Source organism: Lepisosteus oculatus, chromosome 11 (assembly GCF_040954835.1).
Source record: "Lepisosteus oculatus isolate fLepOcu1 chromosome 11, fLepOcu1.hap2, whole genome shotgun sequence".
NCBI classification, from domain to species: Eukaryota; Metazoa; Chordata; class Actinopteri; order Semionotiformes; family Lepisosteidae; genus Lepisosteus; species Lepisosteus oculatus.
The window spans coordinates 16,265,636-16,319,216 of NC_090706.1; the positions used below are offsets into that span (position 1 = coordinate 16,265,636).

Consider the following 53,581-nt stretch of genomic DNA (forward strand, 5'->3'; position numbering starts at 1 on the left):
TGCCGAAAAAAGAAGAAAAGAAACACAATCTTTCGGCTGTGGAGCCTTCTGCGAGTGTCAGGTTTCTTTTCTTCTCTTCTCAGCATGGAATAAACCTTTACTCGTTCCTTTGCCGCCTATCATGCTGACGCAGCTCCCTCCTGGAACATCTGCACCGTTGCTTTGAAAGAGTGAAGAATCCTTTCTAGCGTGATGTCATCTCATACCTTTCTGATCCGTCAGGCTACCTGTCCGCCGGCCTGCCTGTCTTTACACACTGTAGATACACAGAGAAAGAGGGAGGAAGAGGGGGGGAGGAGACAAAGGCATCAAACGAGGGCTGCTATCCGTCTAGGACGAGATGCCAGACTTTAAAAAAAGGCACAGAAAAACACAAGAAAGCCTGCCCACAGCTTCAATAATACATCTTCATGTCAAGCTCCTGACAAATCGACGCACACGCTCCTTCGCAGACTGTCAGTCACTCCCGCCGGCGCGCACAGAAAGAGAAAATCTCTCTCCGGAGCCCCCCTCGGTGCCGCGCAGGCAAGCCTTTAAAGTTAAATAAAACTGCTCTCGCCGCATTGTAATTTTTGTTATATTTATTTCTTTTTTTTTTTAAAGCAAGGGTTATATTTTTTGTTTTCCAGACTTCAGCTACAAATATGGTCACCATATGACAAGCGTCTGCTTTGTCTTTCAGTCAGGGGTCACGCTTTTCGGTTTAATGTCTGCTGGCTTTCTGCACACGCAGCATGTCTAAATCTGTATTAACTGTCTTGCTCTGTACGGCCGAGCCCATCTCCCCTCCATGCTGACAGCACAACAGCTACCCCTGCCACTCACTTTGAGCGCCGATCAAAGTCGATCAAAGCGCCATTCCTCTCCTGCCGAGAAAGGCTGCTTCTCCGTCAGCCATGCGGTTCAGCCTCCACCAGAGAAGCGGAGGTAATGTGTGGGTGAGATGTAGAGGTATGATTTCCGTTTTCAGAGTCAAGATGGGACGCACGGAGAAAGAGAGGCTTGGGTGTACGGAAGAGGAAAATGACCCGGCCGCGCTGGACGAAGAGGAAGCTGGGATAATTCCCGAACTTCCTCCCAGGGTCAGCTCCGTGGCAAAGCCCCTGCCGGAGACGCAGCAGCTGCGGGTGTGAGGTGAGACGGGAAAGAAGTGGAGAGAGGGAGGGAGAGGGAGTGGCAGGGTGGTCTCCGAACTGGCTGGTGTGTGGGATTTGTCAACATGACCTCAAATCTCCAAAATTGGGTTCTTGAAGGCGGTGGGGGGGTTGCCTCCCATCCCATCTGCGGGCGGGATGCAAGAAGTTCTTCCCCAAAAACAAAGACGGCATTGACACCGACACCCCGAGCAACCCTCCACCCCCCAGCCTCCCCCTCAAGTCTCTCAGCACTCGAAGAGCCTTCTGAAGACCGGAATGCAGTTCAGGTGCAGAGGAGAGATGTTTCCAATTAGTAGATTATAAATTAGCATTTCTCTCTCCCTCTCTCTCTGTCTTTGTCCACCACCCACAGTTAACTCTCCCCCACTCTCTCATCTCATTCTCTCTCTCATTCCCTCACTCCGTCCCATTCCCTCACTCCCTCTCTCATTTCCTCACTCTCTCATTCCCTCACTCTCTCATCTCATTTCCTTTCTCTCATTCCCTCACTCCCTCACTCATTCCCTCACTCTCTCATTCCCTTACTCTCTCATCTCATTCTCTCTCTCATTCCCTCACTCTCTCTCTTATTCCCTCTCTCTCTCATTCCCTCACTCTCTCATTTCATTCCCTTTCTCTAATTCACTCTCTCTCTCATTCCCTCACACTCTCCCATTCCCTCACTCTCTCTCTCATTCCCTCACACTCTCCCATTCCCTCACTCTCTCTCTCATTCCCTCACACTCTCTCATTCCCTCACTCTCTCTCTCAGTCCCTCACAGTTATTCCCTCACTCTCCCTGCTGTATGCAGATGGTTAAGATCACCTGATGCAGTTCGGCTTGTGTGACAGCTTTTTATTCTGAAAGAATAAGGGCTGCAAACACATGAAAAGGCCTGCTGGTTTGCCCAGGGGTTTGCTTTTTTTATGTGTACTTAAAGATGATATTAAACATCTGCAAATAAGTACTGCGGTCTTGAATAACAAAAAAAGCTGAGCTGATTACAACTTGCAAAACGGGAGTGGCCTTTGTCGTGGAAGTAGGAGTATTATTTTGCAGATGGGGTTTGAAAAGAATATATTTGAATTAGAGGTTTAGAGAAATCAAACGCTATGTTTTTCGTCCACCTTAAATTCCTCTTTTAGGTTTCCAGCACCTGTCAAACTTTTACGAGTGAACAACTGTGAAACGTTGCCCAGAAAAATTTATAGACTGAGATGCCTCTATACTAGAAAGTGTGTTAAGTTTCCAAGACATAGTGTACATGCATATATTTCTTTTACATTCTTTAACACAACTCGGAGACCTCCGATTGCCCTCACATTTTTCATGGTCTCTACTCTTCCAAAAACACAAGAAGAAATGCAGAACCCAGAGCCGGTGTTTTATATGGAACTCCGGGGAGACACTGCTGCCAGAGTCAGGAATGCCGTCGGAATTGTGGTCCAGGTTAGAGGAGCGAGGGCGCCTGAGGAATAAATCTGAAGACATTTTACCCTGGAGCCCCACTCACAGAGACAAAGACAGCGTTTTAATCCTCTGCTACCTGCCGCCACTTCTCCGAGGTCACAGGGGGCAGGAAATGTAGCATTTCCACACCATTAGGATTAATGCTCAGATGCCCCTGTTACACAACAGCGAAATTGACTCAGAAGTGCCTCCTGACCTCTGCACTTTGGCTCATTCGTGTCTGTAAAGCCCAAACTTAGGTTGGTAGCTGGACCAACCTAAGTTTGGTCCAGCAACAGAGTTTCGTCCAAGCACCAGAGAGGTGCTTGGACTAAAATCCGAAAACAAACCCATGGTATCCAAATCGTTAGACGAGAGAGGAGTCTTGAACGTGAAGCAAAAGGTCGTTACCAAAAGGTCGAGAGAAAATCAGGATGGAAGGGTTGAGTAGCTCTAAGTGAGAAAAAGTCTTAATGGTGAGCAAGGACAGATGGAGGAGAGACGGTTTAAATAGGAAGGAGCGTGGTATCAATTAATGGACGAGTATGTGCGGTGTGGAGTGCGCCTGGGTATGTGGAGATACCTGCGTGTTTGCGTGCGATTTGTGACAGTTCGGTCCAGTTTCCCCAGCCCATGAATCAATGTCTCCATCAGAAAAGGGTTTTGCAAGACTAACATTTTTCTTAATAGAGCTATTTCCCTTAGAAATCTTTTCCAGATACTTTCTGGGTGCTGTGCTGGTCCCCGTCAAAGAGAAGTGAAGTTTACTTGTGCTGTGCTCCGTAACCTCCAGGTTGAGCCTGGCACAGTCCCTGCCACCGTCCTGTCCTTTCGCCCGTCTCTCTGGGCCAAAGGCAGTATAAAGTTACTTTTTCCATGCTCTGTCAGGTTACAAGTGGGAATGGGGTGCAGGTGCGCTTATGCCTGAAAACAGGAGGCATTTCCTCATAAAGAGTCAGAGGAGCTGGGGGAGGTGTGGCCAATTTGTTATACTTTACACAAAATGCCTGAATGAGATTCCAAGGTCGCTACAAGCAAACTAGCAGGAAGGCGGATGAAAGCAACCCACTCCCACTCCCCTCCCTCCCTAGGCCTGCACACACCGGTCTGTGATGACATACAGGGGGTGATAGACCTGCACACGCTTGTATATCGACACACACAAACACACGCATGTGTACACACACACAAGAGCAGCCTAAAACAACACTGGACCCCACCTGGTTCGCAGTCCTGCATCTTTTCATGATTCGTTTGGTTCGGGGTGGAACTGATCTCCCTCTCAGACTGTAGCGGTAATGGACGTTTCTGCTTTTTACGTTTAGAATCCCCAGTTAGTTTGTGTTCTGCCCTTCGATTTTGGGAACAGACCAGATGTGTGTTTTTCACGTCTCGGCTCACAGCTCCAAACCCCAGCCACTCAGATCGAGTGCCGAATGGGGAAGAGGCACGTCTCTTACCGAAAGCCTTTTGTCTTTAAGGCTCCACTATTACCCCTTTCCCGGTAAACTGATTTTTATATAAATTTATGTACAAGCTTTTTTATGGCATTTAAACATCTGGCCAATGGTACCCATTCTCTGAAAGGAAAGCCGACCGCGTTGAGCTTGATTTATTTCAGCAGAGTATGGCCAGCACTATGCAATGTGGGCTCCAGCTCAGAGCTAAGTGTTAATTAAAATGAGACTGTGCTGTGGTGGCCCGATCCAAACTGAGAGGAACTGATGCCAATCATGATGACTTCAGCACAGCAGCGAAAAACAACAGCTACCAATACTGAGGCCTTCTAACGGCTGGCCCTGTCCTGAACAGCACTGCACATGGTGAGGAACATGGAGAAAACACGGAGCTCAGAAAGGAGCAGGCACTAACATGTGGGATCACCATGAACGGTTCCACATGTGTTGCTCACATGGAGGTACTGCATAGTCCTTGATGTTGGATTCTCAAGGTGTTTTTCCTGAGGATCCCAGGGGATTGACTCCAACAACACAGATGAGGACGGGTTGCTCCTGTTACCTGAGAGCTCTCTCTGTGTGAGAATGAGGCTCCTAGTCTAACTACAAAATATACTGTATAAACATGCACAGGCATAGAAATGCCCTGCATCTCCCTGTTTGGCCCAGTGCATCACACAGGGCCTGATGCAGACTGCCGTACAGAAGACTGTTGTTAACACCACAGGCTTGGAAGAGAGAAGAGAGATATGGCCCGGTTTATTGCGTTCAGGGAGTGCGAATTTTAACATAGCATGGCCGAGTTTAAAATTTCAGGAGGGCTGAATGAAAAGAACGACCAGAGCAGAATAACAGCACTGTCCTTTTTGTCAAAGAAAATCATCTACTCCTCTATAAGTCCCTGCTGCTGTTTCGGGAACTCATTTTCAGTGTATTTAACAAGGCTCTTATTTAAAAATTTAAAAAGACATTCCCAAAATAAATGTAAAAATATGAAAAAGAATGAACAAATATTATTTCTTGGAAAGGACAACATTCATGATAGAAACCATCCAGCTGAAGCTCAGTAAAGTCACCATTTTTTAAACCTTGCTATCTTAAATTGTCTTTTTAGTTTTTTTTTTTCATATACGGTCTAAAATTAGGCATCCTCTTTCTGTGTTGGATGCAAAACTCCCAGACCAGCTTTTTTGAATTAAGAGCTGAGCTTGCTCAGCCAAAAGCCACAAATTACCCCCCTCTAGCTGCAGAGCATTAGGAACAATTTTGCGTTTCGCTCTTTAAAAAAAAAATAAATTGAATTAATGCTGCTTGCACCAGGGACCACCAAAGCAGGAGTTGATATACAGTGAAACTTTGTAACAGTTTGGGTGGCTGGCTGGATTGGCAGAGTGTGTTTGTAAGGAAACTCTGTTAAAGCAGAGCCTGTAAGGGGAGGAGGTTTTTCTTTAAGTTCGAATCCAGTACGAATCTCCGTATGTTTCTTTATGAGCCATCCCAGTCTTTCAAAACCTGACCTTTAGGCACTTAGCCTGAGCTAATACATATCCTATACATAGAAGCAGGTATTTCCATTTTATATGATGTGCCCTGCGCTGGTTAGCCTTGATGCCTTACAGCGCTGAGGCCCTGGGTTCCAGACACAGTGTGCTGTCTGTGTAGAGTTTGCATGTTCTCCCCATGTTTGTATGAGTTTCTTCCAGGTGCTCCGGCTTCCTCCCACAGTCCAAAGACACACTATCAGAATTGACTTCTAGAAAAAATTGACCCTGGTGTGAGTGTGTCTGTGTGTGCCCTACGATGGATTGTTGTCCTGTCCAGGGTGTATCCTGCCTTGCGCCCATTGCTGGGATAAGCTCCATCTCCCCTGCAGCCCTTAATTCGAGGAAGAGTTTGGGAAATGGATGGATGAATGAATGACATGCAAATAAAGTGCCACACGTGACAAACTTGTCACAAAATGCCACGCACAAAATTGACGGTCAAACAGGAATACGCAAAAACCTTTATGGCTGTATAGGCTGGCGCGAATGAAACTGGTGCCAAGAGGGAGAACACAGCCGGCATGAAACGATATGGAAATGAAGCGCGGGGGGGTGGACGTAGGATGCAGGGAGAGACAGATCTTGTCTTCTTTAAAAGAAGGAGGGGGGGAGACAAGAAGACATGCATCGACACGCTGTCCAAGGAATGGGACGGCCCAGCAGGCACTGAAGAGTTAAGGACGCCGTTCTGCTCCTGGTATGCCTTACTGCTGAGATTCTCAACCCCGGGACCCCTCTTTCTGCTGCCAGTAACTGATCTGCTAGCTGGTTTAGTTTTCCTCTGCACACAGGCCTTGAAATAATACCCCAGAACAGCAGTTCTCAATCCTAGTTCTGGGTAACCCCTGTGTCTTCTGGTTTTCGTTTCAGCCAAGATTAATCAAAGGCTAATTTATTTCCATTTTCTATTTGATACTGTCTATTTCTTTTTTTTATAAAACGTACTTCCTGTAAACTGTAAAAGTAGCAGCACAAGATGTGTACTTGGTACAAACACTGTTTGATTGAGTGAGTTACAAGTCTGCCTCATTCAGGTGTGTGAGCTGAAACAGAGCCAATTGGATTCAAGATGAAGGACAGACACTGTCTCACTGTTGTCTGATACAGTGTCAACTCCACCAGCCGCTGTTCCTCATAAAAACGATCAGCTGTTAAGAGCTGTTTAGCCAGAAATAATGGAGTAAATTCTTAATGAGCAAGTCGGTGAGCAATGGGATTGAGTTGTATGTGCTGAAGTTGTTGGAGATACTGTAATGTACTTTAACAAGGGTAATTTTGAAACTAATGACTGAGGGAGGAAAAAAAGTCTAAACCAGCAAGCAGATCTGTTACAAGCGCCAATCAGCACAAATGATTAAGGACCCACAAACCAGCAGACACAGGAGCCAGAATTCAGAACTATTACCCTACCGTATGCATTCTGCATTACTCCAGCTTGGTCCAGCTTACTCCTATAGCCGTCATGCTAGCTAACTACTCTAGCAGGCACGGCTCTAGTGCTTGATCTTCCAGGACTTGCTGAGACGGGCAGAGACAGATGCCCCCTGTTGGCCTCGGTGCACAACGCTCTGGCAAGATCTTTGCCGACGGAGAGGACCGCGTCGTGGCTGTCAAAGCCGAAACGCGATCAATAAAGCGCAGTTCCACGATTGCCAGGGCTCCATCAAAGCCTTGCTATTCCTGTCCACTCCGTTTTTAACGAGACCAGGCCCAGCCCGTGGTGGCACAGCCACGTTCTGGAAAAAACCAAACCACCATAGCAAAAGGAGCAGCCACCCCATTAGCTCGATAACTGGTCTGGCAGATCCTCGTTAATCCAGCGGGCAGTGCCTGCTGCAGAGCAGGGCACCGTATGATTAGGAAGAAAGCACTGAGTTGATTGATGTGTTGTGCAGCAATTTAGAAAGAGGGTTTGTTCGCCTGTGGTAGTGCTTTTGGCATTAGGGGGAATCTTTGCACTGACTCACACCCTGTCTAAAGCAGCAGTAAGCAAAAGGAATCTTTTTTTTTTAAATATCCTTGTCTTGATTGGAAACATTCGCACTTTGGAGAATTAAGCAATAGACAAAGAAGGCAGCTGCCAGAGCTTTTTTGTTTGTTTGTTTCCTTGTTTTTTTTGTTCTGAAACAGAAGTGGAGGGAATGGACATCAAGATGCCATCAGTGACAAGGTTTCAGCTGTCCAGTATGTGTGTGGGAAGAGGTATCCAGCAAGGCGAGGACCACTTTATCTCCCTCTCTCTCTGCATGGCTCTGCGATGATCTCATTCTCTTTCTGGGTGGCTTTCCTGTTATATGTCACAGTCATATGAAAGCTCCTAGGGGGGTCTGTTCCTAAACTACGCTGCTATCTGACAATGCACTCTAATAAATTTATTGTTTGTGGCTTTTTTTATTATTTTAATGGCTGCACAGACTCTGCACAGCGAGATTTCTGAACTGAGTAAATTGCAAATACAGAGAGACTGATCGCCAGCAAAACAATTGTCTGTCCGTGGGTGGCTGTTGGAAGCTGGGCTCTAGCATCATTGCAAATCATAATCTACACAAGGCTATTGTTCTGCGCATTTCTCATTTTGCAGTAATTGAATTCAGAGTTGCAGAAATATAAATACATAAGTCCGGCCACAATCATTAGGAGCATCCAGCAAGAAGAAAGCCTTTGTCAATCTCTGTGACAGGTGTCTGGTGTCCCCTATGGGTGTGAGGAGTATCTTGACAGGGTGCCGACAAGAACCGGTTTCATCAATGAACAGGTTGATATTTTACACAGAACTTTCCTGCAATTAAAGTAATAAATTGTGCTCGGGTAAGAGCAAAGGGGCTGTCCAGTTTTCTCACTTTTACTTGCACAGCCGTGGAGTGCCACCCTGTGTCACACCAACAACTCCGTCAAGGTGCATTAGGCCTGAGCAAATCATAAACTGGCGTGTGTGAGGCTCGCTGCTCTCTTTTGTGATTGGCGTCTGTGAATCACACAGATGTGCTCAGTGCATCTTCAGGCAGCTTTGTTCAAAAACAGCAGGGCTCTCGGCAAATGAACATCTAAATAAATAAAGCTGAAGCAGACCTACAGAAAAAAAAACTCATGGAGAGACAGTACAGCCGGTCTGAGCCCTTGGTTGAGATTCAAACTGCTTGGCCAGAGTGCTCATCTGCAGCGGGCCAGGGGAGTGCGTGGGGATGGCTGGATTAAGAGGTAACTAAATGGCTTTTTATTGCTCTCCCTGCTGGCACAGAATGGAGTAGATGGAACCCAAACTTTCCAGAAAGCTGCTTATACATGACTTGCTATTTTGTTTATTTTCTGCAAATGTACTCCAATGCAGAGATAAGGAGATATGCTTAGAAATTAGAAATGACATGAGAGTAAACTTCCATCATACATCACATCTGCTGCTCAGTATTAAGTCTCTATTGGGGGCACATTTTGCATCGTGTACTCCAAGCTTTTCTTGGCTGGGAAGCATTTGAGTGTATCTGGACAGTGATTCTTCCCTTTGAGGGGAATGTGTAGCTCATCCCAGGACAAGTTTTGATTTCCCATCACGCCCAGCCCACGCTGTTCCTGGTGACTTTTGAACAATATCAGGAGTCCAGGGCTACTGTGAAGTGTCACACCGAATTCAAAAAGTCTTTCAAAAACTCACACATCCTACCGGCAACGCGAGACAGCTGCAGAACCCGAACCCTGGCCATTCAGAGAGATCTCTCCTCTGCAGATTTGTCGCTGACACAACCACTTCTCTCACTTCCAACTGCAGAAAGTTTACGCAACTGAAAAAAAACTGACAAGCAAATCCATTAAACACTGGTTAAACACAATGACAGATCACGGTTCCCCATGTAGACCACCCTGCAGGATTACACTAGAATATGAAAGACTTTTCACATTCCTCCAAACAGAAGAGTATTGATGCACCAAATTGCTGGTCTCAATTAAGTTATAACCGCTAATTTTCTTCATTTTATTTTTCAAACTGCTCATGTATGATTTCCTTCTAATTATACATTTCTACAGCCTGGGTAAGAACGAATAACCCATTAAAACAACTCACAGTATCTGTAAATAATTTAAGAGCTTTGAGATGATTTCTTTTAATGATGTTACATAAAACAAAGCACTGCTACTAATAATACAAGTTGTGACAGAACATTTGTCTCTTCTCTCTCCCCACAGTCCTTGTGAATGTACAAATTTACATGGATATAATATGCGTGCCATCTTTGTGTCACTGTCCTCTTGTATTCTTGTCTTTAATAAATTAAGTGGATAACCCCCTCTTGCTGTGAGACATGTCACACAAAATGAGATTAAATCAAAATAAGAAATCATAAGAAATTAAGTTTGCATTAATTATTAAAATGTAAAACAGAGCTGTGGGCCTGCACTGTGACAGCTGTCGGAGAAGATCTGATGTCCGAGCGAACTGTTAGATTGTAAGGGGCTAAAGGTTTGTCTTCTGAACGTTTGAGGGTCCTTGGATTCTTATTAAGAAACACTGTTTTTATGCCAAAGGCAAGCTAAAAATAAAAAGTGAGGTTTTTTGAGAACCTCTCAAAAAGAGCTTTTTTTAGAAGACTGCAAACAGTTTCATCTACGACATCACTCCACTTCTTGTCATTTCCCGCCCCCGCAGACAAAGCGCTGTGGTGATAACCCCACTGCGAGTCAAAACGTTTATAAAGCTCCAACATCAAAAAAGCTGGAGTCTTGTAAAAATGTTCACCCTACGAGAGGAAAAAAACAAACAGAAACACACTAGAGATGATAAATGCAACAGCGTTATAAACGATGTGCATCTAGACAACTCCCCTTTCACTTCTAATTTGAGGAGAGTGTGCTGTTCCTGTACCTCCCAGTACACAAACAGAGCACAAAAAGGCTCTGTTGCTCTTATTGTTTGGTCAGCTGCAGCATCTCTCTTCGTTCGTCTCTCCCTGTCTCCTGTTTAAGAATTGGCAGGTATTTACCCTCCCTTTCAGCACAGAACACGGCTGAACACGAAATTCCCGATGCCTAGTTATCCACTCCTGACACACCTGAGTGGCCTTCTCTCCACTTGACTCTTGGCCGATTCTATCTTCCTCTGAAAGACTTCTCCGTTTCTTTCAGTCTCTCAGAAGCAGGTTCACTCCAACGGATTCTGAAATATCTTTCTCATTGAAAACTTACTCCCCTCTCTGTGAGGTTGCCTTGCAATTTATTAATTGTGACCTTTTAAGGCAACATCAAAGTGCAGAAGACTCAGCAGAAGAAGATACACCGAGTTCCAGCTCTTTGAATGTCCCACGTTTTCAGCGATACAGAGAAAATGTGTCAGGAGCTAGGGTCTCCAAGCCTTTGACGCGCTAAGAGACAGGATCATTCTTTCACCCAGCTCCACCTGCTGTCAAATCATTAGCACAACCTCTCCTGTCACAAAGATAAAAAGGGTCCAGAACTCTAAACTACCAGTTGCTTAATTAAGAGCATCAGTCATGCTTCAGTTAAACAAAGAGCCACTTCAAAGCCCATATTTGTTATACCCCCTACATTTGAAATATTATGACAATAACTCCTGTTATTTTGCTCCTTATCTGATTATTACATACATAAACCAATAATTTTCTCGGATCAGAAGTCTAATCTTCAGTGGGTATTTGCATGAAACAGCTATACATTTAGACTGTGTTTCCCTGTGGCGTCCATCCTTTATTAAGGAGTAAAAAATTAACATTGAAGATTAAAAGATATGCTTTACCTGTGCAGCCAAGTCCTCCACATGTGTGGCTGTCATTAGGTACTTAATGTGCACAGCAATGCCTCTATTCCATAGAAGACTAATTGATTCATGCCAACTTTTCACTGTGGTGCGGGTAAGGAGATCTTAAGTGCAACAATAATGGGATTCACTTTGTAGCAACAAAGATTTTAAAAATGATTATTCATGATGTATCATCTGTCTTTCTTTGCAGTCAAGGGCTAGCGCTTTCAGACCCCAATCAGTACGGAAAAACACCTCTGTCTCATCACAGTGATTGATCGTCATAGGAAGCCACTGAACTTTCCACACAACCCACCGTCCAGTGCCGAGCCCTTCAGCGGCTGGAGTGTGGCGGAGAGAACACCGGCACTCTCCTGAAGCAGGGAACCCAGAGTTGTAATTAAATCCCATATTCCGTGTGAAACTCTGGAGGAATTCCCTTCTGCCTGAGCCTTTCCTGTTAAAACAGGAGTCTGGATTCCCCTGGATGGGGTAGTGCGGCTTAAACACATTTACTCACAAACTGGAGAACGTTTCACCAAACAATGAAGATGTAAAGACACTTTACAGGATATTGCCTTATTGCTAGCATCCAAGTAATTAGATTTTGTATTTTATAATGGCAGTGTGAACAGATTGAGGCAGCGGGTAGGTCCTGTTGGAGACTATCATCCAGATAGAGGGCCCTTCATTCATAATTTGGGGAATGGCATTAGAAGCAATTTTGTTACTGAATAACAAATACAAAGCATTGTTCAACTGCTGAAGCACAGATGTGTTAGATTTCATTATAAACCATTATTTTATATTGCACACAGGTGACAGAGACAACACGAAGGGTGTCTGGCTTGTAAGATGTGCGTGCCTCTGGTTTTACAATTGCTGAGTTAGGAAATCTCCTGTTCGGGTATACAAAGGTTCATTCGCTGTCCTAAGTGGTGCCTGTTCGTTCAAAAAAAGATAAAACTCCCAAGGGATTCTAATCAAATTAGAAAAAGGAAATGTTATTTGCATCAGGACAAATTCATGCATGAGTCTGAAGTCTGCTGCTTTTATCGGACTGCAGCCGTGTGAAAAATAAGTAGTTCCATGCCCTTGAATTGCGACCTCTCCTATTTATCTCTTCGCCTCGATTCGCATGAGGAGGCAACACCTAAACTTTATTCCCTCCAGTGCAGTTCCTATTATAACGATTCCCATGACTTCAGTAAATGTTACTTGGCTGTTTGTCCTTTCCACTGAAATAAAAATCTGATGTCTTAAATGTATCATTCGTACCCCAGAATGTTAAACTGTATTAAAAATAAATATCTGGTACTAATAATGTCATATTGTGGTTGAAGTAAAAAAAAAGTTGTTAAATGCATCGCCTGAAATTAAATGCGCCGCTTGGGTTATTGAAAAAATAAACTTTATTAAATAATCATGATTTATGCCGTAGCGTAGCCAGCGCCTGTTGTATGAAATATTGCTATTTTTTTAAAAGCGTTGATATTCGGGGATTCTGTACGAGTAATACAAACAGGTACCACTATATAGGCTCTTACATAAAAAGTATGAAATTGTAATCAATAAGAACGCCGTTATTTTTGTTGTTGTTAGGGTAATATTTATATATTTGGCCTATTTAAGTTACTATAATTCGGTCTATTTGTTTAAATGCAGTGTGAATCGGAACAATACGTGCCAGTATTAGACGTTTGATACCTTGTTATTTAATATACATTGAGTCAGGATCCTGTCCTGCAGTGTGAGGGAACAGATCGTAAACACTGCTTTCCAAAGATATCCAAAGCCATGAGATATATTCCTGATCTGAAAATCCAGTCGCCTCAGAAAGGTTGGCCTTGCGATTTCTGACGACCTGAAGTCGCACATCAAATACGTGATCTTTAATATTATTATTCAAACTTTGATTACCGTATAATCTAATTATTCCTCACACAAGTCAACACGTGCTCTATAGTTTTGGACTGCCAATGTCCTGATAATAGTTCTACGCAGTGACCCAGCTCACATTATTTGATAAATTGAGTGTTATCGTAAAGAGGATGTGTTTTTTAATTTGGTTGGATTTAATTCTCAAAACATAATACAAATCTGTAGTGGCGGTTTGTTTCTTCTTGTTGCTATTTCTGTCCTGATGCTGAATTCCAAGATAAAACTCAACACATCTGTTAACTGACCGCTTGATTACAACGATTTGGTTTACGGATGTGGAGTTACAATAAAGTAGGTGAGATACCGGAGAAAGTCACGGAAGTCCTGACTTGGCAACGTCGCAGATGACAATTCGAAAACTAGCTGCGATTAAGTGTGAGTAGTTACCTAAATTTTAAAAAATAGGGAAAAAAAGAAGTCAAAATGTGGTATTGTCTAGAGCGTTTTATGAAAAAAACCCGAAATGCGATCCCTAGCTGTTAACACCTGCGCGGTGACGTGTCAAGGGAGTCGAAGCAGAAAGGTCAGAAACGCTTAGAAAAAGTGACCCGTAACATTGTAACAAAGGCTGTCTTAATATCTGTTAATTAAGACTGAAGTCGCTTTCTTAAAAGACTGGGTCGAATCTCACTTCACCGCGACGGCGAGCTGGACTTGGAATGTTCTGTCAATCACAGCTTTTGGCTGCTGCTTAAGAAACACGCGTGGGTAAGAACGGCGGGCTGTCATCTGTCATGTTAACTAGGTATTCCAGGTTTCCCAATGGCAAAGTTATGACTGCACCGCTCTTCGGTGTCACTCTCTTACTACGTTTTAAAAGAGCTATCACAATATGCAAAGAAGGAGTAACGACATGCCCCTTAGTTGTATAGTTATTTACCCGGACTGATTTTCACCTTACCGGGGTTTTTACAAACTAAGCATGGTCAGTTGCGCTTTTAGACAGCAACACAGTACAAAGCACCACATAAAGCAAAGCGCACGGACAATTCATTTCCAAACAAAACAAACGACTCAAGAGAAAACGTGATTCTCAACCTTTACATGTAGACATATCGTTTTAAAGATAATCGATATAGTTTATATTTTCACCCTTCATTGGCTGAAAAGGGACTGGTCTAATCGCCTCTTAAAAGTAATTAATGTAAAGGACCGCCGATAATTAGTGACGGTCCGGTTGCTTTAAACCCTTTAGTTTGGCACGTTTCTGAACGGTGTGGCCTAATTTCTGGGATTTTTTTTAAAGTTCGTGCTGATTAGGGACTTTGCCCCAGCTATTCGCCCCAGAGTATTTACTGTAAATGTTTCAGACATCTTTGAAGACACGCACAGCTGTTTGTCACTTCAGGTTATGGGTTGATACAGAGTGGCACCGCAGACTGGGTCAGCTGGAGCTACCGCAGCACAGAGAATTCGTAAACACTGAGGGTTTAAGAGCCTCGAGTTCCGACACTTCAAGAGCCTAGCTACATGGCACAGGGGAAGACATCATTGTATCGTGGTATGCATGTGTATGTGAGTATGATTAGATAATAACAACGTTTCCCTAGAGGAGAACTTCTAGAACAGGTTGAAATATATTTTCAAATCGAGATCACTTTAAGAATTCATTTAAATTAATTTCACTGAACCCGAGCCGTGTTTAAAAGATATCGAGGTTCTGTCTTTTTCACACGTACACGTACGAGTCGTTTTAGTTCGTGTCTTTACACGCGATTCGTTTTTCGGGTGAGATCATTAATTCAAGTCAAAGGTGAATTTATCTTCGAAGGCTTCTATGTAATTTTGACAGAGATAGATTTAAGACGGGAAATATAAAATGTGAAAATGGAGTACGCCACACTTGTTAAGAGTGGGGGAGGTGTTCGAATGACATTTGGACAAATAGAAAGGTAGTTTTACGATGTCTGCTCGCTGTAACTAAGGAAATGTACTGCAACGACAGCATCAGAATGTATCGGGAGCCTGAAGGCTTTGTACCAGTTGCAGGTCAAACCCAGGCCCAGAGCTCTCTCTCCCCTAAAAGCAATGTAACACGTTCAGTGGTTCACCCCCGATTTATAATATATTGCATTTCATAATAAAATAAATGAAAAACAGAATTTTAGAACGATACAGGCATATTCTTTACGAATCTAACCACTACACCCTCTTGTCTTCCAAAATGTAGTTTGAGTCCAGATTTAAAAAAAACTCCTCGGCTGTCACGAAGCTCTTAATATTACTTCGAGCACATCTGTCATTTTTTAAAATGCCCAGAAAACTACTAACTGCTCGCCGACAGCACAGCTAAGTCAGAAACATTCCAGAGCCACGTTTAAAACGGTATGATCCTCACTTCATTCACCAGTAAATGCAATTAATCGCCTTGAATTGCCGTTCGTTGTTATGAAAAGGTAGTTTGTTTTTAAAAAAAAACTTTACTAATTAACATCGATGAACGGGGAAGCGATAGTATTTGAATCCTTAAGAATATGGACATTTTATTTAAAAAAACGTTTGGAAGAGATATTTAATGCCGTGAGACCGCATTTAAAATCCTCTTTTCAAATGTAAAACTTTATTATTTAGCATTGAAAGTTTAGCATAAGCAGGAGCTTTACAAGTCATGAAGGCGAGAGAAATAACTTGCCCAATAAACAGACACCTGGAAGGCGGCTGAAAATCTTTTCAGAATAATGAAAAAGAGGCGTAGAATTAAATCGGTATAATAAAGCGAACACCGTTTTCGAAACCGATACCAGTCTCCAAGGAAAACAAACAAACAAAAAAACGAACCAATTGTTTCCGATACGCTTTTACCTGAGTTTTTTTTTTAAACAGTTATTGTCAGAAATTAGCAGTTGTGCGCTTCGCTCAGCTGCTGCAGGCGTTTATTGGTCAGGGGGCCGCCGCTGTGTAGCGGGTGCAGTTTCTGGTACTCGTGCTGGAGGCTGAAAAGATGCGGGGAGGCCGAGGGGTGGTGGAGCACCGCGCTGGAAAGGAACGCGGGACCCTGGGTGTCGCCCACCAGCGCGGAGGAGAGAGCGGGGCAGTGGGCGGTCACCCCGCCCGTCAGGGTCTCGAAGGGGAACGGGGGCACCCCGAGCGAGGAGTCCGGTTTGAGGGCCTGGGCAGGGGAGAGAAAGGCCTTGCCCCCCGCCGCGGCGGACGTCCTGGAGAACAGGGTGGAGAGCGCGGGGAGGATGCTGCCGGCCGGGGGGAGGCCGCCGGCCCCGCAGGGCGCAGGCGGGTGGAATCCCACGGGGTACAGGTCCAAGCTCGGCAGCTGGAGGCAGGCGGCCCCGAGCCCGTACGTCCCGTAGGTGAAGCTGGGCAGCGAGCCCGCGTCGCGCTGCTCCTTCAGCAAGCCGAACCTGAAGTGCTGCCGCTTGAAGCGCTTCCGGCGCCGCAGAAAGCTGCCGTTCTCGAACATGTCCGAGGAGTTGGGGTCCAGGGTCCAGTAGTTGCCCTTTCCCGGGTTGCCGGGCTCCCTGGGCATTTTGACGAAGCAGTCGTTCAGGGACAGGTTGTGCCGGATGGAGTTCTGCCACGCCGGGAACTTCTCCTTGTAGTAGGCGAAGCGGCTGCTGATGAAGTCGCAGATCTCGCTCAGGGTGAGCCGCTTCTTGGGGCTCTGCAGGATGGCCATGGTGATCAAGGCGATGTACGAGTAAGGCGGCTTCACCAGGGCGCTGCTCTTGACCGCGGCGGGGCTGCTGGAGGTAGCCGCTGGCAGCTCTAAGTCTCTCTCGCCGCCCGGGCATTTTTGAGACCCAACCCCAGCGCCCCGCTCCCCCTGGAAGCCGCTGGCTGCTCCCTCCACCAAAGGTGGGCAGAGCTGGGGTCTCCTCGCTTCCCTGCTGCCGTCTCCGACCACATCAATGTCGGGCTCCGCCGTGGGATCCGACGCCGAGTCTGCGTCCAGGGTCATCATCCAAACCGCGAAACAAATACCACCTGTGCCAACAGGCGGGAGAGACATTCAGTGAAGATAAAGACAGAAGGGAGAAAAAAAACGGGGTGAAAAAATAAATTCTTACAAGTAGCCGACCGTCTTGAAGTTTGAATTCCCCCTAAATAGCGTAGCTGGTCAAGTGTACAAACACACACCCCCTCCCCTCCCCGCCAAGACGGTCATTAAGAAAATATGCGCAACATCTTTAAAAAGAGAAACCACCTTTGTCTCTCCGAACCCCGACCAAAAAAAAAAGGCTCCCGTGTATTTTCAAAGGCTTCACAACGAACCAAATACTTCTACATTGAAGGAAAAGAGATGTATCGAACCTTTCAAGGAGTCTACATCATCCCTCTTCTCCACTGATCGAAAAAACTTTTTTTTCTTTTTCTTGTAATTGTAACTGTGCTGGGGTCAGGTGACCGTGATGTCATCGCGGAATTGTGAAGTTGTTGGGATCTCAGGCGCTTCTCCAATGGAATCCACGTAACAGATCCCACTGTAGACCGAGTCTCCTCCTGCCAACCGTAGGAGCACCACCTGTCTGAAAGGCACACACCTTGTACTGGTACTGAAATACTGCTAAGAGCTTTAGTCTGCGTCCCTGGTAACATAGGCTGCGCTGCCTTATCTTAAGAAATCCTTTTAAAGAAAAAGCAGTTCGCTCGCGGAGCCTATGCAAAGGCTGGACGTTTACTAAGAAAAACTCCCTCATAAATTTCTAGTGTTTATTGGCCACGGTTTCATTGTCGCCGAAAAAAAACATCGATCTAATAACAGTGCTAAATTCTTTGCATTCGTGTCTCATTCATTCGTGAAAAAATTCCGGTTTTTACTTAAAAAAAAGTATTGCAGTAGCACTTTGACATGCTCAGTTGCTTTGACATGCTTGTTAATGCAAAAAAATTAACAAGAATCTTCTGTTCCACACGTTTGAATTGAAAATATGCATTTAGGAGACGTGCACTTCTGACATATTGAAATTTTATTCAATTTTAATCAAGATTATTTCAATGAACAAATTAGGAAGTACATCAAAACTCAACTTTCTCCTACTCACTTATATATAATATTTATGCTACTATTTATATTTTGTCCATTTTTTATAATTAAATGAAATCCCGGTAATCAATCCTGAAAACCCAGATGACTATTTTGAAATCACTGTCATGATTTGCTAGGAAAATCAGTCCACAGTGACACTAATTTTCAATTTTATCGCTTTACACATAACGGAAATGTATGGTTTTCATTCAACACAAAAATAGCAATAAATCCAAAAAGACCATCTGAAAGTAAAGCAAGAATGAGCAATCTAGAAAGACAGTTTTGATTCGTTGTTGAATAAACTCATATCAGATATTCCCGTGTTGGTGGAAAAGAATGTTCTGCGCATTAATACGTTTTGAAAACAAAATCCAAAAATGTTTTTGAACAATAGCTGTAGAAACCAACGAAAGCTTCACATAAATCAGCCATTAATTAATTAATGTTCGAAAGCCCAGCTGCGTTTTTTGAACTGGAACACAAATGTTATCCCTATGATCTGCTCAGGTAAATAATTTAAACATTTGACAACAGAAGCTGTTTAATTACTTTGATTATCTTTTAAAAAAAGTGGTTTTCAACAATATGTTTACTGGTCTCACTGTTAAAAAAAGAAGTTCTGGATGTCGTCTTCTCTCGAGTCTCTCCAGATATTTCAAATTAATCAGGGGAAAATTGGCTCGGGTCGCACTGACGCAACCAGGGTTTAAAATCCAGGCGAGATGAGGAAAACCGACATTAAATTAAATAATTTCTCATGACTTCATTATTGCCAAATTAATATGACAGATTATTTCCTTTTGTATTATGCACACATATCTTTTATTGCTTTTCTATTAAATATATCCTGAAATGGACTGCAACATATTTATAATACGCCAAGGTGCTTGGAGAAACGAGTGATATACAAAAGATGCAGTTTTTAAAATTCTTTTACACGCTCGAGATGGGGTGTTTTATTGTCGTTTTATCCGCAATAATTTTTTTAAACCCCGTGCTTACAGTAATTTAACACAAATTCGGTGTTTACGCCTGTAAATTACAGTGTAACCTGTACCTAATCAATTACATTTTAATTACCATTTTAAGGCAAGATTTTAGGAGTGCTCAGAAAGGGTGTTATCCTGTTAAATTTGGTGTAAACCTGCTGAAGGCTACTGACACCAGGGGCAACTCGCATCGCTCGGTGCGCATGTTTCTTCGTGATCGCGTTGCTTAAGAAAGAGCCCACCCGGGTTTGACTCTAACCTCAATCATTATAAACACATAGAAACGAACCGGAACAATTTTAATCAGGCCAATAACATGGAGTTACAGGGTAATGAGATAGGGATTAGGAGAGGCAACAGTGATGCTCAATGAGAATTTAATTCACTCCAGATTTGTGGTAATTATCGTGCACATCTTTTAATATTTAGGCACACAAAAAACTAACGACCCAAATTTCCATACCTGTCATTTAAAATCTTCTCGTTTTCCGTTTAATTTCCCCTTTATCTTAATGCGAAACATTCTGCCTGCGGGTCTAGAGGCGCAGTTTATAAAATACTAAACGAGCATGCACAGTTTGGAAAAGACAACTTGGAGTTATTTTCTTGAAACCTTTCAAACAAGGTTTTTCTTTTGTGTGCCCCCCCCCTCTGGAAAGAAGCCTCAGAAGGGAAAAAAATAGACTGGAAGGACTAAGGGATGCGATTCCACTACTTCGGACTAAGGCTTTTGTCATGGTGCGCCAGGACATAACCTGTAAACTACGTGTAGCCGAGTCCTTGGCAAAGTGGAGTCTCCGGCTCTCTCTGCCTCTGAACACTAGGGCATTTCACTCAAGGGGGAGAATCCCCGGGCTAAACCGAGCTATCCTCGCTCGGGCAGAGTAAAGGCAGAAAGAGCAGACGTTGCAAAAGCAGGGAGTGAGCCAGGGGAATGGGGGGTGGTGGTAATATTATACTCACAGGTCAGTCGTATTTATTTAATTGTACTGATAGCCATCTGACATAGGGAGTTTACATGTTCAAAATATGGATGGGTATATTTTTTCATGAAAAGCGCTATAGATTTGAACTGCAGAAAGATTATATTTGTTTTTTGGGAGAATTGAAAGACCAGATATAGAATCGATTACATCTGTTGGGATATTTCTCTGGATGAATAAACAAACTACGTTAAAAATCAGTATTTAATACTTCAGTTTTATGGAACTGTGCATGACGCAGACGGGCGGGTAGCTGATTTGAGTGTGATTTTTTTCAGCCCATTTTGTGTTTTAATTCAGCTCAGGTTTGCGTTTATCTTATTTGTAAGGAAATACCTTTAGGAATCACTCCTCATACTTCAGAAGGGTCCCGCTTTTGAAACAGTAAAAGCCTCCAACCTTAAAAAACAAACCTCAAAAACATTCCACTTAAGTGGAAACGAAAAGTTGGAAAGGCAAACGGAGTGGTATAAATTGCCAGCGCACAAAGAAATATTTTAACGCGAATTGAACTAATCAGAAATATCAAGAACTGCTGCTATCGAAATGTACCACAGTCAGTTTAATTAAGACAGCGGTTTTATTGGATAAACTGTCCAACAGAAGAGCTGTGCCATTTTTAAATACCTGCTGTTTATTTACAGGGACCTAGAGGGAGTCCTGTTTTCTTTTCTCGAAGCTCATCTTTCCCCTCATTATCCAGACATGTTTGCTGGGCAGACGCGCTCTTCCAGATGTGTGCGAGAAGGACGGTTCATTAGAAAATGAGGGCCCGGGCTGTTTGTATTAAACGACGCAGCTCCTCGCGGGGATTCCTCGCTTCCTGGCTGCAATCGGGCTGAACCCCCAGAGAGCGGAGGGAGACAAAGGGGTACACTGGGTGGCCCTGGCCCCGGCTGCCAGCGGCGAATGTCACAAATTCATAGCGCATGTCTCCCTTGATCGGAAACAGCCCCCGCAACGGACGGAAAAAAAGAAGAATGGTTTCAATATTAAAACGGATAAAGCCGGGCCATTATTACAAAAATCAATAATTATTATCTGTCAGAACTGCTAAAATACTAGATAGTAAAAATATCAACAAGAATAATAATATACAAGAAAAGGTCTTGTTGTTCCCTGACAAATATAAATATTTTTACACGTTTATCTAAACATACAAAAAGTGCGACAGCCAAGATGTAGCTGGAGAATTTTCGAGCGCTTAATCTGAAAAAATATACAGAACCGAAAAATTATAAACACCAAAGTTTCCCTCAGGCATTTCGAGGAGACACGAAGAAAGTGTTTTCTCTTGAACCAGCCTCTCAGCTTCCATGTAGCGATATTTCGTGGTTTGCAGTCGCTCGCTGAACATCCCGTCATCTTACTGTTTTTCACCAGGCACGGTTGACATGCCAAGCTAAATTCTAAAACGAAAATGTTCTCATCCCAATTTGAAATAGAAGATACGCAAATTGGTGTAAAAGCTATTTTGTTTAATCTCTCTGTTTCATGAAAAGATTGCGTGCGTTTCCCACAGTGAAAACTTGATTAATTTTTTTTTGGCCAAATTACATGTATCGGGCTGTATGGTTTAAAACGGTCTTTTATGAAAATAACCTATAATTAACACGTTCTTCCTCCTTATCCTAGAAGCAAACAGCGATTTTATGAATGTATTAATTACCCTGAGCCTTTACAAAGGGGGCACCGGAATATTAAATATTAAGATGTGCCGATATATTAAATATCACGTTTACCTCTTTACCTACAGGTATGTACTGTACTGCTATCCGAAGAACAAGCTCGCTTCAGCTGATGACTGAAAAGCATTTTAGTGGACAAAAATGACAGGAAGTGTTAAGGAACAATGGAAATCGGGTCGCGCCGAGTGAAAGAAGAGCACTCTCCTTTAATTACAATGAAATGTTCCTGTTCGGGACACCCAAAGCTTCGCCCTGCGTGTATGATGTATCTGCTGAATCTACAAAGTGTTCTGAGATATGTTGCAGGTTTAGGCCTCCTGGGTTAAATTAGACCCTAGTTTCATCAGTTTCTAACAGCTGCTTTTCACAGGAATTATCGCTATGTGACTTGTACGTATATCAATGATTGCATGTCTTTTCAGTATCGATACCATAAAGTGAGGTTGCGCCGGGTCCAAAACACTTTATGGCTGATTCTGCACGCATTTATCTTGTTGTTTTTTTTTAAATTGAAAATATTTTTGGATCTGGAATAACCACGGGCCCGTGTTTAAGAGTTCAGAAAATAAACATAAATTGTTTCCAATATTTTTTGCCATGTTTCCTCAACACATTTGTCGTTGTCCCATATTTCTGCTCATGATCTGGAAAACAAACAAAATCTTCATCCCTACGGGAGACTCTTATGACACCACCCGGCGAGAATATGTATTACAACAATGTTTTTTTGCTTTCTACTGCGGTGGGAACGAATACGTTAAGCGTTGCTTGTTTCCGTCTTATTAGGACGGAATCATTAGAGTTGTACCAGGAAATGTTGGCGGAGGGGTTATACTTAACATGGCGGCGCCCGTGGAGTAGTATGGGAAGGAGATCGGTCATTCACTTAAACATTTATATTTAATTCTAGTTTCATTGAAGACGTTGAATTTTTAGTACCTGAAGCAGCGTCGTGATAGTACAATGTATTTTAGATATTATAATAGACATCAGAAAAACTTTACTGTATAATATTTCTGAATAGGTTCCGTTACGTGCTTTGCGAAGGTATGTGCTGCGTTGCAGTTTATCAATAAGATGTCGATTAAACGATTGCTAACTGTTAAACATGAAACCCGACCCCTGACAGATAACTGCATGATTAGAAGACATATGCTATCCCGATTGGTAAATTTGTCATAAATATACATTGAATCGGGTATCCATAGTCCTAGTTATTGGGTAAAAGCCAGCGACACAATCGCATTTCTGATTCCATGGAATAACAGCGGAACGTTTAGGTCAGAGCCTCGCTAGCGCATATTATGGGGTGGAGATTAAGCATTAAAAACAGTGCCGCTGATAAGTCACTATTTCTGTTAGTAGTAGAAGAAAAAAATACCGACAATCTTAAATGCATACTGGTGGCGATGACCCTTTCATGTAATTTAATAGTGACAAACTGCATTGATCGGAGCGATCTACTCGTCAAGAACTGACCGAAGCCTCTTTGTTGTGCTCTCAGACCCTAGCTCGTCTCTACCACGCGTCCACCATGAGCTGCACACGCTGTCTGCCGCGGCTGCTGCTGGCCTGCGCCAGGGCGACTGCTCTGAGCGCGGCTCCGCAGGGAGCCTTCCTGAGGAGACAGGCAAGGCTCACGCAGGTGAGTGGGCTTTGCTTACAGCCTGTCCTGTATCCCCTGGTGAAAGCGGCTGATCTTTGCGAGAGCAAAATCCCCTCGGGGAGTGAAGCTGCTCACTACAGAAAGACACGCTGGCAGGTGTTCAGCTCGGACGTCTGTCCTGTCATGGGGCGAGTTGTCCTTTTTTTTCCACATCACTACGGTCTCTTTCGCTGCAGGGACTGAGGAACGTCCACGCCAGCAGCAGAAGGACGGAGAACAAACCCACAGCTGCCGCGCACCAAGGAGGGCAAGGAGATGGAAAATCGGAGGATGGGCCGGGTCAGTCCTTGGTCACCCACGAGCACCTGTTCGAGCGGGCGGCTCGGGACTCGAGGACCAAAGCCACGTTCAACCGCGTGCTGGACGTCTTTGTGAAGAGGGACATCCGCCGGCGAGGCCACGTGGAGTTCATCTATGCCGCCCTGAAGAAGATGCCCGAGTTCGGAGTGGAGCGAGACCTCTCCGTTTATAACAGGCTGCTGGACATTTTCCCCAAGGAGGTGTTCGTGCCTCGCAACTTCATCCAGCGCATGTTCAACCACTACCCACGGCAGCAGGAGTGCGCCATTCAGATTCTGGAAGAGATGGAGAACCATGGTATGTTCTCAGCGCCGGAAGAGGGGCAAGTAATCACCCCAGTGCACCGTTTCCTTCCTGGACAGACCGAACTCACGCCGCCAAAAATGTGACGTTCAGGGCTCTTTGAAGTTAGTTCACTTACATATTGTCCAAAATTGTATTTCAAGCTTCAGTACTCAGAGGCAGTGCCTCCAGCACACACATGCAAACCCAGAGCAAGTCTGAGGGAGATGTCAGAATTTAGGGACCTCGGTGTATAAAATAATCTGTTCATACTGCTTTATCAGTTCCAATCAGGGTATTTAAACTGAAAACACACCTAAAAATACCAGAATCTATGGTGTGTCTTGCCACACAGCTATGTTAAATTAATTCAGATCTATAAAGCGATGCTCCATTGCATCGCCTGTGAGTTAATTTTTTTTAGTTTGGAATAACTAGTAATATTTTAATTATATGCCCAATTTACAAACACTAGTTGTTTAAGATTTTTCAATTCCTGCACTGCACATGCAGAATGAGGGCCCTTGAATTCACAACCTCTTGAAGCCAATGAAGCTGTTTCTTGAAAGAAGCCAGGGTGAGAACCTCCGGTCAGGACTGGTTGCAATACGCAAAGGGTTGTGCGAACGTGGAATAAGCTGCCCATCCATGCCGTTGAAGCTGATACCCCAGCTTGTTTCAAGAAACAGCTGGAGGAGATTATCTGATCAGTTAGCAGCTAGGAACCAAATGAGCTAGACAGGAGACAAACAAGAGAAAGACGTTCATCCTGTGGTATGTTCTTATGAAGAGGGAGTTAGTGCCATCTGGTGGAGAGGTGTTGTTGATGTTCCTGCTGCTCTCATGAATCTCTGTTTCTCTCTGGCCAGCCTGCTCTGCCCTAGAGGTGCTTCCACGAGCAGCCTCTGTGTCTTTTTTTTAAGCTGGAGTGTTGTTTTATTTGCAGGAATCATGCCCAACATAGAAACCAAAGTACTCCTAGTCCAGATTTTCGGGGAGAAGAGCCACCCCATGCGCAAGTACCAGCGACTGCTGTACTGGTTCCCTAAATTCAAGCACGTGAACCCCTACCCTGTCCCCCATGAGCTCCCGCAGGACCCCCTGGACCTTGCTCGGCTCAGCCTGAAGCGGATCGCCAACAGCCTGGATGCCAAGGTCACCGTCTACCAGGTACCAATAGCACCGCCACCAAGCAGCAGAGTGCATTTCAAAGCTCCAGGGAAGCCTGCTTTTAATTTGCAACAAAAGCTATATTTTACAGGCCCATGCAATGCTCACTACATTTCTCTCATCTCTTTGTAGATGCCCTCAACAGACATCTCAGAAATGGGAGAGCAGGTGTCTGAGCCCTTTGTCGTAGGTATACTGGGTTTCGCTACTTGGAGATTCCCTGTTGTGTGAGAGGTCACACAAAAAGCGGTGCGTCACTGAAGTGATGCTTTTGGGTTTTGTCTCTATAGTCTCTCTGACGCTTTCCGAGTACTCTAGACTGGAAATCCTCCAGTAACTTAGACTATTACCTGGTACTGTATTTATGCCAAATAGCAGAAACGAAAAGAGGACACACGTGGTGTGAAGGACACAGGCAATAAATAATTATTAACAAAGTCTGCAAACACTTGCAGTAGAAAACCGTATCTAACACTGTCTTACTCTCTGGAAAGGAATTCAGAGCCCCGAACAGCGCCTCCTCTTGGCCGAGCACAACCCCAGCCGACCAGTGTTTGTGGAAGGACCCTTCCCCCTGTGGTTAAGAAAGACGTGCGTCTATTACTACATTCTTCGGGCTGATCCTGTCCCACCAGAAGAGAAGGTGAGGAAGGTTTCAATGTAAGATCAGGCAGATTCTAAAAAAGACACCACAGCTCTGGATAAAGACCTGACAAGTTAGTGACATCTGTGTAAAGATGGAGAAATATGATCAGCACAGAGCTTGAGTTCTGAAACTGAAACCTAGGAACACTGAAAAATAAATTTGCCTTCATTATTCTCACTCGGTGGAATATAATGTGTATAACAAGGAGATAAGAACAAGTGACACACCACCCTACCACAATCCTGAAGAACAAATGAAAAGCTACAAATGATGGGGGCCTTAGGGATCTAAAAATTCCATCTGTTCATTTTGTAATGGATCTTATGTAGACAGCTCCTCCCACAGGGCTGGGGAGGCAGAGTAATTTCTACTCATGTCCCCGTGTCTTTGGTTTGCTGCTTATCCCTGCCTTGAAGCACATTTTGTGCATCGCACGGCACACACTCGTGGTTTTACAGAAACCTTTCTAGGGCTCGCTTGTGCTGTATCGAACGTGTGCGTTGTGTGCTTCCTGCCAGGTCGAGAAGCCCATTGACTTGGAACGGAGCTTTTTTTACCCACTGCATCTGGACCTGGACTTGGAACGGGACCTGGGCGATGATGACAGCTTTGACGTGGATGAAGGTAAATGGCCCCATGACGAAAACAACCATACCTTCTCCCTCCCTCCACCCCAAGATCTGACATCAGGTCATTAATCTCTCTAAGCATAACATCAGAGAAAGTCAGAGCAGTCTAAGTCAGATGCACATTTAAACAGAGTAGACAGGGTAGGTAGTTCTCATATCTGAGCTACATCGATTCACTGGACCAGAACTTATCCTGATTTCCTCGGTGTTGAAAGGACAAGAGAGCAACTGAGCACCACCCATCCCAAAGCAACCCGACACCTAGTTGCCTCCCAATTATGCAGCTGGAGGCACAACAGCATGGCCTCGAACCCACAACCAGACTTATGACTGCTCTACCCTTGAAATAAAGTGGAGAAAGTGATAATGCAGTGCCTCTTAATTGTATTTGGGAGAGAAAAAAAGATGTGCTTGTATATACTGTCTAGCTGCCCTGCAAGTCCAGTACTCCCATAGTAGCATTGTGACTGTGGCATTCCACAAGCACTATTCTGTTCACAGCTGCTTCCCAGCTGCTGTATTCCAGCTTGCATTTACTTCAGCAGATTTCTTGGTATAAAGCCACCTGACATTCCGAAACAGTGCAGCAGTATTCCAGCAGCATCCTGGTCCTGGGGACCCTCACACCTGCTGGATTTCATTGCACGTGAGCTAAAGTGAATCTTTCATTGACCCACCAAGCTGCTTGGTTAGAAACCTTTGCAAGATGCAACCTACTCAGAGGTTGGACATTTTAAGAAGTGTAGTACTTAAGAGACGACCTACTTCTTACTACTGTAGGTTTAAAAACTGATATTGTTTAAAGAACTCCCATCAAACCCATTTTTAAGGTCTGTTAAGAGTTCAGTTTTTAATTGAGTGTTCATATTGAGCAGGAAACAGCAGAAGTGTGAGGCTTCACCACCTGTATTGGGAACACAGCTGTAGTAATACAACAGAAGTATTCTAGAAACAAATGTTTCCTGTCTGGTCTCCCATGAGGGTATATTGGTGACCCAGTTGGATGGGCACCAGGTTAGCTAATGTGTTGTGTGTTGGCAGTGGAGGAAGGAACTGTGTTTGCCATGTGTATGACCGGCTTGGGGGACCAGGCCACCCTGGCCAAGTGGATCACCGGCCTCCAGGAGACCAACCCCATCTTGGGCAGAATCCCCACTGTCTTTCGGCTGGAGTCTGGACCCAGGGAGATCCAAAGCACCAGCGAACCTGAGCCTACTGCAGAGGAGGAGCACCTGCAGAGCCAGGAAATGAAGCAATAAGCTATCTCAGAGGTTCGAAATGCAAGAGAAACCGGTGCTTGTTTCCAGCATGTTTGCTGGAAGTGTGCAGGATCAGTACAAACTTTTCTGGAAAGACGACAAAATAACCTTTCTCTGACTAAATTTTTCTGGATTATAACCTGGAAATTTAATGTTTTATTTAATGTAAATGGTGAATAAAATATTTTATGTTGCAGAATCACTCCATTTAATTCAGAAAGAGGATTCACATCTCCACATGATTAAACAGTAGATTTAAAAAAATAAATATCCCAAAATCTTATGGTAAATGTGAAACAGTGGCCAACAGTTACAATATTTTTAAAATAAAAATATCTTGTAATATTGCAAATGATTTTTCCTGTATATCTACACGGTCACATTTTTCAGTACTTTAAACGATATCCCATTGACTTCAAGTGAAGACCTTGCTCCTGTATGTTTTTGCTCTGTAATGCACAAGCAATATGGAACTATGGGGCTCAAGTAGTCAGAGCCTAAGCACTCATGGTAGCCAGGGTCTGGAGTTCCATACCCTCGTGGTCTTAATGAGGGTGAGAAACAAGGAGGCTGCCTCACTCTCTGGCTGTGCCCCTCTCTCCAGTACAGATTGCAGTGCTATATGCGAGAAATGGGAAATGAAGATGCATACTTCTTGCACTAGTATCTCTTTATGCTGTAGTAAGCCCTGTCTACCCATGCTTAGAGAAGATACCTCAGACTTGTGATTGAACTGTTGTTCTTAAAGAAAACCCAAACAAACCAGAGAAAGAGTATGCAAACTCCATGCACACTGGCACCCGAGTCTGGATTTGAACCTGGGGCTGTCTAGCTGCCCTGCAGCAGTGCCTATCTCCATTCCACCTTATCTTCCTCCCTACAACATTTTTGAAAAGTTACCCTGTGAGTTTTCTTTGTGCTTAAATACTGTAAACAAGTTTTAAAAAGTGCTGCTTAGACTGAGCAAGCTGGTTTTAGTGATATTTTAATCATGTTTATCGAAATAAGATCAGTACAGATCTGAACAAAACATGTTCATAGCATTCAGTCGTAGAAATGAATAGTTGACTGTCAAAGCAACAACTAGGAAATAAATTGCAGCAACAACAAAACTCTTTATGAACAACTCTTACACAGTCCTGTATTTGCTACAGTTACAAAATGTATTTCTCATTTGTCAATATTTTAACAATGTCTTGTGTTGATTTTCAAAGAAGTGTTTTTTTCATGCCAATGTAAATATAAGTGAAACGATTTTAAAATCAATTCCACTGTTCTTGAGAATTTTGGACCACACTGATCTTTGAAACCTTGTCTATGCATTAACCCAAATGCAAATACAAAGTACACACTGTAGAACTAACTTGTAGCACAGTCAAATGGGTTTTGTCCCACCAAACAAATGAAATAATTCTTCTGAAACTGAAATGAAATGGACTCAACATTTTGGAAAGTAAAAGATTTCTTTTGTGTGACAGTTTAAGCTACATCAGGCCTCACAGACTTCAGGCGTTTGTGCTAATCACACTTCTCAAACAAGACAAAAACACAATACATCTTAAACATGGGGTTTTACACACACTGGCATGAGCATATTTAAGAAAACTGTTCTGTAAGACTGAAAACAGGCCAAACTGCCTTACAATGGGAGTTCCATGTCCCCTGTGTAATGTTGGTGTAGATCTACTGAAGGCATTTATTTTGAACTGAGCAGTTAGCTAAAACCTACTGTGCAACAAGACTAAAGACAAGGGAGGAAATTATGAAAATAAAATAATAAAAAATAAAGTATGAAAAAAAATCCTCTGGGAGCCTGATTTGTTAGACTCCAGGATTAACAATTATTCATTGAAATTGCTAGTTTAATATTGCTAGCTCAGTCACTTTGGGGTGGTAAGAAACATTGTAAGATCCAAAAGCCTGTGGTCATTCAGGGCTGAGAAAGAAAGATAAAGCCTTACAGTTGCAATGATGCTGAAGCAGAGTTCTCTACCAGCTTGAGTTTTTCCGATAAGCCGCCACTCGCAATGCGTTTCCACACCTGAAGCACCTGGAGTTGGAGTTCCCCTCTTTCTTGGGAATGTGCCAGCAGTGAAAGCACCTGATCCGATACTTTTTATACCTGTAAATACGTAAAACAGAAGGAAAGAGCACTTTAATGGAGAAATCAGAGACTGTGTTTTCACCTCACCTGCAAAATGCTTTCTGTTGACTTTTTCATGTTTCACACAATCCAACACAAACTTCCTGGAGGGAACACACTCACACCAGGGCCAATTTTCCAGGAGGGATAATAATCTACCAGTATCTCCACATTGGATTGTGGGTGGAAAGCAGAGCACCTGAAGGAAACCCAAGTGAACACAGGCAGCACCCCAGGTCCACTGCACCATCACACTGCCCTCATGGTGAACTTTTTATAGCAATTCTCCATGTGGAGTTTTAAAATAATGGTTTACTGTAGTGCCAGAAAGCCACACTTGAGACAATTGTAATGTCCTATGCGTTCGATTACCTGGAATAGTCTTACATATGAGTTAATTCAGTCACACTAGCTGAAGGTGGTCCTACATAGCCACCTTAGCATCTCCATAGAGGCGAGGTTATACAACCATGCTGTAACAACATTCTTTATTAACACTGGTGTTTTCAAAATGTTTAACAGGTAGCTGTGTAAAGGATTTGTCACAGGGGAGGTCATGTTTATAGTGTGTGCTAGGCTTGAAGTCATCCATTCATTTTGTAACTGATTTATCCAGTACAGGGTCATGGGGTTGCTGGAGTCGGAGTCTATCCTGGCAAGCAAGGACACATGTCAGGATTAGGGTAGAAGATTCAAATCATTAGATATAATTACATACTTGTTATGTCTTTTGGAAAAATGTTTATAGAGGATTAGAAGATGTTTGTAGAGGATATTATTAACGTCATTATAGCTGTGTATACAGCCTTTAGCAACTATCCTCTAAGATCAACTGCTCAACTACCAACTGCACAAGATGTGTTGGTCATAGCTGGTCTTGGCTGCCATATTTTCCGGATTCAAATCCCTGTGGTTTCTTGTGAGGTGGGGGGAGGAGTGGAGGTGCTGTAAAGCCAAACCACAAGCAATTGGCGATTGATTGCTTTCTTCAGGAGCCATTTACAGTACTTCTCTGTTTGTTTTTATTTCACGATTTAATCCGGGTCAGATAAACCTTGATTTTCTTATTGGGCGTACTGCCGAGCTCGGGAAATAAAATATTCTCAATCATGGAAAGTACAACAACATGGAGTGTAATTCTGGATAAGCATTTTGCTAAATGCTAACAAGAGCAGGCAGAGTATGGAATGATGCAGGATGATTTAAATCTTACCTTATACCACAGGCATTGCACAGAGGAGTACCGTCTTCTGCATCCCTCCACAAGGGTGTTTTCCTCGTGTCGCAGGACGCACAAATTTTATTCTCTGCAAGAAGCATCGTGGGATTTAAGTGTGCCGACACCAACTGAAAAGCGCCATGCAGGTCAAAGAACCGTCAAACAGCACTTAAAATGTTACAGATCGAATTAAAAAAAATGTAGACATCTGATCTTTTTTTGGGTGGAGGGGGTTGTTTTTTCATATTAATACATGCTATTATTTAGGAAAAACTGTACAACTTTGCAACAGATCTGAAAACAGAAAAAAATGTAAAGATTAGTCAAAATCCCAAAAAGGTTTAGATTTCCAATTCAGACGTCAGGATTCCCCAGAGGCTTGAGAGTAGTGTTCTCTGGAAGGACCTAAATTATATGCTGTGGAGTTTTATATTGCATTCTAAGCCTTTGCACGGCAACTGGTGCTTTTTTTTCTAGCTATGTCCTTAATAAAACCATCATCAGAGACCGTTTGTCTGGCAACAATATCAGCAAAACGCTTTTGTGTGCTGGTGCTGCAGTTTCTCAGATTTCAGTTCAAGTTTAGATCACAGTAATAAAAGAAAATCTAGCCCTTATGTTGCTGATAGGGTGTGTTTTCCTGCTATAGGCAAACAAGAAAAAAAAGATCATTTTCCTCCAGGAATTTGTTTTGTAATTTTCCAACCATATACTAACCACCTCCAACACACGCTTTCAGCACTCTCATATAACTTCAGTAATTCTGTTGAGACATGTCATCAAAGAGCAGCTTTTTCTTCACAGACTGATAATCAGTGGCAGAGAAGACTCTTTTGAAGAATCATGCTATGATCATGACCTCCCATGGAAGACAAGTTTCCCCAGTTTAATAAAGCAGGAGAAACAGAGAGAAGTTTCTGATACCACATTTATGCTGTGGCTTCTCCAATCACGTGATACAGAGCCCACATGCTATAATCAACTTGTTCCCACTAAATGAGCCATAGAACACCGACCAGGACACCTTTACTGATGCCATGACAGAAAACGGCTTGAAATCCCATGTGGCAAAACTGCTCTTGCAAAGCACAATCTCACACACACAAAAAAAGTGGCTGGAATATTTTCTATGTGGTGTACAGTTTCAGAACAAGCAGATGATTCATTTCCCCATTACTATCCTTGTTATTTACTAATGTCAGGCCCCTAAACAGAATTAGCTACAAATTAAATAATTTTAATTTTAGCTACATAAATGTAGTCATTGGTTTATTTAGTACAACTTTTTCCATGTAGAACACACTGCAGTATTACATACACACATACAGGTTACAGCACTCCACAGTAAGTGTGCAGCTCAATGGTTAAGTAGAACAGCTGATCAGGATTTATGCAAAGATGATGGAAACTTACTTAAGGAAGAGGCTGAATCGCTTTCCTCTTCAGAGCTGCTTATCCTCCTCGTGTCGGTGAGAGGACGGGTTTTCCTGGACCTGAGTTTCCGGCTTATCTTCCAGAACTCTGTGCTGCAAACCAGGAGACACAATCTACAGTAGCTATGTGATTTTACCATCAATCACTGCACAATGAGGTTTCTGCAAACCATCAGCTTACTGGCAAAAGAATCACGTATAAAAGTAAACATGATTGCCATTGCTTAACATTGCCTATTGCTACTGAGACGCATGGACAAACGAATAAACCTGGAACTGGATTTCTGGAATGTAATCTGAACAATGAACTGTGTGTCGCTATGAACGAAGCAACGTTAACCATTTCTCCACACACATATGAAGAATCCAATCCCTGTGCACTGGGAGCTTTACGTATTTCACTCCTGCTGTGACAAAGAGCGACCCCTTGGATTTTGGGGCACAGTACCTGTAATGCGGGGTGATCACCAGCTGGCACTGATCTGCCCTCCTGTCGTTTAGCTGCATCTCCATGTGCATGGTCACCCCTCTGAAGTTTGGGTCATAGCGTGCGGCGCTTCTCGTGGGGTTCTGCTGTTTTCTCGGTGCCCGGCCGCAGCTCCTGGGGTCCGGGGGGGGGCTGCTTTCTTTCTCAGAGAGCTGCTCCCCGGTGCCGCATGCAGGGGTTTGCGAGATGCTGTGCAGGGCAGATTCGGCCCAGTCTGCAGCGAGCCTGGGACTTTTTGCTTGCCTGACGGACACGTATATAGTATTGCACAAAGTGCCAGAACTGACTTTGGATTTGCCAGAGACTTGCAAAGCCTCTGTCACACCAGACTTACTTGTTAGATTGTCATTCGAGTTCATTGTCACCCCTGACTCTGCAGCCGTGTCCCCATAGCCATTGTCCAAAGATGCAGGCAAAGAAACCATATTGTCGGATGGCGGTGTTTCACGTTTTATGGGCATTAAATCACTCTCCGGCAGCTCAGTGTTATTTTGCTGGTTAACCACTAATGAAATGATGCCCATGCTTCTTTGGGAAGTTGTCAGCACAGGTAGCCTTTCCTGCTCGTCAGAAGGACCTACCATGTTCTCAGCCCCGTTTGGATCTATTGGATCCAGCATTTGTCTTTTCTTCCACAGAGCGCCCTCTTTAATAGTTGAAGACGCACGCTCTTCATAGCAGGAACTATCCCAGGGCTTCCTCCCAGCCTCTTTTTCTCCAAGCAAACTTGCTCTGGCATTGCAGCATGGGGATATGTAGCCCACTGCTGCCGGGACTTTATTCTGATGAGGACTCCTCAGCTGCCAGGCTCTACCCCTGCACTCTGCAGAAGGCAGGGCCTTTGAGCTCCCTGCTTTTGCAGTGCGCGCGCCCTCATCCTCTCCTCCACGACGGAGAGCCTCTGCTTTGGTCTCACCTTGAACTTCAGTTCTTTGGCGCGGGCTCCCTTCCATGGTCTTGGCCTCTTTGAATTTTGAACCCCCCTCCTCCTTCCCTGCAAATGTATCCACGAGGCACCCAGTCCCTTCTGGCTTTGAGGCTGTCCCAAAAGTGTCGTCTGCATTTTCAGGGTGCAGCAGTTTCTTGCACTGGATGCTGATCAGGTTAATCAAATCCAAAGCACTGCTTTCCGGCAGGTTGGACATGAATCTAAAAGAACCTGAATACTTATTTAGCTCCATGTTGGTATCCTTTCTCCCTGCGCCTGTAGGTTTGCTTAGTACAAGAGGTGAACTACGCAGAGAGTCTTTTCCCAGGTCGCTCTGGTTGAGGGAATGCAATGAATTCCCATCTACAGACGAGCCCTCCTGCAAGTCTTGCCTAGCAGGGAGGATCAGTTTTGTGGTTTCATGCAGAAGGTACAGAATGGTGGTCTGAGGCACCTGGTCCTGGCTCTTCTTTTCTTCAGTGGGGGAGTAGTTCAGTGCAGAGGGAGAGTGGGCATTTGAGCTTATGATGACGCTGCACACAAGAAACAAAGGGCAGTATTAGCTTCAGTATTCTAGCAGAGTACTGTGTAGTACTGTGGCACACATAATTTGAACCACTGGTGCTAGAGTTTAATCCCCATAATATAAACCAACTTTCTATGAATTCTATGCAATTTCCATTCTCAGTTATCTCTTCTGCATTGGTGATTGATGTCTGCTGACACAATTCTGTCTTCCCCAGTCTTTTGTAGGTCCGCTATGTGAATAGATTCTGTTTTTTACCAGATACAAGTTTTTTAAATTGCCTTATTGCTACACCAATCTTAAACTACCTTTCTGCTACACCAGCCCTTTCCAAATGCACAAGCATCATACAGTGTAAAAATATTACTATCAATTACCAATATTCAAAAACAGGCAACATAATTAGAAAACAACACTTCATATAGTTACCACTTTTTAAATGAAGAGGTAAATATATACAGTATATCCCTAAAAAACTTAGAAATAACATAGAAATTCCGTATTACAACTGAGGCATTTCCAGATCTAATAAACCAGCTTTGGGGAATAATATTTTTATAAAGCATCCTCTCAGGACGCTTTTATTCTGTTATTTTAGACTCAGACCCGTCGTCTTAGCAGCAAGACTGTTGCACCATTCGTAAACACCGCAGAAAGAAATAAAAAACAAAAGCTTTATTTGGTTTATAAGCTCTATTTGGTTTATAAATTTGTCAACAATGTAACGTTTTAACTAAGGAAAACGGAAGGTAACGATATTCAGCTTGGATAAACGACATTTTACGAAGGCATACTGACATAACAAAACGCAGCAAGGAATAATGGCAAAGCCGCCTCGTCTCCCTTCTAAACGCACGACACTAACAGGGACGGTATTTCAGAGGCATATCAGTTATATTTGTAAAAAATGCCTGTCAGATTTAATTTAAAAAGACTAGCACAGTAACTCTTAATAAAATACCATTCCATTTGTGAAATGGAGTACCTACCTGTCTGTGGACTTTGGCGCAGAATGTTCTACAGGGAGCGACACCGAACTGTTAAACACGTGATCGAGCTCTGATCTCCAGCCTTGGCACGCGGGCTTCCTGATGTGTGTCACAATGGGGGACTGTGCCACTGGACCTCTGTTCGCCCGAACCTGGGAAAAGTTATCGCTGTCCTTAGCCCTTCTTGGCTCTAGGCTGGGTTTCTGGGAGTGCAGTTCGGTGTTCGGTTCGATAACTGCGTCCTCAATCCGGTTTCTCGGAGACTTGCGAAGGAGCAGTCGGTTATTATTGCAGTCTTCGAGTGCCGACCCGCCGCCCTCGCACCTCTCAGTGTCCAGATAGGACGGGAAAAGAAGGTCTTTCAGTAGGGAGAAATCGGGAGGCTCGTCCGGGAAAAATGGATCTCCTTCGAGGCTGTCCATGGACACTGCCCCACCAAGCCCTCTCCTATAGAGACAAAAATAAGAATGACTGCAGCCTGTGATAAAATAAATCTGTAAATCAAGTATGAAGGCAACGTTTATAGAAAAGTCACTTTAATAAGTTGCACCAGACGTCGTGAAAGGCGCTACTCAGTAGGATTAGATGGCTCTTTAAATTCTTAAAGGGAGGGTCGCAGTCCACTTCTTCATGTTACCTGCACCAGAAACTGCAGTAATGAACTGAAGTAACTGATTTATAAAACAAAAGGAATCAAGTCAAATACGAATACGAAAACCACTACTTCAGCAGACTCCGATTAGCACTGGTATCGGGCTACGAAAAGTTTCTTCGGGAAAGAGATTTTCCTGAGTAAACTATCTCGGTCTGTGAAGTCAACCCCTAGCAAAAAAAAGTATTATCCAAATACATATGCAACCAAAGAAAGCTCAAAAGCAGAAACGTTTTTTTTTATTTTAAACGTGGAATTAACCTATTTTTTTTATTTGCACATCTCTCAGCTTTTTCACAAGATCTTCCTGGTGTTAACCTCAATTTCCGATCAAGCGTTTAGTAGTGTACACAAGGAACAGTGTATCACCGAATGCCAAACGGGCTACTGAAATGGTTTTATTCAACAATTAGGAACAAGGTGGTAATACATTGATAGAATGGGTTTGTGTATCCACGATTAACCTGCGAAAGGCATATTCGAATGGGATCAAAAACAAATCATAAAACGAGCAAGATCTCATTCAAACTCAAACTGAGCGAATTGGAGAACCCGACCGTTACGATCAACTGACACAAAAAGCAATATCCAAATTGGGTGGGTATGTAACACAAAAATAACCAGAAATTCTCTTTTGCGACGTTTCTTTTGAAATCCACGCTAATTTCGAAAAGCATCCGTAGAGTAGATCTACACTGCTGTGCAGGATCGCTCAAAATCTTTTTCTCCCAGCAGAGAACTTAAGTGAGTACTCACCGATCAGTAATCCCGATTTGATCTGCGATCGGGAATTTTATACACAGAAAAAAAACAATAACAGATTGCCTTCTTAGTTTGTGAAGGTATGAAACTCGCGAATGGTTTACAGTTTAATCCAACACAATCAAGGCGTATGAAGGACAGTCAACGCAACCGAAGAAGAAAACGGAGGCAGGTGTTTTCGGTCGCGGTGAAAACTAATTAGCCTATCCAGAGGCGAGCAAGCGCCAGGGTATCGGATCTATAAATGACTCGTTAAAACGGGCCGTCCGGTTCCTGCTTTGTCAGCGCTGGGAAGGTTTGTATGGGGTTACAGGTTCTTCACATTCCAAGTTCTGTTTAGATTAAATGAACCACGATACTCACAGAAAAGCAGTTTCAGGCTTTCAGCGTACTTTAAAGATAGTTGTACTTTTATAAGCTGGACGTCATTAGTAAAATTGTATTGGTGGTGTTGGAGCATTATTCCTTGTTGCAAATGCAGAGGAGTAACCAGGCCAATGTTAATCTTAGGCTATGCCCGTGTGTTATCTTAAATTAGGCTGTATAATTTTAGTTGAAGTACACACTGGTTCTGAAACGGTAAACTGAGCTAGAGCCAATATTTAGATATCCGATAACGATAATTAGAACTGTTGATAATATTGGCGGCCGCCTGATCGCCAATGAGATCGTTTTAACACGCCTCAATATCAGGCAGTCCTCCGACCCTGTCCTGAATTTCTGTTGGGTCTGAAGCCAAAAACGAAGTGGTGTAGGTAAAGCCCCTAAAGGCTGGAGCCTTCTGATTCTAAATTTAGAAACCACGATTTTCTTTAAACCATAATAACCTTGTTTGGTTGCTAGTTACTAAGTGATTACAGGATCTCATCGACCCGTTGCTTAAATAAAGCTGAAGAATAGGTTTCAATAACATGGCTGTGTAGCTTGCTCCATACTCTGACACCCCTTTGTGTAGAGTGCTTCCAATTAGTGGTTTAACATGTAGTTCTGTGAAGTTTAGACTTGTCTTCTGGTTGGTTGTTTGGTGGGCAGTGGCTCAAAAGGGGAGAAGGGGCACTTTCTGGGGTAGGATTTGTTACATTAGAGTATCCTGGACACAAATCAGCACCCGCTTGTATTTCTGTCGTTTTTAATCTTTACAGAAAGTTTTGATGTGACTTCAGAGGTATAATATTCACAACCTTGGGGGGAAAAATGGTTGTCCATAATTGCTGATTGTTTGAGTAACAGACAAGATATTACACCTCCTCTACTGAGCATATACTTTATTTTCCTGGTATAACACATCTTAACAAGAAGACAGAGCAAATTCAAGAATTACCATCTAATTGCATGCAATACCAAATGCTCAATATACACTACTAAAAGTTTAAACATTATTTTATATATCAACATCAATATTTATAGTAACATATTAAGCTATAAATGAATTCCACTAGAATTATTTATTGGCTGTGTCCTAAAAAAACTTGGCAGAGATATCCGAAACGGATAATGGAATCACTACTCGTAGAGCCTGTATATTTTTTGTAAATAGGCTACAGGCAGTTTTGATATTCATCAAAATGTAAGTTGTACATTTACCGATGTAATCATTCCTGTGAGGCAAGACTCTTCTGTTATTGGGCATACGTAGAATGTAGCCAAAAGGAACTGGCTTTTTTTATGACCATTTACCTGTTCGTCTGCTGCTTGTTATTATCCAGTTATGAAGCAATGTCCTCCCTTTAGCTGCCTCTCAGTTCTTTCTCTCTTTTTCTTTTTTCTGAAGGCATACTCTCCTGTTTCTGTGACTGACCTACAGTGTATATATATACAGTACACACAACAAAAAATATGCATGTTAGCTGCTAATATCAAATGCAAAAAGACTGGTTCGTCTACTCCGTTAACTACATTTTCTTAAGGAAATCTCAAATCTAGTTAGCTACGTAGCCATGCAGACAATAACGTGGTGAGTTCGTAGGTTTGCAAACTTAGAAAAGGTGAATGAAAATAGCCTTTCTTAAACACAAAAGTGCTCAATATGACACACTTGGTGTGTACTTTTGTACAGTCCTTATGAACAATCCGTATTGGAGGAGGTGAGCACTTGTGCTCAGTTGAGATCAATTAGGTCCAACATTTTTTTTTCCCCTTACGGCAGATCCATAAGCAGAAGCACAATAATCAAGAGGTGGGGAAAAAAAAGGGCACTTGGGCCAATTAGGACAAAGGGGCAGGGGCTTGAGCCACTGTAGCCTCCCCACTCTGCAAGTCCCTGCTGAAAAGACTAAGCAGCCTCGCCAAAACAAAGAGAATGTATGGTGAGATTAATCTTTAACAAGTATTCTATTATATGAAAATGTGTATTGAATGGAGTCCTGAATAAGTATGAGTTCAGGCTTATAATAAATAATAATAATTGCTTACACTTATATAGTGCTTTTCTGGACACTCCACTCAAAGTGCTTTACAGGTAATGGGGACTACCACCACTGTGCAGCCCCACCTGGATGATGCGACGGCAGCCATAGTGCACCAGAACGCTCACCACACATCAGCTATCAGTGGGGAGGAGAGCGGAGTAATGAAGCCAATTCAGAGATGGGGATTATTAGGAGGTCATGATTGGTAAAGGCCAATGAGAAATTTGGCCAGGACGCCAGGGTTACACCCCTACTCTTTTTGAGAAATGCCCTGGGATTTTTAATGACCACAGGACAAGTCAGGACCTTGGTTTTACATCTCATCCGAAGGACGGTGCCTGTTTACAGTATAGTGAGGGGGGCATTAGGACCCACATGGACTGCAGGGTGAGTACCCTCTACTAGCCCTACTAACACTTCTTCCAGTAGCAACCTTGGTTTTTCCCAGGAGGTCTCCCATCCAGGTATTGACCAGGCTCACACCTGCTTAGCTTCAGTGGGTTGCCAGTTGTGAGCTGCAGAGTGATATGGCTGCTGGCTTAAATGATGTAAGAGTCAGAAACACCTAATGAAGTATGGCCTTATTTGTTAATATGCCTGTGCATACAATGCCTATTGCAATAGTTTGAAAAGATTAATCGGTTTCTTTCTACCTTTTGTTTGTAGGGCAATTTAGACAACATCCCCTTTAGGGGCAATACCCTGTGCAGTAAATAGGCATATATGTCAGAAAAAAAAGCTTAGAAAACATTGAAATAACTGCTTTTCTAAATATATTTTCTCTCCTAAATCACAGCAATGCCATCAGAAATTGTCTGTTTTGTGGGAATCCTAACCCTAACCCTAGCTAAGGGTTTGCCTTAGGTTAGGGTTTAGACATTCCTCAAAGAGTTTCCACAATTTTTTAATTCATTTGATTGGAAAATGTACTTCACTGCATCAAAATATTAGTCTGAAAAGGCAAAGCAGCATCGCCAAAATGAAGAGAATGAATCAAGTATGGTAAAATTAAGTATTTAAAAGTATTTGACAAATTAGTATTTGTCATGAATGTCTGAAAGGCATGCCATAGAATGGCCAGGAGAGCAGTAAAGACACTATATATAGCTCCAAAATGGGGGTTAGCCCAGGCTCAGGAGATCAGACGATGTTGGGAAGAAATCTATGCCCTCCGGCCACGGAGGAGACGGCCTGGTGCTAGGCGGGTCTCAAGACATCCAAACCCTCACTGCTGAGCTGGGGGGAAAGGGTGACCCGGAATTATATAGCCCCATACAAAGACACACCGGTAGGACAACTGAAGCACAGGGAAACTAAGAACAGGACAGAGCAGGAGATCCCTCTAGCTGTAGAGGGCGTGACAGTATTATGTTAATGGGAATTTTGTGTTGAATGGAATCCTGAATAAGTATGGGTTCAGACTTAAATGGTGTAAGAGTCAGAAACACTTAATGAAGTATGGCCTTATTTGTTTATATGCCTGTGCATAAAATGCCTATTGCAATAGATTGAAAAGATTAATCAGTTTCTTTCCAACTTTTCCTTTTAGGGCAATTTAGACAACATCCCCTTTAGGGGATACAGTATATAGGCATATATGTCAGAAATAATGTTTAGAAAACATTGAAATAACTGCTTTCCTAAATCTAATTTCTGCCCTAAAACACACCCATACTATCAAAAAGTGTCTATGTTTTAAGGGATTCAAACCCTAACCCTAGCTAAGGGTTTGTTCTTTCACAATATTCCACTCATTTGACTGGAAAACCTGCTTCTCTGAATCAAAAGATGAGTCTGAAAAGACAAAACAACCTTACCAAAACCAAGAGAATGTATCAAGAAGGGCCAAATTAATATTTGTCAGGTATTCTTTCATTGGAACCTTTGTGTTGAATAGAGTGCTCAATCAGTATGGGTTCAGGCTTAAGTGGCCTAAGAGTCAGAAACAACAAAATATATTTGGATTTATTTGTTAATATACCTGTGCATTCAATGCCCATTTTTAGAGTTTGAAAAGTTGGTTTCTTTCAAACTTTTGCTTGTAGGGCAATATAGACACCATTCCCTTTTAGGGCAAAGCACTATATACAGCCATAAACAGTACATCAGAAAAAAATGTTTAGAAAACATTGAAATAACCTTTTTCCTAAGTATCATTTCTGCCCTAAAACACAGCCATACTAACAAAAATTGTCTACGTTATGGGAATAAAACCCCTAACCCTAGCTAAGGGTTTAGATTGGTTAGGGTTAGGATTCAGGGATTTACCAAAGACTTGTCAAAATATTCCACTCATTTGATGGGAAAACCTGCTTCTCTGAATCAAAAGATTAGTCTGAATGACACAACAACCTTGCCAAAACCAAGAGAATGTATCAAGAAGGGCCAAATTAATATTGGTCAGGTATTCTTTCATTGGAACCTTTGTGTTGAATAGTATGCTCAATGAGTATGTGTTCAGGATTAAGGGACCTAAGAGTTATATACAGCTAATACAGATTGGCTTTAGTTGTTAATATACCTGTGCATTCAATGCCCATTCCTAGAGTTTGAAAAGTTAAGTCAGTTTCTTATAACTTTTGCTTGTAGGGTAATATAGACACCATTCCCTTTTGGGGCAAAGCACTGTATACAGCCATATAGGTCTGAAAAAAATGTTAAGAAAACATTGAAACAACTGTATTCCTAAGTATCCATTCAGCCCTAAAACAGCCATACCATCAAAAACTGTCTACGTATTATGGGAATGAAACCCTAACCCTAGCTTCGGGTTTTACTAGGTTAGGGTTAGGGTTATGGTTCAAATATTTCTCAAATATCAATGACTTTTCAAAATATTCCACTCATTTGACTGGAAAATGTTCTTCTCTGGATCAAAATATGAGTGTTAAAACACAAAACAACAATGTCAAAAGCAATAGAGTGTATCAGGAATGGTCACATTCATTTTTGAGAGGTATTCTTTCTTTGGACATTTTGTGTTGAACGGAGCGCTGAATAAATGTACGTTAAGGCTTAAGTGGCCTTAAAATCTGAAACGCATAATAAATCTTGGCTTTATTTGTTAATATGCCTGTGATTTCAAGGCCCATGGCAAGAGTTTGAAAGTTAAATCAGGTTCTTTCGAAATTCTGCTTGTAGGTCAATTCAGACACCATTCCTTTTTGGGGCAAAGCACTGTATACAGCTTTATAGGTCCGAAAAAAAAGTTTAGAAAACATTGAAAGAACTATATTCCTAAGTATCCTTTCAGCCCTAAAACACAGCCATGCCATCAAAAACTGTCTACGTATTATGGGAATGAAACCCTAACCCTAGCTTCGGGTTTTACTAGGTTAGGGTTAGGGTTATGGTTTAAATATTTCTCAAATATCAAAGACTTTTCACAATATTCCACTCATTTGACTGGAAAATTCGCTTCTCTGAATCAAAATATGAGTCTGAAAACACAATACAACAATGCCAAAGGCAATAGAGTGTATCAGGAATGGTCACATTAATTTCTGAAAGGTATTCTTTCTTTTGACATTTTGTGTTGAACGGAGCGCTGAATGAATGTACGTTAAGGCTTAAGTGGCCTAAAAGTCCGAAACACATAATAAATCTTGGCTTTATTTGTTGATATGCCTGTGATTTCAAGGCCCATGGCAAGAGATTCAAAGTTAAATCAGGTTCTTTCGAAATTCTGCTTGTAGGTCAATTCAGACACCATTCCTTTTTGGGGCAAAGCATTGTATACAGCCATATAGGTCCGAAAAAAAAGTTTAGAAAACATTGAAAGAACTATATTCCTAAGTATGCTTTTAGACATAAAACACAGCCATGCCATCAAAAACTGTCTACGTATTATGGGAATGAAACCCTAACCCTAGCTTCAGGTTTTACTAGGTTAGGGTTAGGGTTATGGTTCAAATATTTCTCAAATATCGAAGACTTCACAATATTCAACTCATTAGACTGGGAAATGTGCTTCTCTGACTTAAAATATAAGTCTGAAAAGACAATAAAACACTGCAAATAGCAAAAGAGTGTATCAGGAATGGTCACATTCATTCTTGAAAGGTATTCTTTCTTTGGACATTTTGTGTTGAACGGAGCGCTGAATAAATGTACCTTAAGGCTTAAGTGGCCTTAAAATCCGAAACACATAATAAATTTTGGCTTTATTTGTTAATATGCCTATGATTTCAAAGCCCATGGCAAGAGTTTGAAAGTTAAATCAGGTACTATCGAAATTCTGCTTGTAGGGCAATTCAGACACCATTCCTTTTTGGGCAAAGCATTGTATACAGCCATAATGGTCCGAAAAAAAATGTTTAGAAAACATTGAATGAACTATATTCCTAAGTATCCTTTCAGCCCTAAAACACAGCCATGCCATCAAAACTGTCTACGTATTATGGGAATGAAACCCTAACCCTAGCTTCAGGTTTTACTAGGTTAGGGTTAGGGTTATGGTTTAAATATTTCTCAAATATCAAAGTCTTTTCACGATATTCCACACATTTGACTGGGATATGTGCATCTCTGAATCAAAATATGAGTGTTAAAACACAAAACAACAATGCCAAAAGCAATAGAGTGTATCAGGAATGGTCACATTCATTGTTGAAAGGTATTCTTTCTTTGGACATTTTGTGTTGAACGGAGCACTGAATGAATGTACGTTAAGGCTTAAGTGGCCTAAAAGTCCGAAACAAATAATAGATTTTGGCTTTATTTGTTAATATGCCTGTGATTTCAAGGCCCATGGCAAGAGTTTAAAAGTTAAATCAGGTTCTTTCGAAATTCTGCTTGTAGGGCAATTTAGACACCATTCCTTTTTGGGCAAAGCATTGTATACAGCCATAATGGTCCAAAAAAAATGTTTAGAAAACATTGAATGAACTATATTCCTAAGTATCCTTTAAGCCCTAAAACACAGCCATGCCATCAAAAACTGTCTACGTATTATGGGAATGAAACCCTTACCCTAGCTTCGGGTTTTACTAGGTTAGGGTTAGGGTTATGGTTTAAATATTTCTCAAATATCAAAGACTTTTCACAATATTCCACTCATTTGACTGGAAAATGTTCTTCTCTGAATCAAAATATGAGTCTTAAAACACAATACAACAATGCCAAAAGTAATAGAGTGTATCAGGAATGGTCACATTCATTTTTGAAAGGTATTATTTCTTTGGACATTTTGTGTTGAACGGAGCACTGAATGAATGAACGTTAAGGCTTAAGTGGCCTAAAAGTCCGAAACAAATAATAGATTTTGGCTTTATTTATTAATATGCCTGTGATTTCAAGGCCCATGGCAATAGTTTAAAAGTTAAATCAGGTACTTTCGAAATTCTGCTTGTAGGTCAATTCAGACACCATTCCTTTTTGGGGCAAAGCACTGTATACAGCCATATAGGTCCGAAAAAAAAGTTTAGAAAACATTGAAAGAACTATATTCCTAAGTATGCTTTCAGCCCTAAAACACAGCCATGCCATCAAAAACTGTCTACGTATTATGGGAATGAAACCCTAACCCTAGCTTCGGGTTTTACTAGGTTAGGGTTAGGGTTATGGTTTAAATATTTCTCAAATATCAAAGACTTCTCACGATATTCCACTCATTTGACTGGGATATGTGCTTCTCTGAATCAAAATATGAGTCTGAAAACACAATACAACAATGCCAAAGGCAATAAAGTGTATCAGGAATGGTCACATTAATTTCTGAAAGGTATTCTTTCTTTTGACATTTTGAGTTGAACGGAGCGCTGAATAAATGTACGTTAAGGCTTAAGTGGCCTTAAAATCCGAAACAAATAATAAATCTTGGCTTTATTTGTTAATATGCCTGTGATTTCAAGGCCCATGGCAATAGTTTAAAAGTTAAATCAGGTACTTTCGAAATTCTGCTTGTAGGTCAATTCAGACACCATTCCTTTTTGGGGCAAAGCACTGTATACAGCCATATAGGTCCGAAAAAAAAGTTTAGAAAACATTGAAAGAACTATATTCCTAAGTATGCTTTCAGCCCTAAAACACAGCCATGCCATCAAAAACTGTCTACGTATTATGGGAATGAAACCCTAACCCTAGCTTCGGGTTTTACGAGGTTAGGGTTAGGGTTATGGTTTAAATATTTCTCAAATATCAAAGACTTTTCACGATATTCCACTCATTTGACTGGAAAATGTTCTTCTCTGAATCAAAATAAGAGTCTGAAAACACAATACAACAATGCCAAAGGCAATAAAGTGTATCAGGAATGGTCACATTCATATTTGATAGTTATTTCTTCTTTGGACATTTTGTGTTGAACGGAGCACTGAATGAATGTACGTTAAGGCTTAAGTGGCCTAAAAGTCCGAAACAAATAATACATCTTGGCTTTATTTGTTAATATGCCTGTGATTTCAAGGCCCATGACAAGAGCTTGAAAGTTAAATCAGGTTCTTTCGAAATTCTGCTTGTAGGTCAATTCAGACACCATTCCTTTTTGGGGCAAAGCACTGTATACAGCTTTATAGGTCCGAAAAAAAAGTTTAGAAAACATTGAAAGAACTATATTCCTAAGTATGCCTTTAGACATAAAACACAGCCATGCCATCAAAAACTGTCTACGTATTATGGGAATGAAACCCTAACCCTAGCTTCGGGTTTTACGAGGTTAGGGTTCGGGTTATGGTTTAAATATTTCTCAAATATCAAAGACTTTTCACGATATTCCACTCATTTGACTGGAAAATGTTCTTCTCTGAATCAAAATAAGAGTCTGAAAACACAATACAACAATGCCAAAGGCAATAAAGTGTATCAGGAATGGTCACATTCATATTTGAAAGGTATTTTTTCTTTGGACATTTTGTGTTGAATGGAGCACTGAATGAATGTACGTTAAGACTTAAGTGGCCTAAAAGTCCGAAACAAATAATACATTTTGGCTTTATTTGTTAATATGCCTGTGATTTCAAGGCCCAAGGCAAGAGTTTGAAAGTTAAATCAGGTTCTTTCGAAATTCTGCTTGTAGGGCAATTCAGACACCATTCCTTTTTGGGGCAAAGCATTGTATACAGCCATATAGGTCCGAAAAAAAAGTTTAGAAAACATTGAAAGAACTATATTCCTAAGTATGCCTTTAGACATAAAACACAGCCATGCCATCAAAAACTGTCTACGTATTATGGGAATGAAACCCTAACCCTAGCTTCAGGTTTTAATAGGTTAGGGTTAGGGTTATGGTTCAAATATTTCTCAAATATCAATGACTTTTCACAATATTCCACTCATTTGACTGGAAAATGTTCTTCTCTGAATCAAAATATGAGTCTTAAAACACAATACAACAATGCCAAAAGCAATAGAGTGTATCAGGAATGGTCACATTCATTTTTGAAAGGTATTCTTTCTTTGGACATTTTGTGTTGAACGGAGCACTGAATGAATGTACGTTAAGGCTTAAGTGGCCTAAAAGTCCGAAACACATAATAAATTTTGGCTTTATTTGTTAATATGCCTATGATTTCAAAGCCCATGGCAAGAGTTTGAAAGTTAAATCAGGTACTATCGAAATTCTGCTTGTAGGGCAATTCAGACACCATTCCTTTTTGGGCAAAGCATTGTATACAGCCATAATGGTCCAAAAAAAATGTTTAGAAAACATTGAATGAACTATATTCCTAAGTATCCTTTAAGCCCTAAAACACAGCCATGCCATCAAAAACTGTCTACGTATTATGGGAATGAAACCCTAACCCTAGCTTCGGGTTTTACTAGGTTAGGGTTAGGGTTATGGTTTAAATATTTCTCAAATATCAAAGACTTTTCACAATATTCCACTCATTTGACTGGAAAATGTTCTTCTCTGAATCAAAATATGAGTCGGAAAAAACAATACAACAATACCAAAGGCAATAGAGTGTATATGGAATGGTCACATTCATTTTTGAAAGGTATTCTTTCTTTGGACATTTTGTGTTGAACGGAGCACTGAATGAATGTACGTTAAGGCTTAAGTGGCCTAAAAGTCCGAAACACATAATAAATTTTGGCTTTATTTGTTAATATGCCTATGATTTCAAAGCCCATGGCAAGAGTTTGAAAGTTAAATCATGTACTATCGAAATTCTGCTTGTAGGGCAATTCAAACACCATTCCTTTTTGGGCAAAGCATTGTATACAGCCATAATGGTCCAAAAAAAATGTTTAGAAAACATTGAATGAACTATATTCCTAAGTATCCTTTAAGCCCTAAAACACAGCCATGCCATCAAAAACTGTCTACGTATTATGGGAATGAAACCCTAACCCTAGCTTCGGGTTTTACTAGGTTAGGGTTAGGGTTATGGTTTAAATATTTCTCAAATATCAAAGACTTTTCACAATATTCCACTCATTTGACTGGAAAATGTTCTTCTCTGAATCAAAATATGAGTCGGAAAAAACAATACAACAATACCAAAGGCAATAGAGTGTATATGGAATGGTCACATTCATTTTTGAAAGGTATTCTTTCTTTGGACATTTTGTGTTGAATGGAGCACTGAATGAATGTACGTTAAGGCTTAAGTGGCCTAAAAGTCCGAAACAAATAATAGATTTTGGCTTTATTTGTTAATATGCCTGTGATTTCAAGGCCCATGGCAAGAGTTTAAAAGTTAAATCAGGTACTTTCGAAATTCTGCTTGAAGGGCAATTCAGACACCATTCCTTTTGGGGCAAAGCATTGTATACAGCCATAATGGTCCGAAAAAAAAATATTTAGAAAACATTGAATGAACTATATTCCTAAGTATCCTTTCAGCCCTAAAACACATCCATGCCATCAAAAACTGTCTACGTATTATGGGAATGAAACCCTAACCCTAGCTTCAGGTTTTACGAGGTTAGGGTTAGGGTTATGGTTCAAATATTTCTCAAATATCAAAGACTTTTCACAATATTCCACTCATTTGACTGGAAAATGTTCTTCTCTGAATCAAAATATGAGTCGGAAAAAACAATACAACAATGCCAAAGGCAATAAAGTGTATATGGAATGGTGACATTCATTTTTGAAAGGTATTCTTTCTTTGGACATTTTGTGTTGAACGGAGCACTGAATGAATGTACGTTAAGGCTTAAGTGGCCTAAAAGTCCGAAACAAATAATACATTTTGGCTTTATTTGTTAATATGCCTGTGATTTCAAGGCCCATGGGAAGAGTTTAAAAGTTAAATCAGGTACTTTCGAAATTCTGCTTGAAGGGCATTTCAGACACCATTCCTTTTTGGGCAAAGCATTGTATACAGCCATATAGGTCCAAAAAAATGTTTAGAAAACATTGAATGAACTATATTCCTAAGTATCCTTTCAGCCCTAAAACACAGCCATGCCATCAAAAACTGTCTACGTATTATGGGAATGAAACCCTAACCCTAGCTTCGGGTTTTACTAGGTTAGGGTTAGGGTTATGGTTTAAATATTTCTCAAATATCAAAGACTTTTCACAATATTCCACTCATTTGACTGGAAAATGTTCTTCTCTGAATCAAAATATGAGTCGGAAAAAACAATACAACAATGCCAAAGGCAATAGAGTGTATATGGAATGGTCACATTCATTTTTGAAAGGTATTCTTTCTTTTGACATTTTGTGTTGAACGGAGCGCTGAATAAATGTACGTTAAGGCTTAAGTGGCCTTAAAATCCGAAACACATAATAAATCTTGGCTTTATTTATTAATATGCCTGTGATTTCAAGGCCCATGGCAAGAGTTTAAAAGTTAAATCAGGTACTTTCAAAATTCTGCTTGAAGGGCAATTCAGACACCATTCCTTTTTGGGCAAAGCATTGTATACAGCCATAATGGTCCAAAAAAATGTTTTGAAAACATTGAATTAACTATATTCCTAAGTATCCTTTCAGCCCTAAAACACATCCATGCCATCAAAAACTGTCTACGTATTATGGGAATGAAACCCTAACCCTAGCTTCAGGTTTTACGAGGTTAGGGTTAGGGTTATGGTTCAAATATTTCTCAAATATCAAAGACTTTTCACAATATTCCACTCATTTGACTGGAAAATGTTCTTCTCTGAATCAAAATATGAGTCGGAAAAAACAATACAACAATACCAAAGGCAATAAAGTGTATATGGAATGGTGACATTCATTTTTGAAAGGTATTCTTTCTTTGGACATTTTGTGTTGAACGGAGCACTGAATGAATGTACGTTAAGGCTTAAGTGGCCTAAAAGTCCGAAACAAATAATACATTTTGGCTTTATTTGTTAATATGCCTGTGATTTCAAGGCCCATGGGAAGAGTTTAAAAGTTAAATCAGGTACTTTCGAAATTCTGCTTGAAGGGCATTTCAGACACCATTCCTTTTTGGGCAAAGCATTGTATACAGCCATATAGGTCCAAAAAAATGTTTAGAAAACATTGAATGAACTATATTCCTAAGTATCCTTTCAGCCCTAAAACACAGCCATGCCATCAAAAACTGTCTACGTATTATGGGAATGAAACCCTAACCCTAGCTTCGGGTTTTACTAGGTTAGGGTTAGGGTTATGGTTTAAATATTTCTCAAATATCAAAGACTTTTCACAATATTCCACTCATTTGACTGGAAAATGTTCTTCTCTGAATCAAAATATAAGTCGGAAAAAACAATACAACAATTCCAAAGGCAATAGAGTGTATATGGAATGGTCACATTCATTTTTGAAAGGTATTCTTTCTTTGGACATTTTGTGTTGAATGGAGCACTGAATGAATGTACGTTAAGGCTTAAGTGGCCTAAAAGTCCGAAACAAATAATAGATTTTGGCTTTATTTGTTAATATGCCTGTGATTTCAAGGCCCATGGCAAGAGTTTAAAAGTTAAATCAGGTACTTTCGAAATTCTGCTTGAAGGGCAATTCAGACACCATTCCTTTTGGGGCAAAGCATTGTATACAGCCATAATGGTCCGAAAAAAAAATATTTAGAGAACATTGAATGAACTATATTCCTAAGTATCCTTTCAGACCTAAAACACAGCCATGCCATCAAAAACTGTCTACGTATTATGGGAATGAAACCCTAACCCTAGCTTCGGGTTTTACTAGGTTAGGGTTATGGTTTAAATATTTCTCAAATATCAAAGACTTTTCACAATATTCCACTCATTTGACTGGAAAATGTTCTTCTCTGAATCAAAATATGAGTCGGAAAAAACAATACAACAATGCCAAAGGCAATAGAGTGTATATGGAATGGTCACATTCATTTTTGAAAGGTATTCTTTCTTTTGACATTTTGTGTTGAACGGAGCGCTGAATAAATGTACGTTAAGGCTTAAGTGGCCTTAAAATCCGAAACACATAATAAATCTTGGCTTTATTTATTAATATGCCTGTGATTTCAAGGCCCATGGCAAGAGTTTAAAAGTTAAATCAGGTACTTTCAAAATTCTGCTTGAAGGGCAATTCAGACACCATTCCTTTTTGGGCAAAGCATTGTATACAGCCATAATGGTCCAAAAAAAATGTTTAGAAAACATTGAATGAACTATATTCCTAAGTATCCTTTAAGCCCTAAAACACAGCCATGCCATCAAAAACTGTCTACGTATTATGGGAATGAAACCCTAACCCTAGCTTCGGGTTTTACTAGGTTAGGGTTAGGGTTATGGTTTAAATATTTCTCAAATATCAAAGACTTTTCACAATATTCCACTCATTTGACTGGAAAATGTTCTTCTCTGAATCAAAATATGAGTCGGAAAAAACAATACAACAATACCAAAGGCAATAGAGTGTATATGGAATGGTGACATTCATTTTTGAAAGGTATTCTTTCTTTGGACATTTTGTGTTGAACGGAGCACTGAATGAATGTACGTTAAGGCTTAAGTGGCCTAAAAGTCCGAAACAAATAATACATTTTGGCTTTATTTGTTAATATGCCTGTGATTTCAAGGCCCATGGGAAGAGTTTAAAAGTTAAATCAGGTACTTTCGAAATTCTGCTTGAAGGGCATTTCAGACACCATTCCTTTTTGGGCAAAGCATTGTATACAGCCATATAGGTCCAAAAAAATGTTTAGAAAACATTGAATGAACTATATTCCTAAGTATCCTTTCAGCCCTAAAACACAGCCATGCCATCAAAAACTGTCTACGTATTATGGGAATGAAACCCTAACCCTAGCTTCGGGTTTTACTAGGTTAGGGTTAGGGTTATGGTTTAAATATTTCTCAAATATCAAAGACTTTTCACAATATTCCACTCATTTGACTGGAAAATGTTCTTCTCTGAATCAAAATATAAGTCGGAAAAAACAATACAACAATTCCAAAGGCAATAGAGTGTATATGGAATGGTCACATTCATTTTTGAAAGGTATTCTTTCTTTGGACATTTTGTGTTGAATGGAGCACTGAATGAATGTACGTTAAGGCTTAAGTGGCCTAAAAGTCCGAAACAAATAATAGATTTTGGCTTTATTTGTTAATATGCCTGTGATTTCAAGGCCCATGGCAAGAGTTTAAAAGTTAAATCAGGTACTTTCGAAATTCTGCTTGAAGGGCAATTCAGACACCATTCCTTTTGGGGCAAAGCATTGTATACAGCCATAATGGTCCGAAAAAAAAATATTTAGAGAACATTGAATGAACTATATTCCTAAGTATCCTTTCAGCCCTAAAACACAGCCATGCCATCAAAAACTGTCTAGGTATTATGGGAATAAAACCCTAACCCTAGCTTCGGGTTTTACGAGGTTAGGGTTAGGGTTATGGTTTAAATATTTCTCAAATATCAAAGACTTTTCACGATATTCCACTCATTTGACTGGAAAATGTTCTTCTCTGAATCAAAATAAGAGTCTGAAAACACAATACAACAATGCCAAAGGCAATAAAGTGTATCAGGAATGGTCACATTCATATTTGATAGTTATTTCTTCTTTGGACATTTTGTGTTGAACGGAGCACTGAATGAATGTACGTTAAGGCTTAAGTGGCCTAAAAGTCCGAAACAAATAATACATCTTGGCTTTATTTGTTAATATGCCTGTGATTTCAAGGCCCATGACAAGAGCTTGAAAGTTAAATCAGGTTCTTTCGAAATTCTGCTTGTAGGTCAATTCAGACACCATTCCTTTTTGGGGCAAAGCACTGTATACAGCTTTATAGGTCCGAAAAAAAAGTTTAGAAAACATTGAAAGAACTATATTCCTAAGTATGCCTTTAGACATAAAACACAGCCATGCCATCAAAAACTGTCTACGTATTATGGGAATGAAACCCTAACCCTAGCTTCGGGTTTTACGAGGTTAGGGTTCGGGTTATGGTTTAAATATTTCTCAAATATCAAAGACTTTTCACGATATTCCACTCATTTGACTGGAAAATGTTCTTCTCTGAATCAAAATAAGAGTCTGAAAACACAATACAACAATGCCAAAGGCAATAAAGTGTATCAGGAATGGTCACATTCATATTTGAAAGGTATTTTTTCTTTGGACATTTTGTGTTGAATGGAGCACTGAATGAATGTACGTTAAGACTTAAGTGGCCTAAAAGTCCGAAACAAATAATACATTTTGGCTTTATTTGTTAATATGCCTGTGATTTCAAGGCCCAAGGCAAGAGTTTGAAAGTTAAATCAGGTTCTTTCGAAATTCTGCTTGTAGGTCAATTCAGACACCATTCCTTTTTGGGGCAAAGCATTGTATACAGCCATATAGGTCCGAAAAAAAAGTTTAGAAAACATTGAAAGAACTATATTCCTAAGTATGCCTTTAGACATAAAACACAGCCATGCCATCAAAAACTGTCTACGTATTATGGGAATGAAACCCTAACCCTAGCTTCAGGTTTTAATAGGTTAGGGTTAGGGTTATGGTTCAAATATTTCTCAAATATCAATGACTTTTCACAATATTCCACTCATTTGACTGGAAAATGTTCTTCTCTGAATCAAAATATGAGTCTTAAAACACAATACAACAATGCCAAAAGCAATAGAGTGTATCAGGAATGGTCACATTCATTTTTGAAAGGTATTCTTTCTTTGGACATTTTGTGTTGAACGGAGCACTGAATGAATGTACGTTAAGGCTTAAGTGGCCTAAAAGTCCGAAACACATAATAAATTTTGGCTTTATTTGTTAATATGCCTATGATTTCAAAGCCCATGGCAAGAGTT

At 41.4% G+C, this 53,581-nt stretch overlaps 3 protein-coding genes across 6 annotated transcripts; 1 reads left to right on the forward strand and 2 right to left on the reverse strand.

The window, feature by feature from the left end:
- Positions 1-15,815: 15,815 nt before the first annotated feature.
- Positions 15,816-17,589, reverse strand: foxd7 (forkhead box D7). Of its 2 annotated transcripts, none has more exons than XM_006631597.3 (2): positions 17,541-17,589; positions 15,816-17,213 (listed from the first exon to the last, which is right to left on the reverse strand). In XM_006631597.3, exon 2 carries the CDS (start codon positions 17,188-17,190, stop codon positions 16,111-16,113), a length of 1,080 nt encoding a protein of 359 aa, XP_006631660.2. In that variant the 5' UTR covers positions 17,191-17,213; positions 17,541-17,589; the 3' UTR covers positions 15,816-16,110. The 2 variants fall into 2 exon arrangements, with proteins under 2 accessions (XP_006631660.2, XP_015204473.1); XM_015348987.2 differs by having other exon boundaries at positions 17,434-17,581.
- Positions 17,590-22,734: 5,145 nt separating this feature from the next.
- Positions 22,735-28,069, forward strand: ecsit (ECSIT signaling integrator). Of its 3 annotated transcripts, none has more exons than XM_006631598.3 (8): positions 22,735-22,965; positions 23,423-23,563; positions 23,761-24,181; positions 25,113-25,336; positions 25,469-25,526; positions 25,831-25,979; positions 26,501-26,606; positions 27,653-28,069. In XM_006631598.3, the coding sequence occupies exons 2-8, from the start codon at positions 23,453-23,455 to the stop codon at positions 27,868-27,870; spliced, it is 1,287 nt and encodes a 428-aa protein (XP_006631661.1). In that variant the 5' UTR covers positions 22,735-22,965; positions 23,423-23,452; the 3' UTR covers positions 27,871-28,069. The 3 variants fall into 3 exon arrangements, with proteins under 3 accessions (XP_006631661.1, XP_015204768.1, XP_015204769.1); XM_015349282.2 differs by lacking the exon at positions 27,653-28,069 and adding an exon at positions 27,154-27,637; XM_015349283.2 differs by lacking the exon at positions 27,653-28,069 and adding an exon at positions 27,157-27,637.
- Positions 28,070-29,718: 1,649 nt separating this feature from the next.
- On the reverse strand, positions 29,719-36,031 carry zglp1 (zinc finger GATA like protein 1). The gene is made up of 5 exons (XM_015349281.2): positions 35,596-36,031; positions 33,114-34,613; positions 32,646-32,758; positions 31,227-31,320; positions 29,719-29,992 (listed from the first exon to the last, which is right to left on the reverse strand). The coding sequence occupies exons 1-5, from the start codon at positions 36,015-36,017 to the stop codon at positions 29,860-29,862; spliced, it is 2,262 nt and encodes a 753-aa protein (XP_015204767.2). The 5' UTR covers positions 36,018-36,031; the 3' UTR covers positions 29,719-29,859.
- Positions 36,032-53,581: the final 17,550 nt, after the last annotated feature.

Bases quoted from the DNA above. Each gene is read 5' to 3' on its own strand.
- ecsit (XM_006631598.3), top strand. From the start codon at position 23,453: ATGAGCTGCACACGCTGTCTGCCGCGGCTGCTGCTGGCCTGCGCCAGG. The intron at 25,527-25,830 runs GTATACTGGGTT...CTCTCTGGAAAG, and splicing joins GTCTGAGCCCTTTGTCGTAG to GAATTCAGAGCCCCGAACAG. The intron at 25,980-26,500 runs GTGAGGAAGGTT...GCTTCCTGCCAG, and splicing joins CTGTCCCACCAGAAGAGAAG to GTCGAGAAGCCCATTGACTT.
- zglp1 (XM_015349281.2), bottom strand. From the start codon at position 36,017: ATGGACAGCCTCGAAGGAGATCCATTTTTCCCGGACGAGCCTCCCGAT. The intron at 31,321-32,645 runs GTAAGTTTCCAT...TGCTTCTTGCAG, and splicing joins CGATTCAGCCTCTTCCTTAA to AGAATAAAATTTGTGCGTCC. The intron at 29,993-31,226 runs GTAAGATTTAAA...ACGTATTTACAG, and splicing joins TGCAATGCCTGTGGTATAAG to GTATAAAAAGTATCGGATCA.
- foxd7 (XM_006631597.3), bottom strand. From the start codon at position 17,190: ATGATGACCCTGGACGCAGACTCGGCGTCGGATCCCACGGCGGAGCCC.